The sequence below is a fragment of the Notolepis coatsorum genome (genome assembly GCF_963971535.1).
Source record: "Notolepis coatsorum genome assembly, chromosome: 4".
Taxonomy (NCBI): domain Eukaryota; kingdom Metazoa; phylum Chordata; class Actinopteri; order Aulopiformes; family Paralepididae; genus Notolepis; species Notolepis coatsorum.
The window spans coordinates 8,524,791-8,596,879 of NC_140168.1; the positions used below are offsets into that span (position 1 = coordinate 8,524,791).

General features: G+C 45.3%; 1 protein-coding gene across 1 annotated transcript; it reads left to right on the plus strand.

The window, feature by feature from the left end:
* Positions 1–15,451: 15,451 nt before the first annotated feature.
* cbarpa (CACN subunit beta associated regulatory protein a) lies at positions 15,452–60,263 on the plus strand (the record flags this gene model as incomplete). The annotated part of the gene is made up of 10 exons (XM_084313371.1): positions 15,452–15,499; positions 42,295–42,437; positions 47,787–47,848; positions 48,735–48,912; positions 50,593–50,806; positions 51,881–52,039; positions 53,066–53,276; positions 53,744–53,948; positions 57,986–59,092; positions 59,207–60,263. The coding sequence occupies 10 exons, from the start codon at positions 15,452–15,454 to the stop codon at positions 60,261–60,263; spliced, it is 3,384 nt and encodes a 1,127-aa protein (XP_084169497.1).
* Positions 60,264–72,089: the final 11,826 nt, after the last annotated feature.

A 72,089-nucleotide genomic window follows, 5' to 3' on the forward strand; every position in this document is an offset into this window, starting at 1 on the left:
GCACCACATCAGATTTGGTGGCAGTTCCTGCAAGTTAACCCTTTCACTACCACACTATCAAATGGTTAACCCTTTCACTGCCACATGACAAAGGGTTAACCCTTTCACACTATAGAAGGTTAACCCTTTCACTACCACACTACAGGCAGTTAACCGTCTGTAGTGTGGTAGTGAAAGGTTAACTTTCTGTAGTGTGGTAGTGAAAGGTTAACCTTCTGTAGTGTGTTAGTGAAAGGGTTAACCTTCTGTAGTGTGATAGTGAAAGGGTTAACCTTCTCGCCACCAGAGGCGAGAACATATTAGACCATGTATACTCGCAATTTAAGAATGGGTACAAGTCACAGGCTCTTAGTCCATTCGGTAAGTCCGATCACGCCGCCATATTTCTTTTGCCAAAGTACAAACAAAGTCTCAAGCGAACGCCGGTGGTCTCGCGAGAGGTTAAGCGTTGGGCCGTGACGTCAGAGGAGTCACTCCAAGCTGCACTTGAATGCACAGACTGGAGTGTATTCCGTGATAACACAGCCAATATTAACGAATACACCGAAACGGTGCTTGACTATGTCTGTACTCTGGTAGAAGAAACAATCCCCTCCACCAAAATTAAAATCTACCCAAATCAAAAGCCCTGGGTAGACAAATCCGTCCGTGAGGCTCTGAAAGTGCGCACATCAGCATACAACACCGGGCTGGTGACAGGCAACATGGAAGAACACAAGATGGCAAGATACAACGTCAGGAGAGCAGTAATAGAGGCAAAACGGCGTTACAGGGATAAAGTTGAACTTCAGTTTGAACAGGCTGACTCTAGAGGCATGTGGCAGGGCCTCAGAACAATGACAGATTACAAAGGCACCCCCCTCAAACTGAACAGTGACATCTCCTTAGCAAATGATCTCAATTCCTTCTATGCGAGGTTTGAGGCTGTGAATAACAACACCAGCCTACAAACCACGGCAATGGGGGGGGGGGGGTCTGCTGATGGAGACTCAGTGTTCAGGGTAACAGAGCATGAGGTGAGACGGATCTTTAAAAAAAGTGAATATCAGGAAGGCAGCAGGACCGGACGGCATCCCCGGCCGCGTCCTAAAAGTCTGTGCCGACCAACTGGCCCCGGTATTCACTGACATCTTCAACCTGTCCTTGGAACAGGCTGTCATCCCCACCTGTCTGAAGAAGTCCACCATCATCCCTGTACCCAAAAAATCTACGCCCGCTTGCCTCAACGACTACCGCCCTGTAGCCCTCACCTCCATAGCCATGAAGTGCTTTGAGAAGCTAGTGAAGGGCTACATCTGTTCCTCCCTCCCCATCAACCTGGACCCTCTGCAATTTGCATATCGCCCCAACAGGTCCACGGAGGACGCCATAGCCCATGTGCTGCACACAGCAGCATCACACCTGGACAAGAGGCAGGGGAACTATGTGAGAATGCTGTTCATCGACTACAGCTCAGCATTCAATACCATAGTCCCCTCCAAACTCATAGCCAAGCTCAGGGACCTGGGCTTGAACTATGACCTCTGCCAGTGGGTCTTGGACTTCCTGACGGGCAGACCCCAGGTGGTAAGAGCCGGCAACTGCACCTCCTCATCCATCACGCTCAACATAGGGGCCCCCCAGGGCTGTGTTCTGAGCCCCCTCCTCTACTCCCTGTACACACATGACTGCGTAGCACAGCGGAACAACAACACCATCATCAAATTTGCTGATGACACAGTAGTGGTGGGCCTGATCTCTGCCAACGACGAAAGGGCCTACCTGGAAGAGGTAGAGAACCTGTCACAGTGGTGTCAGGAGAACTGCCTCTCCCTGAACGTCAGCAAAACAAAAGAGATGATTGTGGACTTCAGGAGGTCGGGGGTCAAGGACTACAGCCCCCTCAGCATCGACGGGGCACCGGTTGAGAGAGTGAACAGTTTCAAGTACCTCGGAGCCCACATATCCGAGGACTTGACATGGACCACACACATTGACAGTGTTGTGAAGAAGGCACGACAACGCCTCTACTTCCTCAGGCGCCTGAGGAAGTTCCAAGTCAGTCAGAAGATCCTTAGGAACTTCTACTCATGTACAATAGAAAGCATCCTGACCGGCAACATCACCTCCTGGTTTGGGAATAGCACTGCACAAGACCGTAGCAGACTACAAAGAGTGACACGTTCAGCCGAACGCACAATTGGAGGGGGGCTTCCCACCCTCCAGAACATTTACAACAAGCGGTGCAAGGGGAAGGCTAAGATAATTATTAAGGACTCGAGCCACCCGAACAACTGCCTCTTTGAACTGCTGCGGTCAGGCAAGCGATACCGGAGTCTTAAGGCGAGCACAGAAAGACTCAGAAGAAGCTTCTATCCCCAGGCCATCAGGCTGCTAAACGAACAATAAACACTATGCAACAACCATCAAATGCACACAGCACACACACCCACACGCACACACTCACTCAAACAAACAACACACTGCAGCACCCACTCTCCACACTTTAGATCACACAAACACACTTTACACTTTATATTTATTGATAAAGGATTTGCACTACAACTCGTACACCTACTGTGAATTGTACCTAAATTGCACCTCGTCCCATTTCTGCCTTGCACTATATAGTATTGTATATTAGTACACTGCACAGTATTGTATATTGTATGGTAACTCAGTTACGTCTATTCTGCATCAAACATTGTACATATGTCTAAACTGAACACTGTGACCTCATTTTTTTACTTCTAATTTTACTATGTTATTTTATTTCATACTTATCTTGTCTTGCACAGTCTCTGGAGCGTAACAGTAAGAAGCATTTTGTATAAAAGTATTCTGTACTTCTGTATGACAACTATTAAAGAAACTTGAACTTGAAACTTCTGTAGTGTGGTAGTGAAAGGTTAACGTTCTGTAGTGTGATAGTGAAAGGTTAACCTTCTGTAGTGTGGTAGTGAAAGGTTAACGTTCTGTAGTGTGATAGTGAAAGGTTAACCTTCTGTAGTCAAGTCAAGTCAAGTCAGTTTTATTTATATAGCACATTTCCAGGCAGCGGCAGCTGGCACCAAAGTGCTTCACAAGCAAGTTGATAAAAACAAAATAATGTGATGCAAGGTATAAGATTAAAAACATAGTAAAGCAATGAAAGCAACAAAAACAAAACAATATGGTGCAAGATATAAGATTAAAAACATAATAAAGCAATGAAAGCAATAAAAACTGGTAGGACACAGTAAAACAAAGAGGATAGATAGGTAGTGTGGTAGTGAAAGGTTAACCTTCTGTAGTGTGGTAGTGAAAGGTTAACCTTCTGTAGTGTGGTAGTGAAAGGTTAACCTTCTGTAGTGTGGTAGTGAAAGGGTTATATTTCGTATTTGCATCGCGTCCCGCTCTGAGCCTTACGAGATACTCTGTGATACATATTGTATCTCCCACGAATAAAAAACACATGCACCCCACCTGTATGGGGCCCCGCCCCTAATGGTGGCCACCACCCATATAACCATGACTCTGGTCATGAAACACCCTTCCTCTGTTTTCGTCCCAGCGTATTGGATGCGTGCACTATACGAGTCTAGCGGAATGAAAAGATTTAGGAAGATTAATAATGTTGAGGGTTTACCGGAGAGTTGTTTTTCCCTGGATTCTCCGGAACTTGTTTCGGCGACGCATGAGACCTGTGCTGGTGGTTCCTCGGCTGACGACGACGGACCGAGGGGCAGCGTACAAGGTTTGGCTAACGGGTCGGCTTGTACAAAGGTGAGGTCTGTGTCGGTAGGCGTCAATGTCGGTGTTGGTCGTGCTGTGGAGTATGTTTCGGCACCAGGGCCGGGGCGGCTTGGCGATCGTTCCACTGTAGTGGGCGATGTCTTGGCGATCCTGGAACATGCTGTTGACGCTAATGCTAATGCTGTTGCTAATGCTAATGCTACTACTGCTTTTTCTGCTGACGCTGATGTTGACGCTGGAATGTCTAATAATCCCCGCCGCGGGTTTCCGCTTTTCCCTCCTCTTGCCAGCTTCATTGATGAAGGTCAGTCGGTGGTGGGTGGGGGGGGGTTCGCTGAGCTCTATTTACCTTTTTTGCGGGTGAAGGGGCTGACGACGGGGTGCAGCCCGGGGGTGCCTTGGCTAAGTAGCCAGGTAGCTTCTTGTTTGTGCCCAGGCGGGGATGAACGACGTTCCGCCCGGCCGTTGCTTGATAGCATGTCGGCTCGGAGGGTGGCAGTATGGACGAATGAGTGGTATACTGCTGCAGGATGGCATTTAGCGGCGGCCAGTGTTGTGGCTCAGCTGGCTACTTTCCTATCCAAGATGGCGTCGGGTTGTAGGTCTTTGGGTCCGACCGACACTATGAACGTGATTCATGTTTGTGGTGTTATAGAGATCTTGACTCAGTCGCAAGCTATAACTGCGGGGAGGATTCGGATGCTATCGACCTTGGTTGTTAGGCATCTTTGGTTGGAGCAGTCTCCTCTTGGGGAAGAGGATAGGTTTCTCTCCTCACGACTCCTTTTTCCACAGATAGTCTTTTTGGGCGTTCTGTGGAGGCGCAGGCGGTTTTTGATTTGGGTCCTACACCGCCTCACGCTGTGCAGCCAGGGGTGGGAGCACGATCTCGTCAACGACTGTGGCGAGATCCTCGACAGGCGGCCATGTTTCCCCCGCCAGTGGTGCCCTGGGTGGAGAATCGACAGGGTATCGCGAGGCCGACAGTCTTGGCGGCCAAGGGATCGGCCATTTTGGGTGATTTCGGGGTTGGTAAACCACCCCGTCGTCATTTTGCCGCGAGCAGCCCGCTCCCCGTTCAGTCCGCTTTCTGTTACCCTCAGAAGCGGGGCTCTGAGTGTTTTCCTTTGGCTGCGGGCCGCGAACCTTCTTTGAAGCGTATGCGGCCCCATTCTTCGCTTCTCATGGAGACAGGGGCTGACACCCAGTTGATGGCTGAGCCTGGGTCTGTCCGTGAGAATGTTCCGTCGTCGCGTGGTTCCTACACCGCAGGTTGTGGGTGGGTGGAACCTGGTGTTACAGCTGTCACTAGTTCCAGTGGTCAGCAGGGGGACTCGGTGCCTCTTCTGTTGAATGCTCAGCAGGGGTTACCCCAGCTTCGCCCTCGCCAGGCGGGGTGTCGCGCTGTTGCCTCCCACTCCCGTCAAACCGGCAGTGGTCTGCAAAGGAGAGGCTGGCGTGATTTGGGTGGTAGCAATATCACTGCAGGGCTTCGGCGTGTAGGAGCCCATGGGGTCCTCAGGCCTTGCGTGTCTGGCTGCGGAACGTCTCCTCAGCGTGTGCTAGAGGGGTGTTCAGGGGGTGAGTGTGTGTCCACAAGCTTGATGACCGCTCCTCCCGTATCAAACCGGCCCTTTCTGTCGGGGTCCTCCCTTGGTTGCTTTGCACGACGGGGGGGACCGGGCCAATTATCTGCTGTTCCTTGCGGCCCAGCGTCAGTTGACGGCGGGGGCGCTGTGGGATTATGTTCACATATGGCGACAGGAATGTCGCTTGAATCAGTGGATGAGGAGAACGTTAGAGGAGGGGCTGGTTTTGCAATTTGCGCGGCCCCATCCTCCGTTCTCGGGTTTGGTGCCGACCCTGTTGTCAGGGTCAGACGCAGTGACAGCCCTGGCCGACGAGATTCAATCTCTGTTGGCGAAGCAGGCCGTCGTTGTGGTCCCGAGAGAGGACGCAATGTCAGGCGTCTACTCCCGTTATTTTCTGGTGCCCAAGAAAACTGGGGGGGTCAGACCTATACTGAATCTGTCCGTGTTCAATCGGTTGATTGTAGCGAGACCGTTCAGGATGTTGACCGTCCGACTCCTTCTGCTTGCTGTCAGGAGGGGGGACTGGTTCACCTCCATAGACCTGAAGGATGCGTATTTTCACATACCCATTTACCCTCCTCACAGGAAATTCCTACGGTTCCTTTTTCAGGGCGTAGCGTACGAGTACCACAGAATGCCGTTCGGTTATTCTCTGGCTCCCCGCACATTCACCAAGTGCGTGGCGGCTGCTCTGGGGCCTTTACGTCGTCGGGGGATACGGGTCCTGTTTTATCTCGACGACATTCTGCTTCTCAGCCGTTCGGAGGAGGTTGCCAGGTCTCATACTCGGCTGGTGGTGGAATTCCTCACCAACCTGGGTTTTGCTGTGAATTGGAAGAAGAGTACCCCTCTTCCCAGTCAACAGGTGGAGTACTTGGGCTTGACATTGAGGTCGATGCCCATGCTTGCGACCCTCTCGGAGCAGCGTCGGAGGGTTCTCCGTCACGCGCTCGGGGGTTTCCATCCGGGAGGGACGGTTACGGCGCGGCAGGTGATGCGCCTGCTAGGCCTTATGTCGGCGGCCCACGCGGTGGTTCCTCTTGGCCTCCTTTTTATGAGGCGGATACAGAGGTGGTTTCTCTCTTTGAGAATAGATCCGGTGTGGGGCAAAGGGAGACGGTTGACGGTTCCTTTGTCGATATGGGGGGATCTCGCCCACTGGGGGAGGCTGGGTATCCTCTCCGCGGGGGTCCTCATGGGCAGCAGGGGCTCCCACGTCACGGTTTTCACCGACGCCTCTCTCACAGGTTGGGGAGGGGCGTTTCGGACCCACGCAGTGGGGGGCAGCTGGACGGGTCATGCCGACCCGGCTGTCCTGCATATCAATGTGTTGGAATTGAAGGCGGTTCTCCTGGTCCTCAAACGGCTCGGCCACCTGGTGGTAGGCAGAAACGTTTTGGTCAGGACGGACAATGTGACGGCGGCGGCGTATATCAACAGGCAGGGTGGGACTCGTTCCGCCCGCCTGCTCGGGGTGGCGCGCGAGCTGTTGCTATGGGCATCCCGCAGGCTGCGCAGTCTGCGGGCGCTCCACGTTCCTGGTACGGAGAATGTGGCGGCGGATGTAATGTCTCGGGGCGGTCCTCGTCACGACGAGTGGGAACTCCGCCCCGACATAGTCAGACAGATCTGGGATCGGTTCGGGGTGGCCTCAGTAGATCTGTTTGCGTGCCGACGTTCTCACAAGTGCCCCTTGTGGTTCTCGCTCAGGCGAGCGGATCGTCCCCCCTTGGGGGTGGATGCCTTCTCGACCTTTCCATGGCCGCCCGGGCTTCTGTACGCCTTCCCTCCTGTACAGCTGTTGAGTCAGCTGTTGGAGCGGATACGGAGGGAGTGCAGGACGGTGATCCTGGTCGCGCCGGACCGGGGCACGTCGGTGTGGTTCCCGGTCTTAATCCAGCTTCTGGTCGCTCCTCCTTGGGTCATTCCGTGGTCAGCGACGGCCCTCTCGCAGCACGACGGAGTGATTGTCCAGCCTCCGGTGTTGGGTCAACGCCTGGTGGTGTGGCTGGTGAGAGGGTGAGTCTGGAGAGGATGGATCCCGCGGTGGTTGATACCATCCGGTGTGCGCATGCTCCCTCCACTGTCGCGGTTTACGCGGGCAGGTGGCGTGCGTTCCAAGAATGGTGTAAGGGGGGGGGGCTGGGACCCAGTCTCCTGTCCCCTTGATGCTGTTCTGGGTTATCTCCAGTCTCTTCTTGGTAGGCTGTCGGCTTCGACGGTGAGGGTATATGCGGCAGCTATATCCTCCTGTCATGAGGGTTTTGAGGGGACTGTTTTGTTCAGCCACCCTCTTGTGAAGCGTTTCCTGCTTGGCGCTCGACACGTTAAGCCGGTGCGACGCTCCTTGGCTCCGACTTGGGATCTTCAATTGGTCCTCGGTCGGTTGTCCTTGGCCCCGTTTGAGCCGCTCGAGCAGGCGCCGTTGGGACGGCTGTCTTTCAAGACCGCGTTCCTACTGGCTGTCACTTCCGCTAAACGCGTGGGTGAGCTCTGTGCTCTCTCGGTACGTCCAGAGTGCCTGTCTTTTCGGACCGATTGCGGTGCCACTCTGCGACCTAATCCTGCTTTCGTGCCTAAAAATATCCGGAGTTCCTTCCGCTCCCTGGGTTTATTGTGGTTCAGGCTTTTCGTCCTCCTCCTCACACTAGTGAGTTAGATGCGGGCCTTCACCTGTCATGTCCAGTCCGTGCTTTGGGGATTTACCTCAGCCGTACTCAGGACTTCAGGGTTACCGACCAGCTTTTTGTCTGTTACGGTGGGGCTCGTGCTGGTAAGGCACTGTCGAAGCAGCGCCTGTCCCATTGGTTGTGCGAGGGTATTGCCCTCTGCTACACGTTGGCTGGGCGGGATCCCCCTGGGGGCGTCAGGGCGCACTCCACTCGTGGGGTGGCTGCTTCTGCCGCTCTCCTGGGTGGGGCCTCGGTGGAGGACATCTGTGCTGCGGCTTCATGGTCCTCACCGGGCCCCTTTGTAAGGTTTTACCTCATGGACATGACCGGGGGTTCTGTCTCCCAGGCGGTTCTGGGGTCTGTGGCCTTTCCTGCTTCCCGTTCTTTGGTCGGGTAGCAGGAGTGTGTAGGTTTGGGCCACAGTGTGTTGGGTCACACGTGGTTCCGCCTGTACGGTGTGTTCAAGGGGTTCTAGCTCTCTCTTGTTCGCATTCAGGTGGAGTTGACTGCGCCCCCCCTTCATTAGGAAGGATGGGGTGACAGGGCTCCCCACACCCCTTGATGTGGGCTTACGGGTCCTCAGGGGGTACATCTGTCGGGTCTCGCGCCCGCTCTTCCCCATTATCTCGTAAGGCTCAGAGCGGGACGCGATGCAAATACGAAATATAACGACAGGTTATGTAGATAACCTAGTTATATTAGTATTGGCTGAGCGTCCCGCTCTGCGCGCCCTGAGTTCCCTCTTGAGGGATCTTTTCCTGGGACGGGTTTTTGGCGAGGAAGGGTGTTTCATGACCAGAGTCATGGTTATATGGGTGGTGGCCACCATTAGGGGCGGGGCCCCATACAGGTGGGGTGCATGTGTTTTTTATTCGTGGGAGATACAATATGTATCACAGAGTATCTCGTAAGGCTCAGAGCGGGACGCTCAGCCAATACTAATATAACTAGGTTATCTACATAACCTGTCGTTAAGGTGAAACAAAATGTTTTGTGTAAAGGATATATTGTTTTCAGAAAATGACCATTAAAACTCGTTCACTAGCTTGGTTTACATTACGCAGCTGGTACAAAAATGGGAAAATTGTAGACGCAAAATATGATAATATAAAAAAGTTTCCAATCCTCCAGACTAAACAATTTAGTGTAGTGCCTTTGCTCTAACACACACACACACACACACACACATTCACACACACGCACACACCCGCGCGCACGCACATGCACACGCACACACATGCACACACATGCACACACACACACACGCACACACATGCACGCACGCACATGCACGCAGGCACACACAGGAAATCATTAAACGTGCACAGAACAAGGGTTTTATGCATAAGAATGTGTGTTGGTGTGCATGCTCGTGCACCCATTCCAAGGATTTGTTTTATTGGACAAGGGTGTTCCTTCCACATTTGAATGAAACATCCACAATGTGGATCAGCATTACATGGAGATGTTAGTATGAGATGTTGTTATCTATGAGATGTTAGTATCTATTAGATGTTGGTATCTATTAGATGTTAGTATCTATTAGATGTTGGTATCTATTAGATGTTAGTATCTATTAGATGTTGGTATCTATTAGATGTTAGTATCTATTAGATGTTGGTATCTATGAGATGTTAGTATCTATTAGATGTTGGTATCTATTAGATGTTAGTATCTATTAGATGTTGGTATCTATTAGATGTTGGTATCTATTAGATGTTGGTATCTATGAGATGTTGGTATCTATGAGATGTTAGTATCTATTATATGTTGTTATCTATGAGATGTTGGTATCTATTAGATGTTAGTATCTATTAGATGTTAGTATCTATTAGATGTTAGTATGTTAGTATCTATTAGATGTTAGTATCTATTAGATGTTAGTATCTATTAGATGTTGTTATCTATGAGATGTTGGTATCTATTAGATGTTAGTATCTATTCGATGTTGGTATCTATTAGATGTTAGTATCTATTAGATGTTGGTATCTATTAGATGTTAGTATCTATTAGATGTTGGTATCTATTAGATGTTAGTATCTATTAGATGTTGGTATCTATTAGATGTTGGTATATATTAGATGTTAGTATCTATTAGATGTTAGTATCTATTAGATGTTGGTATCTATTAGATGTTGTAGTATCTATTAGATGTTGGTATCTATTAGATGTTGGTATCTATTAGATGTTGGTATCTATTAGATGTTAGTATCTATTAGATGTTGGTATCTATTAGATGTTAGTATCTATTAGATGTTGGTATCTATTAGATGTTGGTATCTATTAGATGTTGGTATCTATGAGATGTTGGTATCTATTAGATGTTAGTATCTATTAGATGTTGGTATCTATTAGATGTTGGTATCTATTAGATGTTGGTATCTATGACATGTTAGTATCTATTAGATGTTAGTATCTATTAGATGTTGGTATCTATGAGATGTTGGTATCTATTAGATGTTAGTATCTATTAGATGTTGGTATCTATTAGATGTTGGTATCTATTAGATGTTAGTATCTATTAGATGTTGGTATCTATTAGATGTTGGTATCTATTAGATGTTAGTATCTATTAGATGTTGGTATCTATTAGATGTTAGTATCTATTAGATGTTGGTATCTATGAGATGTTAGTATCTATTAGATGTTGGTATCTATTAGATGTTAGTATCTATTAGATGTTGGTATCTATGAGATGTTGGTATCTATGAGATGTTAGTATCTATTATATGTTGTTATCTATGAGATGTTGGTATCTATTAGATGTTAGTATCTATTAGATGTTAGTATGTTAGTATCTATTAGATGTTAGTATCTATTAGATGTTGTTATCTATGAGATGTTGGTATCTATTAGATGTTAGTATCTATTAGATGTTGGTATCTATTAGATGTTAGTATCTATTAGATGTTGGTATCTATTAGATGTTAGTATCTATTAGATGTTAGTATCTATTAGATGTTGGTATCTATTAGATGTTGGTATCTATGACATGTTAGTATCTATTAGATGTTAGTATCTATTAGATGTTGGTATCTATGAGATGTTGGTATCTATTAGATGTTAGTATCTATTAGATGTTGGCATCTATCAGATGTTGGTATCTATTAGATGTTAGTATCTATTAGATGTTGGTATCTATCAGATGTTGGTATCTATTAGATGTTGGTATCTATCAGATGTTGGTATCTATTAGATGTTGGTATCTATTAGATGTTGGTATCTATGAGATGTTAGTATCTATTAGATGTTGGTATCTATGATATGTTGGTATCTATTAGATGTTGGTATCTATGATATGTTGGTATCTATGATATGTTGGTATCTATTAGATGTTGGTATCTATTAGATGTTAGGTTAGGTTTACTTTATTTGTTCAAGGGGGACAGTGTACATTAATAAAACATTTTACAGATGTAAATGCACCCATTGGCAATTTTAGCCAAAAGGCTAATTTCCATTGGCAGTCCCCCTGCCAGAAGGTACAGGCTAAAATCCTGTGTAAAAAAAGGGTTAGCAATAAAAACAGAATAAAATCAAGATAAATAACATTAGAATAAAAACACAACAAAAGCACATAGAAATACGATAGGGATACAGGTCACAATACAGTCATGGACACAAGGACAGAGCACATCATGACATATTAAGAGACCCAGACATAGACAGACGCACCATATCCACACACACACATACACACACAGACACCTCAGTGTTGACAGTGCTGGTTTTCAATGAGCCATTCCCTAACCCTGCACTTGAATGAATGGTATGATGTGGACACTCTAATTGTTTGAGGAATTGAGTTCCATTGGTGGTATGCTCTGTATGAAAAGACGGCCTGGCCAAATACACTTTTTTTGAAAGGTATGTACATACATACATACATGTTGGTATGTATGAGATGTTACATGGAGATGTCTCACACGGCATGGGAATGTGAGGTTCTATTATGAGTACGGTGTGAGAAATGCCATCACAGATAGGCAACAACCCAAGCTGAAAGAACGCACGCTCACACACACGCGCGCGCACACACACACACACACACACACACACACACACACACACACACACACACACACACACACACACACACACACACACACACACACACACACACACACACACACACACACACACACACACACACACACACGGAAAAGCACCTTTCTTCTGATCTCTTTCTTCTGAGATGATGTGGTAGTACTGTACTCTGTGATGAGAGTAGGGCTGACCTCGATTAGTCGACTAATTGATCTAAAGGAGCCGTAGTCGACTGCCAACCTCTTAGCCAAATTTTTTATTAAAAAAAAAAGTTCTTATCATTCTTTCCAAAAGCAAAGAGGCCTAGAAGCGTGGCTAACGCTAATGGCGCGCATACCAGTGAGGCTAACTGCCTAAGAAAACTGGCACAGAGGCACTGAAAGAGGATTTCACACACTAGACATATCAAGATGTACCCATCAGTGGACCAATTGCATGCTTTCGCAGGGGACAAGAAGCCTTCAGTCGACTCCTTCAGACATTAAGCACCCCCCACAGCCCAAATGGAATGACCCCCCCCCCATTTCTTACATTTTTTTTTTATTTTTTTTTATTTTTGCATGCAACTATCGGCAAATTTTGGCCAATCAAAGTCGACTATACAAATCCTTAGTCGGGGACAGGCCTAGAGTACAGTATACAGGGCAGTTTACTGTACAGTAGTACAATACAGTCAGCATGAGAGGTCCCTGTGTTCAGGGTCGACACAAAGACGACATCATAAACTCTGTGTATACAGCTGCTGTCCTTCTCTGTGTTAAGGAGGTTCATTAGGTAAAAGGTCTTAAAACCTCTTAGCAAGCGGGGGCCCACATGTGGGCCCTTTTTAGGACGATTTGCCCACCGGCGACCCCTAGTGGCTCGGGTGTGCATATTTTGTAATACAATATATATATATCGAATTGAAGGCTTATTTGTTGCCTGTTGATAGCGACAAAATCCGTCAAATTCCGTTCAGCAGTTCTCGAGTTACATGCCGGTATTTGAGGCTTGTGCAAAGTACACGGTATTGCGCAAAATACCACTCCAGACTCTTGGGGCTCTAGTTCTGTCAATCATTTGGCGATCTCGAAAATGATTGTGGAGGGTTGTAGCCAATGAGTGTGGCTTTCCAATGATACCCCATGTGGGGATGTGTGAATCTAAAAAAACTAAAAAGAACTAACGAGCGAAAACAGGAAGAGAAAAACAGCAGAATTAATTGAAGTCTATGAGAAAACTGAGTTTTTCTTTTGTACACAGTTTACAAAAATCACTCTAATCACTCATTTCTGAATGGATCTTCATGAAATCTGGACAAGTACTACATAAGGCTTCAGGCTATGGGTCCGTATGGACTGGTAATCCTCCAGACATTCTGGGGAAATACTACCTCTGGACTACTAACTACTACAGGCTGCAATTCGAAACTGGCCACCGTAAATGTCCAAACCCCCCACCCCCTCCTAATAGACAGTCTCCTCCCCACCGTATGTATATATTCTTTCCCCACCGTATGTATATTTCTCTCCCACCCACCCCCTCCTAATGTACAGTCTCCACCCCATCATATGTATATACTCTGTCAGGATCTATGGGTAACAGTACTGTATATTTGCATATCATATATGTCACAAATGTAACAGTACTATATACCTGTACGTCATGTATGTCCCTATGCCATAAATGTCATGATGTCATGTATGTGGTGTATGGCATAAATGTCACTATGAATTGAAAATGGGGGACCCTGATGTAAACAAGACAAATGTCTTTCTCTGGTCTGCATCCCCTTAACAATTGTATGTACTGAGCCGTACTGTATTGTACCCATTCTGCAATCTGTTAAATAAAGTTTTCATTCATTCATTCATTCATTCATTTATTCATTCATTCATTCATTCATTCATTCATTCATTCATTCATTCATTCATTCATTCATTCATTCATTCATTCATTCATTCATTAATTCATTCATTCATTCATTCACAGAAAAACTTGAGTAACAAGTTTATCTACAACTCAAGTTCAGACCTATGTTACTCTATTTCATTAGCACTAAAAGTGAATACTCTTTCTGGAATCAGAAACTTCAGAATGTCATCCTTCAAAAGAGACCAGGCTCATGCATGTGCTATAAGTATAAAGTATGTTGTTTTGGTTTGCCAAAAAAGTATGCAGTCCTCAAAAATGAAAACTAAAAAGGCCACTTTTGGCGGTGCAGGTTAAGCCATGTTTAAGGGTTAACTTGTAACTTGTGCCGGCCGCGTGAATACTTTCCCTAAGCCAGTTGTACTTTTGCGCGATCTGATTGGCCACTGACGTTTCTGGTCATGTGACATGTGCGCCAATCGTGGGACGGCAAGTTCTGCCACCGGTTAAGCTTAGGCACTCTTTCGAAGTTGGTTAAGGTTAGAGTTTGTCTTTAGAGCAGGGCGATAGAACACCAGCCCTGATTCCAAACTCTAACCTTAACCAACTTCGAAAGAGTCGCCTAAGCTTAACCAGTGATAAACTAGGCGTTAGGTAGTTTGCAGGCTGTTAGACCCGGAAATAGGCCGTCCCACGATTGGCGCACATGTCACATGACCAGAAACGTCAGTGGCCAATCAGATCGCGCAAAAGTACAACTGGCTTAGGGAAAGTATTCATGCGTGCCGGCCACCGGTTCTGCCTTCAGGCGCTGCTGTGTCTATCTGAAAGCGTCATTAATTTAAAGGTTTTGCCTAAATGAGTCACCATGCAATAATTAACCCGAGGGGTCTCTCCTTCCATATTGGTTGAACTCTTTGTGCTTAAAAATGAAATTGCTTTTGGAGAATGAAGGTCTGCCTGACTCCCCATCCCTACTCTCTCTCCTCTTCTCTTCTCTCTCCTCTTCTCTTCTCTCTCCTCTTCTCCTCTCCTCTCCTCTCCTCTCCTCTCCTCTTCTCCTCTCCTCTCTTCTCTTCTCCTCTCCTCTCTTCTCTTCTCTTCTCTTCTCTTCTCTTCTCTTCTCTTCTCTTCTCCTTCTCTTCTCTTCTCTTCTCTTCTCTTCTCTTCTCTTCTCTTCTCTTCTCTTCTCTTCTCTATCCTCTTCTCCTCTCTTCTCATCTTCTCATCTTCTCATCTTCTCTCCTTTCCTCTCCTCTCCTCTCCTCTCCTCTCCTCTCCTCTCCTCTCCTCTCCTCTCCTCTCCTCTCCTCTCTTCTCTTCGCCTCTCGTCTCCTCTCTTCTCTTCTCTTCTCCTCTCCTCTCTATCTTCTCCTCTCCTCTCCTCTCTCTCTTCTCCTCTCTTCTCTCCTCTCATCTCCTCTCTTCTCCTCTCCTCTCTCTCTTCTCTTCTCCTCTCCTCTCCTCTCTCTCTTCTCCTCTCTTCTCTCCTCTCATCTCCTCTCTTCTCCTCTCCTCTCTCTCTTCTCCTCTCCTCTCCTCCCTTCTCAAGGTTCTCTCACGCTGTCCTGGACCATGAACAATGACCTGCCCGTTCTGACAAGTCTGACTGAGAACTCTACCGTGAGTACCGCTACTCACTCACTCTCTCTCTCTCTCTCTCTCTCTCTCTCTCTCTCTCTCTCTCTCTCTCTCTCTCTCTCTCTCTCTCTCTCTCTCTCTCTCTCTCTCTCTCTCTCTCTCTCTCTCTCTCTCTCTCGACCCTAAGCACAGGCCAGACACACATGTACATCGGGGATGTTGTGGCTGCATGTCATCTCTTGTTAACGATGACGTTACCTTGCTAACCCTGACCTAACCTATGCTCTGATGATCAACCGCTAGCTGAACCACATTGAACTCACGGACGTGTTCCAGCGTTTCATTTGACCCACCACAGCAGGGCTGGGAATCTTGGCTTTGTCTTCCAGTTAGCCTCTCGCTGGAAGCCCTCTGGGGGCAGAGAAACACCTGACCCAGCAGCAGCAGTGATTAGGGGCCAGTTCAGGCCCTTCAGGCTTCCAGAGCGGGTGGGATGGCAGGGATAATATTGACCTAAAGGCTGGTAAAGTGGTGGCAGTAATATACTATTACAGGGTGATAGATAGTAATATACTACTAGACTAGAGGGTGATAGATAGTAATATATACTACAGGGTTATAGTAATATATACTACAGAGTGATAGTAATATATACTACAGAGTGATAGTAATATATACTACAGAGTGATAGTAATATATACTACAGAGTGATAGTAATATATACTACAGAGTGATAGTAATATATACTACAGAGTGATAGCAATATATACTACAGAGTGATAGTAATATATACTACAGAGTGATAGTAATATATACTGCAGAGTGATAGTAATATATACTACAGAGTGATAGTAATATATACTACAGAGTGATAGTAATATGTACTACAGAGTAATAGTAATATATACTACAGAGTGATGGTAATATATACTACAGAGTGATAGTAATATATACTACAGAGTGATAGTAATATGTACTACAGAGTGATAGTAATATATACTAAACAGAGTGATAGTAATATATATTACAGAGTGATAGTAATATATACTACAGAGTGATGGTAATATATACTACAGAGTGATAGTAATATATACTACAGAGTGATAGTAATATATATTACAGAGTGATAGTAATATATACTACAGAGTGATGGTAATATATACTACAGAGTGATAGTAATATATGCTACAGAGTGATAGTAATATGTACTACAGAGTGATAGTAATATATACTACAGAGTGATAGTAATATATACTACAGAGTGATAGTAATATATATTACAGAGTGATAGTAATATATACTACAGTACAGAGTGATAGTAATATATACTGCAGAGTGATAGTAATATGTACTACAGAGTGATAGTAATATATACTACAGAGTGATAGTAATATATACTACAGAGTGATAGTAATATATACTACAGAGTGATAGTAATATATACTACAGAGTGATAGTAATATGTACTACAGAGTGATAGTAATATGTACTACAGAGTGATAGTAATATATATTACAGAGTGATAGTAATATATACTACAGAGTGATAGTAATATATACTACAGAGTGATAGTAATATATACTACAGAGTGATAGTAATATATATACTACAGAGTGATAGTAATATATACTACAGAGTGATAGTAATATATACTACAGAGTGATAGTAATATATACTGCAGAGTGATAGTAATATGTACTACAGAGTGATAGTAATATATACTACAGAGTGATAGTAATATATACTGCAGAGTGATAGTAATATGTACTACAGAGTGATAGTAATATATACTACAGAGTGATAGTAATATATACTACAGGGTTATAGTAATATATACTACAGAGTGATAGTAATATATACTACAGAGTGATAGTAATATATATTACAGAGTGATAGTAATATATACTACAGAGTGATAGTAATATATACTACAGAGTGATAGTAATATATACTACAGGGTTATAGTAATATATACTACAGAGTGATAGTAATATATACTACAGAGTGATAGTAATATATATTACAGAGTGATAGTAATATGTACTACAGAGTGATAGTAATATATACTGCAGAGTGATAGTAATATATATTACAGAGTGATAGTAATATATATTACAGAGTGATAGTAATATGTACTACAGAGTGATAGTAATATATATTACAGAGTGATAGTAATATATACTACAGAGTGATAGTAATATATACTACAGAGTGATAGTAATATATACTACAGAGTGATAGTAATATATACTACAGAGTGATAGTAATATATACTACAGAGTGATAGTAATATATACTACAGAGTGATAGTAATATATACTACAGAGTGATAGTAATATATACTACAGAGTGATAGTAATATATACTACAGAGTGATAGTAATATATACTACAGAGTGATAGTAATATATACTGCAGAGTGATAGTAATATATACTACAGAGTGATAGTAATATATACTACAGAGTGATAGTAATATATACTGCAGAGTGATAGTAATATATACTACAGAGTGATAGTAATATATACTACAGAGTGATAGTAATATATACTGCAGAGTGATAGTAATATATACTACAGAGTGATAGTAATATGTACTACAGAGTGATAGTAATATATACTACAGCGTGATAGTAATATATACTACAGCGTGATAGTAATATGTACTACAGAGTGATAGTAATATATACTACAGAGTGATAGTAATATATACTACAGAGTGATAGTAATATATACTACAGCGTGATAGTAATATATACTGCAGAGTGATAGTAATATATACTACAGAGTGATAGTAATATATACTACAGAGTGATAGTAATATATACTGCAGAGTGATAGTAATATATACTACAGAGTGATAGTAATATATACTACAGAGTGATAGTAATATGTACTACAGAGTGATAGTAATATATACTACAGAGTGATAGTAATATATACTACAGAGTGATAGTAATATATACTACAGAGTGATAGTAATATATACTACAGAGTGATAGTAATATATATTACAGAGTGATAGTAATATATATTACAGAGTGATAGTAATATATACTACAGAGTGATAGTAATATGAACTACAGGATGGTGGCTGGCTGCTCCAGCTGATTGATGGTGTTGTTTTTACTGTTTGGCTGAGCTTGTAGAAACAGCAGATTTCATTAAGCCACAGATGCTGTGACACCGGGCGCGCGCGCGCGCGCGCGTGTGTGTGTGTGTGTGTGTGTGTGTGTGTGTGTGTGTGTGTGTGTGTGTGTGTGTGTGTGTGTGTGTGTGTGTGTGTGTCTGTGTTTGTGTACCTTCACAGGTACTATGTGCGTACAAAGATGTACATGTCTATTTGTTGTTCTGTGGGTTGTTTCCTAATGAAATACTATCCCTACAAAGCTTTAGCGTAAGACAGTGTCTTAGCAGAGCAGCCCCATCGATACTGAATACATGTGTGTGTGTTAGGTTGCTTATTAGACCACCTGTCTGGCCCGCGGCAGTGGGCTGAATGCAGACCTCTAACAAATGTTTTTTCCCCTTCCAAGTATGGAAGTGAGGTTATAGACACAGGCCCCAGTGTTACAGTGCGTATAGGGAGGTGTAGTGGTTACTTCCTGGTATATAGGGAGGTGTAGTGGTTACTCCCTGGTCTATAGGGAGGTGTAGTGGTTACTTCCTGGTCTATAGGGAGGTGTAGTGGTTACTTCCTGGTCTATAGGGAGGTGTAGTGGTTACTTCCTGGTCTATAGGGAGGTGTAGTGGTTACTTCCTGGTCTATAGGGAGGTGTAGTGGTTACGTCATTGCTGTTTTTCCGGCCGGTCCGCCATCTTGAAAAACGCAATGTATTTCCCCCATTGCCCATTTCTAAATCGTCTCGTTTAAAACAAATAAAGCATGAACATTTGCATGGTGTACCTTTCTGTGCTTATTCATCCACAATCTATATAGCTCAACATGAAAATATTCGCAATTAATCGTAAAAGAAAATCGCACAATAATGTTAGTGATAGAAGAAGGGAACTCATTTTGTGCAAAAATGGAAAGCTTACCAATGTTCATGAGGCAGAATTGTTACAATGGCCGATAATCCATTTCCCCAATGATAAATACCTATACGGGTGGACCTCGCGGGCGGTCCAAAGTGACAAAGCTACTTATACAGTAGAAACCAGAGAGTATTTTTTAACGGTAGCCTATCTGAAGCGAAAAAAGTTAAGTATGGATTTCCGCAGGGAAGCTGCCTTGGACCTCTGTTATTCACCATTTATACAAATGATTTGCCGTTAATTTTAGAGCAAGCGAAGGTGGCTATATATGCGGACGATACAACCCTGTACATGGCGTCCTCCTCTGTGGAAGATCTGGGTGTGGCACTAAATAAAGAGCTACAAAAAGTAGAAGAGTGGATTAGAGCGAATAGAATGGTTTTAAACATAGCAAAAACAAAGTGTATTTTAATGGATTCTCACCATATGCTAATTGCTAATCCAAAATTTTAAATAATGATGGGGGGAACTGAAATTGAACAGGTAGAAGAAGCAAAGCTACTAGGTATAACATTGGACAGTCATCTGAGCCGGTCAACACATATAAATAACATAACAAAAAAGATGGGGAGAGGGCTGGCTTTAATTAGAAGATGTGCAGAATTCCTAACTCCAGAGTCAGTGATCCATGTTATCCAGGCTCTGATCCTTTCACATCTGGATTACTGTCCGGGGATCTGGGGAAGTGCTGGAAGAGAAAAACTAGGAAAACTACAAATGACACAGAACAAAGCAGCGCGCCTTGCTCTGAATTGTAGGAAAAGGTCAAACATAGTAAGTATGCATGAAAAACTGTCATGGTTAATGGTAGAACAAAGACTAAATGTAAATATCATAATGTTTTTTAGAAATATATATAAGAACAAAAAACCTGCTTGTCTATATGATGAGATACAATTCACAATCAACAGACACAGTTACTCCACCAGGCATGTGTCAATGGAAAGATGTACTGTAAGGATGCCAAGAACAAATGCAATGAAAAGGACTGTGATGTATAGAGCCATGACTGCATGGAATTCCTTACCACCTGCACTAACTAGGGTTGAAGACAAACAGACATTTAAAAAACACCTTAAAAATCATATAAGAAAGAGTGGTACTGTCAGTTAAGTAAACATAGTGGGTGATTGAGAAGATGGGTATGTGTGATTGGTGAACTTAGATTTTTAATATATTTGTATGTTGTATTGAGATGTATTGTTGTGCTTTAAGTGAACATATATGCCTTGAAACATGATTGAGTAGATGGGTATGTGTGATTGGTGAACTTAGATATTTTATTATATAATATTTGTATGTGTTATTGAGGTGTATTGTATTGTTTTTGTTGAAGTCAGAGGTTCTATGTAGGATTGTTAGTAACTGTATAACTGCATATATAACTGTTTCCACTAGATGGCGCTCTAGGCAGAGCCACTCAAGAACACCACCAGGTGGCGAGTATAAATAGATATGTCTCCTCCTACTCTACCTCTTTCCCCCCAGCCTCTCAGTGAGAGGAGAACTCTAGAACTGCTGCTCATACCATGTGAATAAATAAACCACGCCAGTTAAAGGCTAAAGATAGAAACCATGCCTCTTGACCACATTATTGTCGCCCTATAGCCGGATTCTGTCAACAGTTTTATTGTATTGTATTAATTGTATTGTATTGATTTTATTGTATTGTATTGATTTGTGTGGACCCCAGTAATAGTAGCCTATGCCTGTGGCAATGGCTAATGGGGATCCGAATAAACTAAACTAAACTAAACTAAACGTCAGACTACACCTCCCTATAGTGTTTGGTTATATTAGGCCTATACAGTAGCTTTAATGCCAAATAATCGCCATGCTCTAAAACGCTGTTCTCAATAGAACGATCACTCCACCACTCCCAGGTTGCAGTCTACTGTAGAATATTTATGTTGTTGCTAGATTGTGTATGTGATTGAAGTTGACAGTGTGACAGAGTTTGATAGATGTCCCGTGTTCTGGAACTCTGGACTAAGCTTTTTTTTTTTTTTACTAACTCATTTGCAGGGGAATACAGTGCTGGCAAACAAGAATCCGTTTTGCTTAGTGTGCGGTTCAGTATTATGTGTCACCTGGGGGGTTGGGGGTTGAACAGATTCTGGCTCATGAGCTTGCAGTCTAGGGTTACTGAGGGGGGCTTTTGTGTGTGTGTGTGTGTGTGTGTGTGTGTGTGTGTGTGTGTGTGTGTGTGTGTGTGTGTGTGTGTGTGTGTGTGTGTGTGTGTGTGTGTGTGTGTGTGTGTGTGTGGATGCCTTATCCACTTCGCCACCATCTTTGTTTTTGTAAATTGGTTAAGAACGCATTTCAATGAGCCGATGAATAGTTTACTTCTGTGTATTTTTTGAAAACGTGAAAAAACGGCGCCGGTGAAACACAATCCGAGTAACGTGATCAGGAGGTTTGGTCGTCTTTCTTGACTATTCCGGTTGTTGAAGTGGAATCTGTTAGGGTGGCGTCTAAATCAAATCAAATCAAATTTATTTGTAAGGCCCGACAACACACGTTAATGTCCCCATGGGCCGTACACGTCTTCTTTAAACAAGTCAAGAAGAAACATAACAATAGGTCAAGAACAGAACAAGAACACCATAAGGTCCAACAAATTTAAAATAAATGCAAATAAATGAAAGAATGCAAGCACTCCCAGACATACCCCACGCGAAGGTAAGGAAAAACTCACTAAAACCTAACAATAGGGAAAAATGCTCCACAGGCAGTGTGGAGGAGAGAAACCTTAGAAGGGCCATTCAAGGGGGGATCTCCCTTCTTAGATGTCGGTGATAGTAGTGTTGCAGACTAACAGTTGGTAAGCATGCACTCAAGTGTGTAGTGAAACACAGATGAGTGCATGCAATAGCAACTGAACATTTTGAAAGATTAAAGATAGAGCTGATAGCAATAGCAACTGAACATTTTGAAAGATTAAAGATAGAGCTGATAGCAAATCTATTTGAGGCACAGGGGCGGCGCAAAGAGGGTCGCGTCCTCCCCGTCTTAATCACGGGACATTCAACACTCCGGTCATAGCTCCAAGACAGCCGGAGACAGGGGGCGGCGCAGAGAGGGTCGCAACCTCCCCGACATCATCGCGGGATGTCCAGCACTCCGGTCACCACTATGAGACCGCCGGAGACAGGGAGACAGGGAGACAGGGAGACAGGAGGGCACGCAGAGAGGGTCGCATCCTCCCGGCCTTCATCGCGGGACGTCCGACACTCCGGTCAGCACTCCAGGACAGCAACTCACAGGGAGACAGGGAGACGGGACAGGCGTTAGACAGCTCGCGTGATTGTAGTGGGCGGACATAGCAATAGATACAAGTGGTAAGCATATATGTGAATAGAGTAGATATATGAAGTAAGCATATTATGTGAATAGAATAGAAGTACTTAACCCAGCAATGAAACCGCGTTGACAGACCAGTTGACAAGACCATGGACAGACAATGGTAAGTAGCTGATCCATGGCCTTGGTGGTGCATGTAGAGCAGTCACTGCAATCTTGGCCAAGACCCCGAGGCATCCATAACCTTAGTCAGCACTAGGAGACAGGCACTCAGAGAGATGGGGGAGGGGGGGGGGGAGGAGTTAGAGAGTTCCCATGTTTGTGGTGCTGCAAAAAAGCAGACATGGGGGAAAATAGACATCCTAACTAAACTAGACAGATTAATCTAAAGGTCAGTCCCCGACCAGGTGAGATCAGGGTAGGTTGAAGGAGAGAGAGAAAAGATGGGTCTTAAGCAAGGATTTAAAAGCTTCGACATAGCAGGCGCCCCTGATGACGGCAGGTAATTTGTTCCACAGGTAGGGAGCGCGGTAGACAAAGGCTCTGTGGCCGGCGGATTTCTTTTTAACCCTAGGAATCGATAGAAGCCCCGCATTTTGTGAGCGCAGAGCACGAGCGGGCGAGTATCGGGAGATGAGATCGGATAGATAGAGCGGTGCAAGCCCATTAAAAATGTTGTAGGTGAGGAGTAGCACTTTAAAGTCAGATCGGGCTTGAATAGGAAGCCAGTGTAGGGCGGACAAAACTGGTGTGATGTGATCAAATTTTCTAGTTCTAGTTAGTATCCGTGCAGCCGCATTTTGCACGAGTTGAAGATTTTTGATGCTTGAATTAGGTAGGCCTGAAAAAAGTGGATTACAGTAGTCCAAACGTGATGAGACAAAAGCATGAATCAGGGTTTCAGCATCAGCCAGAGTTAAAATGGGGCGAATTTTTGCGATATTACAAAGATGGAAGAATGCAATTTTGGTGACATGTGCATTAAATGAGAGGAAGGAATCAAAAATGACTCAGAGGTTTTTTATGGTGGAGCTCTGGGATACATGACAAGTATTAAAGTTGAGGGAGATGTCCTGAAACAGGCCTCTGTGGTTTGGGGGGCCAACAATTAACATCTCAGTTTTATCTGCATTAAGGAGTAGAAAGTTTTGCGACATCCACTTTTTGACGGCAAGCAAGCAGGCCTCAAGGTTTTGTAGTTGGGAGGAATCATTTGGCTTAATAGGTATATATAATTGGGTGTCATCAGCGTAAAAATGAAAGTTTATGCCAAATTTGCGTATGATATTGCCGAGGGGTAGCATGTAAAAATCGAAAATAGCAAAGGGCCCAGGACAGAGCCTTGTGGGACACCACATTGCACTGGGAGGTCTCAGATGTTAAATCATTATAGACCACGCAGTGTGTTCTATCAGTTAAATAGGATTTAAACCAAGCTAGTGCGAGACCCCGAATGCCAACATGATTCTCAAGCCGACCTAGAAGAATCGAGTGATCGATAGTGTCAAAGGCTGCACTGAGATCAAGCAATAAGAGCACAGAAGTGAGTGGAGTGTAAGGCTCTAAAGCCAGATTGAAAAGATTCATTAAGATTATTGTTTGATAAATGGTCAGTAAGTTGCGTTGCGACAATCCGTTCTAACACTTTGGATAGGAACGGAAGATTGGAGATGGGTCTGTAATTTTTCAAGATTAGAGGGTCGAGGTTCGGTTTTTTAAGTAGTGGTTTAATGACGGCTGATTTAAAGGCCAGGGGCACCACGCCAGTAGACAAGGAGGTGATGAAGATATTGAGTAGGGCAGGGCCTAGAGTTGGGAAGAGTTTTTTGATGAGAGTTGCTGGAAGAGGGTCAAACAGACAGGTTGAGGGTTTAGCCGCGCCAACCAATTTAGAGAGGGCACTAAGTGAGACGTTTTCAAGGCAGCATAGCGTATGGCTGGAATCGAAGTCAGGGGGAAGGCCCATCAGAGGTTGGGAGGGACTCTGATTGTTGAGTAAAGCAACAATTTCATCTCTAATGAGGTCAATTTGAACCCAAGAGCAGAACACAAGGTACAGGACAAGGAGGCGGTTTAGGGTGTTTAATAGGTACCAGGCTTGACAAGGTTGAATTACTGAAATGTACAACAAGGGAGTTAGGAAGGTCACTCCATGTGACCCCCAGGCAGTGTGCAGGCTGGAGACGTCCAGGGGTGGGCAGTAGTCCGGGGGTGTGTGATCCTACACACAGAGAGAGAGGGGTTAGAACAAGGCTGCAGGGTCAGGGAACCTGGAAGCACACAGGTTCGAGTCCTAGTACCACGGTAGGTGAAGCAACACTCGGACGGGGAGTGGCAGGGGCGCAGGCCTCATATCCAGGCTCGCTGATGACCTGATGAGTCTCAGGTGTGTAGGACGACCCAGGTAGACAGCGTGGGGATGAAGAGACAGGAAGCTTCCCCTATAAGGGTGTGGAGACCTGCTGCCAGACAGGAGAGAGAGAGAGAGAGAGAGAGAGAGAGAGAGAGAGAGAGAGAGAGAGAGAGAGGCCCTGGCTGTGGTTGTAACAGAATCTAGTCTAGAGCTACGTTTGAACATCGAAGTGAACGACACTCATGCATCCCACATGTCCTTGGACTAATATGGAGGCTAAATAAACAAGGTGAATTACAGTAGGTTAACATCATTTAATATGATGAGTTTGATTTACGTTTGTTAAATACATCAATTATTATCCTTGAGAATACAATAAATGTAAAATGTAATTATTGATCGTTTTTTAATAGCAAAATCGAGGCTCGTCAAAAGACAGAAAAGACGAGCGTTGTTATTATTATTGTCATCTGGAAGGAAGGACCATCGATCGTAAAATTCAAGATGTGCAAATCTGATTTGAGTATTGCTTTTGTGTGCGTTTGAATTTTTGAATGACTTCTCTTTATTTTTTACAGTAATTGTGATGAATGCATTTTTTTGTAATCAGATGACTGTAATCCCATGACGTGTAATCTATTCCTTCAGTCCCAGGGGGGGGGGGGGGGGGGGGGGGGGGGTACTGTACTGACCTTGCTGCTGCTTCTGGCAAGGTCACAGACCGTACCCAGTAGATTCTCATGTTCTAGATCTAGAGGGGGGGGGGGGGGGGTCCCTGTGATCTGGGAATGCTCTGGGAATGCTCAGATCTCGAGATGCTCTGTGTGGTTTTCTTCAAAGTGAAGGCCACTCTCCACGACCCTGCAGTGCTCCCCCTCCCCCCCTCCATCATTTTGATCTCTCTCTATATTTATAAACGTTGCATTTCATCAGTGATTCTACATTATGCTTATTATTAAGAAATATGCTCGATCATTCCCTCCCAGTCTGGACCAGCTTACTGTACGACGTACATCTGAACCGTCATGGGCCCCTCCTTCATACTCCTCTCCCCACCATGTCTCCTCCTCCTCGTCCCTCCTCCCACTTCCATTTTTAGCCTTCCGGAAAAGCCTGACTTCCCCTTTCTTTGAGAGGAGCATGGGAATTTAATTAAGGGTCTCATTGACGTTTCCATTAGCGTCCCCCCAGCCTCACTTAGCCACGACTGGGAGCGTTCATCAGGACAAGCGGAGATTGTCGTATTGTGTGACAGAGAGAGAGAGAGAGAGAGAGAGAGAGAGAGAGAGAGAGAGAGAGAGAGAGAGAGAGAGAGAGAGAACCAGGGGGCTCAGAGCGTCTCTCTCTGTATTAATTCCACTCCTTATTAAATATTACAGTGCTGAGGCGACAGTGTATAATGCCACACAGAGATTTCTCATGGCTCTCTCGGCTTCAAAGAGGAATCAATTATCTTCCCAGCAGCAGGGCTAATGTCTCTCAACGATAAACATGACGTCAGAGATACGTACAGGCGACTTATTGTGGTATTATTTCTATTGAGGCATCCGGTTCTACACAAATGAATCCACTCTTCTCTTCTCACAGTGTCATTATTAGTGTTTCCTATAGCAATGCTTCTTCGCGAAGGACCTAGAGGCAAGGGGCCTCTTAAACTCTTTCACTGCCACACTATACCAAGGGGTTAACCCTTTCACTGCGACAATACAGAAGGTTAACCCTTTCATTGCCACATGACAACGGGTTAACCCTTTCATCACACTACAGACGGTTAACCTTTCACTCTACCACCCTACAGACGGTTAACCTTCTGTAGTGTGATGAAAGGGTGAAACACATGACACATTGAGTGCATTTACACGCACATTCATGTTCAGAATACTAGCCAATTTTAAAGTCATAAATGGGATATGGTGGCCTTTTTTTTTTTTTTTTTTTTTTTTTTTTTTTCATATCCCGATTACCAATATGCCTGTATACTGTACATGAGTAGACAGAATATTGGCAGGATTACCATGGAAACGGAACTCACACAGACCACAAAACCCAACCATGAATGGGTTTAGATGCCTCATCCCAGCTAATATTGTTTTTGTGTTTTCATGTGATGTATTGTATACATTCACTTTTATTTATTTAATAAAAAATAATTATTTAACCTTTATTTACCCAGGGTAGGTTCTCTGAGCACGGATGGTCTTTTTCAGCTACGCCCTGCTTCACATTCACAGTTCCATTCACACCATGGGAGCTGCCCAGTACAACCACAGTCTGACACCGTTGGCCACTGAGCAACTTGATAGGTATATTCAGTTCATTAAAGTCTAATATTTTATATCCAGCTCCTCTCATGAGTGCATAGGTCTCTGGAATGTGGTCAGTAGTGGGTCGAGTGACCACGCCAAGCCCAGAAATACATTGACCTGATGACCTGATGACCTGTGAAGGCCTCGACCACCTCCAGGGCAGTGCTGTGCACGTAGCCTCCATCTCTAGCCTCGAAAAAATGCAAAATATATGCAATATATAATCTAATAATCCAATAATCTAAATCTGATATATAATCAAAGAATGCTAAAATGCTAAATATATGATCTACTTCATCAGATCATATATTTAGCATTTTTTTTTTTTTTTTTATTATATATTAGATTTAGATGATTGGATTATTAGATTATATATTGCATATATTTTGCATTTTAGCATTTAGTTTTTTTAGATTATATATTAGATTCGATTTAGACGATTAGATTATATATTGTAACTATTTATTGTAGGGCAAATATAACTGAGAGGGCATACATGCCCTCATCTCGCACCTTGTTGCTCATAATGCACATGTCCAGAGTTAATTACATTGATTTGTTATATTGTTTACACTGCTTTTTTACTACCTTGCTTGACGCCCCGTCCTGACACTAAAAGCTCTGGGAGAGCTGGCCTGCATGTAGCTATGAGGTCCTCCAGAGGTTCCATCATAAGAGTTGTTGATTAAAAGAACACGCCAACATTTTGGGAAATCAGCTTACCATCTTCTCCAGAGAGAGACACAAGAAGATAAGATACCAGTTTCCTCTCTGTGCGTTCAGTAGAAACCTATCTGGCTGCACGTTAGCCTAGCTTAGCACAATGAATGGAAGCGGACATGGCCGGTTAGCCTAGGCATTGTCCAACTAACACCTCTCCCGAAGGCTAACCGACCATGTCCGCTTCCATTCATTGTGCTAAGCTAGGCTAACGTGCAGCCAGATAGCTTTCTACTGAACGCACACAGAGAGAGGAAACTGGTATCTATCTTCTTGTCTCTCTCTCTGGAGAAGACGGTAAGCTAATTTCCCAAAATATTGGCGTGTTGCTTTAAGTTTCTGATCTTGGTGGGAATTCCATAGTAGTCCATTAGGCTCCACAGTGTGTCGTCTGTGTGTTGATGCACAGGGATGCGTTCCATTCAATAGACTGTTCAATGACGATAGCCTGTGCGTGAGCCATCTATCCTGAATCCTGCTTGCTGGTCCTTTTGTCCGCGGCTTCTTGGAGACGGTTGAGGACGACCCGGTCGACTACTTGACTGGGTACAGACAGTAGGGTGATCCCTCTGTGCTAGTAGTAGTACAGTTCCTTTGGTCACCTTTCTTTGGCAGCTTCACATTGTTTATTGTTTGTTGTTATTTGCACTTACAACCATACATTCTGGAATAAAATAAGTAAAAGAAGAACAGTTCAAATGTGCAGGAATGGTCAAAAAGCCCAAGGGCTTATAAGCGACCCTCCCCTCTTAAACCTACAGTATATATAGAATAACTACACAGAAAATCCCCCCCACAAACATTATGCACAAACACACATGCCCTCTCTCATACACACACAGATACATACAATAATACAGCATTATACAACAATTATATTGTTGGAAAAAAAGACTACTCACAAATACAGAAAAGATCTGTGGTTGTTTTTTAAGCTTGCTCTTAAATGTATTTAAAGGGGAACATGTTTCTGTTAGATTTTGTATATCATTCCACATCACTGCACCTTGATAAACAAATGAGAATTTGGCAACAGATGTGCTTCCATCGAGCTGGGCCTCCTGGGTTGAAAGCAGTTGGCTGTCCTTGTCTGTAATTGGTTTATTCACCGACATCTAAGAAGGGAGATCCCCCCCTTGAACGGCCCTTCTAAGGTTTCTCTCCTCCACATTGCCTGCAGTGCTTTTTTCCTATTGCTAGGTTTTTAGTGAGTTTTTTCCTTGGTGTAACTGAGGGGTACAATTCCCTGACTGTATTGATAAGTATGGTATCATTAAACCACTACCGCTTTATGTACTTTAATTACTGGCCATACAGTACACGATATATGAATATGATGAACACTTCCCACAATGAAATCGGTTCCAGTCAAAGGTATTAATCAAGTATTTAATGGAGCAAAAGGTACATAGGATACTTTACATTATTCTTTGAATGCACTTGTAAGGCAAAGGAGTATGCGTAGGCAAATCAATAACGAATGTCCATTCTCTGGATTACGCAGGAGGTAATTATACAACCTGAATCTTAGGGAATTATATCTATGGTGCACTAGTAATATAGCGGGAGATACTGGAAGGGGTTCCCACTGGTTGTAAGCCAGCAAGGGGGGTAGAAGATCTGTCGGTAGTAGGACGTCTGGTCAACGATGACTAGGGAGACTTCAGGTACAGAAGCCGGTGCAGTAGTCTCTTGATCCACAGACGAATACAGCTTGGTTCTCTTGTAGACTGTAGCTCTACAGTGAAGAAAGCTAGGCGGCCTCAGGCTCTCTGAGCGCCGACTCGACTTGACTCCTCTCGGGGTAAATCCAACACGTGCAGGCGTCGGCGATTATCCGCTCCATAAATCATAGGACCAAAGCAAATATATTCCAGCCGCAAAGGGCTATGCAGTCGTCGGGTAGATTAATCCAGTGTACATGTCCATACGGTTCTCGCCTAGGTCTCCTCGGGTGAAAGCGCCATGCGGTCGGCCCAGCCTGGATAAGAACTCTAGCTAATACGAGAAAGCGTTGGAGATGCTGGTCACTATAGAATTCTAACAGCACGATACACTATACACAAATAGACTATTAAAGACTCAATAGAAATATGTCGCACTCGACGGTATAGCGCCAAACTCTGACAATTCAGTTACTAATTCGCACGCGGTCTCGATGCTCTATTCTGAGGCCAAACAGGCCATACTTCACCGCACGTTGTATCGTGGGTGAGGCTTCACTTAGTGGGTAACATACTAAAAGGACAAAGGGTACGGAGGTAAGGGGCTAAGGGGCTTCTACATTCACCTGCGCCGTATTTATACGCACGGTGAACAAATAGTGCCACTCTCATTTCTGTCGCCGTATCCCTGGGCAAGGCCGGGCAAGTATAGACATGTCGTGTCGGTGACTTTGAACTTGGCTCCGGGGGCCGGTCCCTGGCGCCGGTGGACCACTGTCCAATAGGAGAATGAAATATTATGGGCTGGACTAAAGGGATATTCCGTGTATATGTACAAGGAATATACAAGGGATATCAAACGATATACAAATACTATGCAATATATATCAATAAATAAATATATATATTCGGTTTAATCTGATCCTTCGTAACAGCCGCCCCCTAATTAGTCCCACCTAATTAGCTAAGCAGAGACAGATTAACCGCACTGTCCACTACTCAATGTCTGCTGTGAGGGTCAGTCAGTTCACAAAGTCATGGGGTCATGGTCGTCATCGATGGTATCGGGGAGCCTTGGCAGTTCTATTAGCCTCGCCACGGGTCGGGTGTAGGTCCGCCCTTGGACGAGCACTTCAGCTGCTCGGACCTTTCCGTCGGCACCGGTGATCACTTTGCTTACGCGGCCGGCCGGCCACATAGCTCGGGGTAGTGACTGGTCGATAATCATGACGACTGTTCCTTCTGTCAAATTGTCTCTCTCTTTTACCCATTTCTGGCGGGTCTGTAGAGACGGTAGGTAGTGGAGTAGGAAGCTGTTCCAAAACTTGTCAGCCAATACTTGACTGTACCTCCACATTCTTCGGCCGTTCGCTTCTTCAGGCCTGTACATTGTCTGGGGTAGCGCGGGGTCCAGCCGCCCCATCAAGAGTGTGTTGGGGGTGACTGGGTCGACATCTGCTACATCACTTGAGACGTAACCGAGGGGCTTTGAGTTCAATACTCCCTCGATCTCCGTGAGGACTGTCATTAGGACTTCTTCCGCCACGGTCTGGGCCCCAAGCACGGCGTACAGGGCTGTCTTTATTGAACGTACTTCTCGTTCCCAAGTTCCACCGAAGTGAGGTGCGTTCGGGGGATTAAACTGGAAGTCAATCTGGGATGGAGCGAGGTGGGTCTTAAGTTCTGGGCCCATAGCTTGGAAGCTCTCTCTCAGCTCTCTTTCTCCGCCTTTGAAGTTTGTCCCGTGATCAGACAACAATATAGACGGTTTGCCTTTCCGCGATGTGAATCTTCGGAAGGCCATAAGGAATGAGTCTGTGCTCATGGTTGGAAGGAGTTCTATATGTATCGCTCGGGTGGTCATGCATTTGAATACAATACCCCACCGCTTCTCGGTTCCTCTTCCTTTCTTTATATACAGCGGGCCGAAACAGTCCATACCGGTGGAGTGAAAAGGCTTGTCGCCGAGTCGGAGGCGACAGGGAGGTAGGTCAGCCATCCGGGGTATACTGGGCTGCGCTCGCCACTTACGACAGTCTAGACAGGTTCGCTGGAAGCGCCGCACTGCTTCTCTCCCTTGCAGTATCCAATAACGACGTCTGATCTCCGCGAAGACTCTCTCTGCCCCTGCGTGGTGCACATCCTCGTCGTATTTCTTTATGATCAGCTCTGTGACCTTGTGTCGGCTGTTCAAGACTATCGGGTACTTGACGTCATCCGGTAAGTCTGGGGCTCTCCGCAGACGACCACCCACTCTGATGAGACTATGGGCGTCGCTCTCGGGTGCTAGGTGGAGCAGTCTGCTGTCTGATGGGACGGGCTTTGCTCCCTGTAGACAGTCTAGCTCATCGGGGAACGAGTCTCTCTGGGCTCGTTGTAGTAGAAGAAGTTCTGCTTCTTCGTAGTCAGCTGCTGAAATGTCAGTAGTGGGCTGAACCTCTGGGTGGTGCCACAGAAATGTCTTTAGCTGCGCACTCTCTAGGGTGAGGCAATCGTCTATGTCGGGGTCTGTGGAGACGAGTGTGTTCAATCCACAGAACACAGATTTCTTGTTTTCGGCCTCCTCTTTACTCGCCTCCCGTGGGGTGGGTGTAGGCCACTCTTCTTCCGGGAGCTTGAGAAACTCTGGTCCGTCACTGTATGGGTTGTGACGGGTGAGGTCATCCAGGGACATTCCCCGGGTGATGACGTCAGCTGGGTTGTGTTTTGTGTCCACATACCTCCAGCTTGCTACTTCTGTTAACTCTTGAATCTCTGTGACTCTGACCCCCACGAAGACCTTGTATCTGCACGAATCAGACCGGATCCATGTGAGTACTGTCGTGGAGTCTGACCACAAGATTGTTCTTTGCACCGGAATGGTGAGTTCACGTTGGATTAACGTGGCGAGGTGCGCTCCTGCTAGGGCTGCGCAGAGCTCTAGACGCGGGATAGATTGTTGCTTTCGTGGTGCTATTCTTGAACGAGCCAGGATGAAAGCAGTATGTATTTCTCCTCCCTCCTCTCGGGCACGCAAGTAGGCCACCGAGCCGTAGGCTACTTCGGAGGCGTCGCTGAAGACGTGCAGGTCCATCTGGCACGTCTCCGGCCTCACTGTGGGTGGGAAGTAGCTGCAGTGTATGTTAACACCTGGGAGTGAGCTGAGTTCCGTCTCCCACTCTCTCCATGTGGATGCAAGGTGTTCGGGTATGGGGTCGTCCCAGCCCTGGTCCTTGTCCCATAACGCTCTTACAATCATCTTTGCCCTGGTGGTGTAAGGTAGAATACATCCCAACGGGTCATATTGTCTGGCGAGTGTTCTGTATACACTCCGTCTGGTGGTCGGTAGTGCAGTCGACCTTCCCTGCTCCTTGGTCAGGGGTGTGTGTTTATAATGGAGCGAGTCTGTTTTGAAGCGCCAGACTAGTCCTAATGTCATTTCTTGGGCTTCTCCTGGGATGGTCGCCATCCAGGTCTCGCTGCTTGCTGCCTTGTCCTCTGGGGAGAGGCTGCGCAATACTTGCGGGTCGCTGCTGGCCCACTGCCTGAGATCAAAGCCGCCTTTGATCAGGGAGGCGCGGAGCTTGAGTAGAAGGGCCTCGGCTTCTTCTGGCGTCGAGACGCTTTGCAGACAGTTGTCCACGTAGAAACTATTTTCTACACTTTTCCGGACCTCTTCATCAGCTGCTGGGTCCTCTGCGACGTGTTTTTGCAGTGCAAACGTAGCACAGCATGGGCTGCATGTGGTTCCGAAAGGGAGGACTTCCCATTGATAGATGGCTGGTTGCTCATCCCCGATCCTCTCTCTCCATAGGAACCGCAGCAGGGGCTTGTCCTCCTCCACTAGTCTCACCTGCAGGAACATCCCTTTGATGTCGCCGCTGATGGCCACCTTGTCCTGGCGGAAACGTAGTAACACGCCTAGTAGGGAGGGGCCGAGTGTTGGGCCGGGCAAGAGCTCTTTATTCAGATTTTGTGATCCGATCTGGTAGCTGCAGTTGAACACAATACGATCCTTGCCGTTGTGGTGGACTTTGTGGGGCGGCACGTACCATGATTCGGTCGTCTGATCGGCCTCTTTAATGTCAATTTTCTTTATGTGTCCCGCTGTGATTAGCTTGTTAATCTCAGCGCGGTACACAGTCTCTTGAGCGGGGTCTCTGGCTAGGCGCCGCTCTGTGTTCAATAGATACCGCTCCGTCGCTTCTTTTGGGGCGTGGAAGGTGGGCATACCCTCTCGCCTCAAGAGTGGAGTTGCATATCTCATCACTCCGTTGACTTTGACTCTCTTTGTCCCTTGCTCGAGGAGTGCTATGGCGTAAATGTCTTCCTTGGAACGAATGTCTTTCTTTTCGTTCTTAAAGGGCATTGTCTCTAGTGTCCATAGCCTCTCGACATGCTGTAGGAGGGTGGTGTCTTCTTCTGTCACTCTGGAGTGGAGGCAGCTAGTGGCTGCTGTTCGGTTAAGAGACTTAGCGAGGGGGCCTTGTAATGTCCATCCTAGGCGGGTCTCGACTGCTGCAGGACAGCCTCTGGGCCCTGTGTGGACCCGGTCTATCGGGACTATGAGGTCTGCATGGTCGGAGCCTATCAGCAGGGTCGGGGTGGCACCGTCTATGAGCGGGATAGGTAGTTGACGCAGGTGCACATATTTATCCATCAGCTTGGCGATGGGGTAGGTGTACTGCGACAGGCCTATTTCTTGGCTGGTGAAAGCATTAGTAATCCTATACCGTCTCTCTGGCTGCCCGCTTGCTGCGATAGTGAAGGAGACATTCTCGCCCTTTATCGTCTTTAGATCTCTTCTTATTATCCGAATCGTCATCTGGTTTTCGCTCCCCCGCAGCCCCAGCTGGGCCGCAGCGGATGCGAGGAGAAGGGTCTTCTCTGACCCGTCGTCAAGGACGGCGTAAGTGTCCAAGACATGCCTTGTCTTGGTAACTCAGTGTTACGCGGACCACCTTTAAGAGCACTCGGGCGCCCCCGCTGCTGGCGGGGTCAATGTACATAACACTTGCCTTTGTGCTGCTTGAGGGTGCAGGCTTTCTTCTGTTACTGTCGTGTAGGACATCTAGGTGGGCTCCGTCACACCGACTACACCTCTTCTTTAAGTGGCAGCGTCGGTTGGACTTTATCCATTGACCCACTTCGTCGGCGGTCATCTTCTTGAATGTGTCACATTGTGACAACCAGTGTTCTTTCTCGCAGTACGGGCACACCATCTTCCACTTCTCTTTCATCGAGGGGGTACTGTGGTTCTTGCTGCTCGGTACTGGTTCTGATTGGTGCATGACAGTCACCAATCTTCGGCCATCGTTTGCTCTCCTAGGTCCCTCTCTGGAGCTTGGTGTGCTCCGCACGAACGTATCCAATCGCAGGCTGCTGACTTCTCTTGCCAGGAAGTCGGCTAGGTCTAGGAGGGATGGCTCGGGACCGTTAGGATCACGGTGGTCTCTTTGCCGCCTGAAGCGCTCTTGTCGGGCGGGCGGAAGCTTCTCTAAAATCCTCTCGACATTAGAGTTTGCGTATAGTTCGTGCATACCCTTTTCTCGTTGCGCCCCCAGCATCCCTACCAGGGATTGTACCTTGATAGACAGGTCGTCTAGTGAGCGATTGTCTGTTGCTGGGGGTAGGCGGTCAATATGCCTTATCTCTTGTATTACGTAGTCCCATATGCGTCCATATCTTTGGTCGAGTGCTGCTAGAGCCGCTGTGTATGGGGTAGTACAGGTGGCATAGGCCAGCGCTATATTGTGCGCTCGGGGCACCTTGAGGTGCTTCAATAGGATAGCATACTTGTGGCGTTCATCAGCTACATCAGCCATCATTGTCTCTAAGCACATCCGTAGCTCCGTGTACTGTGCTCTGTTCTCATGGGTGAAGTCTGGAAACGTCGGTGTGCCAATGTATGATGCCGTAGATGGCTGGCACATCGGTGAGCGTTGGAAGAGAGGCCTCCTAGGCGAGTCTCCTCTTACGCCTCTCGGTGGGCTGGTACCGGCAGGGTACCATGGCCCGCGTATCCAGGTGCTATTTCTCGGGACTGGTCGTGCGTCAATCTCACCCGTGAATTGAGTCGGGGGTCTGTAGCGCAGAGCCGCGGGGGTAGAGCCTGGGCTGTACTGGACCTCCTGGTCCTGTGGAGTACTGTGCTGCTGTCGGGCTTGACTCTCCTCCTCTCCCTCTTCTTCTTCCTCTGTCAGGTCCTCTAGATCCTGTAGTCGTCTATTTAGCCTCTCCGCGGTGTATACCGTTCCTTCCTTGTAGCTGGGTCTCACTGGGACCGGTCGGGGAAGGAGTTCGGAGGGGGGTATAGGCTCTCTCTGGTGGTCGGGCTCAGGGTCGCTTGATCGGTTAGGGGAGGGTGCCCTTGACCCGTGTCTTGACGAGGCCCTGGAACCCCGTGCGGAGGGAGGGGGTGTTGCCCTGGCGATCAGCTGCTCCATTAGCTGCGCTTGTAATCGGTCGCGCTCGGCTTCGCGCTTGGTGAGAGCGATGTCGCGCTCTGCTTCTCTTTGGGCACCGGCAGCGGCGCGCTGGGCTTCGGCGGCGGCGCGCTGGGCTTCGGCGTGGTCTCTTACCATATTCTCTTCCGTCTGAAGGCGTCTAATCTCTAGACGTATACGATCTTCGTCGCTCCGTTGCTGCGCTTGGAGGCGTTCTCTTTCCATGGAAGAATGTTCGCGCTCACTAAGCGTCTGTGCTTGGAGTCGATCGCGCTCTGTTGAGGCTGCTAGGCTGGCGAGGAACGCCTGTGCCAGCATCTTGTCCGCCTCGCTGGGGGAAGACGCTGGTTGAGGTGATCCGCTCCTGGCAGTACTCGTTGGAGATGCGTTCTCCTGCGGGGAGTCCTGGAGCTCTATCTCCTGGGCGCTCTCCTCTTCTTGTACCGGGCAGAGTTCCATCTCTGGAGGGTTGTCTTTCTCCTGGAGCTCTCCGGGGACTACTTCTTCGGTCTTGGCGGGGGGTAAAGTCGTGTCAGTTCCCTCCTGGTCCCTACCGTGAGATTGGTCAGTTACATTAGAACCCACTAGGGCCTCTGTTGGCGGGGTAGCCTGGTTGATAGGGTCGGACATAATTTTACTTTCTACTTTTTCCGCGTTTACCGTCTGTAGAAGGCTAGGTAGTATACTGGCAACGTAATCCTCTAAGTACTGAGGTGTCTGCCGTCTACGCTGCGGGCGATCTACTTTAGGAGAACCGTTTTGTGGAGTGTTCATCATAGGCCATGTCAATATTAATACCACTATATTAATATTACACTAGTTACCCTCCGGCTCGAAGGACCAATTGTAACTGAGGGGTACAATTCCCTGACTGTATTGATAAGTATGGTATCATTAAACCACTACCGCTTTATCTACTTTAATTACTGGCCATACAGTACACGATATATGAATATGATGAACACTTCCCACAATGAAATCGGTTCCAGTCAAAGGTATTAATCAAGTATTTAATGGAGCAAAAGGTACATAGGATACTTTACATTATTCTTTGAATGCACTTGTAAGGCAAAGGAGTATGCGTAGGCAAATCAATAACGAATGTCCATTCTCTGGTTACGCAGGAGGTAATTATACAACCTGAATCTTAGGGAATTATATCTATGGTGCACTAGTAATATAGCGGGAGATACTGGAAGGGGTTCCCACTGGTTGTAAGCCAGCAAGGGGGGTAGAAGATCTGTCGGTAGTAGGACGTCTGGTCAACGATGACTAGGGAGACTTCAGGTACAGAAGCCGGTGCAGTAGTCTCTTGATCCACAGACGAATACAGCTTGGTTCTCTTGTAGACTGTAGCTCTACAGTGAAGAAAGCTAGGCGGCCTCAGGCTCTCTGAGCGCCGACTCGACTTGACTCCTCTCGGGGTAAATCCAACACGTGCAGGCGTCGGCGATTATCCGCTCCATAAATCATAGGACCAAAGCAAATATATTCCAGCCGCAAAGGGCTATGCAGTCGTCGGGTAGATTAATCCAGTGTACATGTCCATACGGTTCTCGCCTAGGTCTCCTCGGGTGAAAGCGCCATGCGGTCGGCCCAGCCTGGATAAGAACTCTAGCTAATACGAGAAAGCGTTGGAGATGCTGGTCACTATAGAATTCTAACCGCACGATACACTATACACAAATAGACTATTAAAGACTCAATAGAAATATGTCGCACTCGACGGTATAGCGCCAAACTCTGACAATTCAGTTACTAATTCGCACACGGTCTCGATGCTCTATTCTGAGGCCAAACAGGCCATACTTCACCGCACGTTGTATCGTGGGTGAGGCTTCACTTAGTGGGTAACATACTAAAAGGACGAAGGGTACGGAGGTAAGGGGCTAAGGGGCTTCTACATTCACCTGCGCCGTATTTATACGCACGGTGAACAAATAGTGCCACTCTCATTTCTGTCGCCGTATCCCTGGGCAAGGCCGGGCAAGTACAGACATGTCGTGTCGGTGACTTTGAACTTGGCTCCGGGGGCCGGTCCCTGGCGCCGGTGGACCACTGTCCAATAGGAGAATGAAATATTATGGGCTGGACTAAAGGGATATTCCGTGTATATGTACAAGGAATATACAAGGGATATCAAACGATATACAAATACTATGCAATATATATCAATAAATAAATATATATATTCGGTTTAATCTGATCCTTCGTAACACTTGGGGTATGTCTGGGAGTGTGGCATTTATTTATTTTACATTTTATTTTGGATTTCATGGTGTTTCTTTTGTTTTGTTCTTGATTTCTTGTGATGTTTCTTCTTGACTTGTTTAAAAAGAAGACGTGTCTGGCCCCATGGGGACATTAACGTGTGTGGGCTTCCCAATCTCCAAGACATTTACAACAAGCGTTGCAGGGGTAAGGCTAAGAGAATAATCAAAGACTCTAGTCACCCAAACAACTGCCTCTTTGAACTGCTGCGGTCAGGCAAGCGATACCGGAGTCTCATGGCAAGCACAGAGAGACTCAGGCGGCGGTTACACCTTTCGTTTCATTTTCGTTTCATTGTCATATGCGTTTCGCCACGACGTGGCAGCCTCGAGTCACACTTTCGTTTTTGTCACCTGAGCACACTGATGTAGTACACTGCCAAAGCAGTAGGTGGCAGTAGGTGGCAAACATGAAGGCAATTTCAACCAATCAGAACTTGAATGTGCCAATACACTTCCTGGAAGCTCCAGCAAAGAAAATGTCAACAAGGCAGGCGCCTATGCCGCGCCACCATCTTGCCTATTTACTCAATGCAGCAATTCTTTTTCAGCAAAGCCTAATAAAAGTGCAATAAACAAAACGGATACATTCACTGTGTGTTCTGCCTGTCATTTGTTGATGAAACAAAACTAACATCAACACAAGTGACCACCAAGAGCGGATAGTTTAGTCTAAAAAAAGATCGGTAGCATTGTTAGCTGCATGCTAACGTCAATGGAGTATGCCATTATAACAGTATAGCATTGTGGCTAGAAGCTAACGTTAGCTCACGCTAGTTAGCCAGCACCAAACTGATGATATCGGGAGCTATCAGTAGTTAGATAACATTAGAGACAACGCTGTGTGTATTAAACAAAGGTGAATAGATGACTGGGCCATTTTGTTTAATGCTTGTTAAGTTGAAAGAGGAGCTCTGAGCTAACAGGGTCTGAATCCTGATAGCTAATGTTAGCCAGCTGCTCATGCAATCGGTAATGCTAGCAGAATGAATGGATGTAAACTTTATTTAACATATTGCATATGGGTACAATACAATACGGCTCAATACAAACAATTGTTAAGGAAATGCAGACTGTTGTAGCTTGGACTGGGGTCCTTATAACAATAACTTGACAACACATGGTAGCTGCAGCTATTTGGGACATAGCTCCGTGTCCCAAACACACACACACCCACACACACACACTGTTGTCACCGGAAGGGCACGCAGATGGTATCTACTGCGCATGGGCGTTTTCGCAACAACGGCTCCGTGCAGACTACACGGCTGTTGTCGGCGCGTTTTTTAGGGGTTCTCCAAAACGCAAACACAATTTAGCGTTTCAGCCGTATCCGCCAAAAAACGCAAAAAAAAACGCATTTCTGTGTAATAAGGACATCAAACGTATTCAAAAACGTATAAAAACGAGCACAAAAACACTGTGTCTAACCCCTGCCTCAGAAGGAGCTTCTATCCCCAGGCCATCAGGATGCTCAACGACAATAACACTATGTAACAAACCATCAAATACACTCACAGCACACACATCCACACGTACACACTCACTTTAAACAAACAACTCACTGTAGCACCCACTTTATATTTATTGGTAAAGTGATTTGCACTACAAGTCATACCTCATTGCACCTTACCCTAAGTTGTACCTCATCCCATTTCTGCATTGTACTGTATATTGTATTGTAACTCAGTTACTTTTTTTCTACTCTGCATTGTATATTGTATATATGTACATTGAACACTTTTGTTTACGTACTTTTGACTTTCTATTTTATACTTATCTATTTTTATCTAGCACACTCTCAGGAGCAAAACAGAAAAAAGCATTTCATATAAAAGTATTCTGTATTTTTGTATGACAACTAATAAAGAAACTTGATTTGATTCAATTTGATTTTATTACTATTGTGTGGATATGACCCAGACACTTTTCCTAGTGATGGTACTCAACCGGTCGGTGTAGGACCAGGATTCTGACCCAGTCTCCACTGTAGGACCAGGATTCTGACCCAGTCTCCACAGTGTAGGACCAGGATTCTGACCCAGTCTCCAGTGTAGGACCAGGATTCTGACCCAGTCTCCAGTGTAGGACCAGGATTCTGACCCAGTCTCCACTGTAGGACCAGGATTCTGACCCAGTCTCCACTGTAGGACCAGGATTCTGACCCAGTCCCCAGTGTAGGACCAGGATTCTGACCCAGTCCCCAGTGTAGGACCAGGATTCTGACCCAGCCCCCCAGTGTAGGACCAGGATTCTGACCCAGTCCCCAGTGTAGGACCAGGATTCTGACCCTGTCCCCAGTGTAGGACCAGGATTCTGACCCAGTCCCTCATTGTAGGACCAGGATTCTGACCCAGTCGTCCAGTGTATGACCAGTGACCAGCCAGTGGAGGACCAGATTCTTGACCCAGTCCCCTCCAGTGTAGACCAGATTCTGACCCAGTCTCCCAGTGTAGGACCAGGATTCTGAGCCCAGTCCCCAGTGTAGGACCAGGATTCTGACCCAGCCTCCAGTGGGGATTCTTCAGACTCCGGGGACGACAGAGCCCAGTGGGCTAGACAGAACGGAAAACCCGAGGGAAGGAAGGAAATATTAAAAAAAAAAAAATCTGTGGACCAGACATTCAGAGAAGATGGGAATGAAAGAGTTTTTGTCTGACCTTCCCTTTTTCCTTTCCTTTCCTTTCCTCCTCTCCTCCTCCTCTCCTCTCCCTCTCTCTCTCCTCTCCTCTCCTCTCCTCTCTCTCACTCTCCTCCCCTCTCCTCTCCTCTCTCTCCTCTCCTTTCTTTTTCTCCCCCTCTTCTCTCTCCCTCCCTCCCTCCTTTTCTCTCCTCTCTTCTCACTCTCTCCCTCCTCTCCTCTTTTCTTCTCCTCTCCTCTCCTCTCTCTCCCTCCCATCTCTTCCTCTCCTCTTCTCCTCTCTTCTCCTCTCTTTTTTCTCTCCTCTCTCTCTTCTCTCTCTCTCTCTCTCTCTCCCCTCTTCTCCTCTTTTTTCTTTCCTCTCCCTCTCTCCCCTCCCTCTCTCTCTCTCTCCTCTTCTCTTCTCTCCTCTCTTCTCCTCTTCTTTTTTCTTCTCCTCTCTTCTCTTCTCTCTCTCCTCTCTTCTCTCCCCTCTTCTCCTCTTCTTTTTTCTTCCCCTCTCCTCTCCTCTCTCTCCCCTCTCCTCTCTCTCTCCTCTCTTCTCTCTCCCCTCCTCTCTCTCCCCTCTCCTCTCTCTCTCCTCTCTTCTCTCTCCCCTCTCCTCTCTCTCTCCTCTCTCCCCTCTCCTCTCCTCTCTCTCCCCTCTCCTCTCTCTCTCCTCTCTTCTCTCTCCTCTCCTCTCTCTCTCCTCTCTTCTCTTTCCCCTCTCCTCTCCTCTCTCTCTCCTCTCTTCTCTTTCCCCTCTCCTCTCCTCTCTCTCTTCTCTCCTCTCCTCTCTCTCCTCTCTTCTCTCTCCCCTCTCCTCTCTCTCTCCTCTCTTCTCTCTCTCTCTCTCTCCCCTCCTCTCCTCTCCTCTCTCTCTCCTCCTCTCCTCTCTTCTCTCTCCCCTCCCCTCTCCTCTCCTCTCCTCTCTCTCTCCTCTCCTCTCTTCTCTCCTCTCTCTCCCCTCCCCTCCCCTCTCCTCTCTCTCTCTCTCCTCTCCTCTCTCTCTCCTCTCTTCTCTCTCCTCCTCTCTCTCCTCTCCTCTCTCTCTCCTCTCCTCTCTCTCCCCTCCCCTCCCCTCTCCTCTCCTCTCCTCTCCTCTCTTCTCTCTCCTCTCTCTCTCCTCTCTCCCAGCAGGAGGTGCCGGCGGGCGGCCGGGTGGAGAACTATGTGCTGCTGCTGGTGCTGCTGTGTGTGTTCGCCGCCGGGACGCTGCTGCTGCTCTCCCTGCTGCTGCTCTTCTGCCACCGCTGCTGCCTGGGCGGGCGGCGCTACTCCAGGTGATGACAATAATAATAATAATAATAATAATAATAATCTTTATTATTTATATAGCACCTGTCATACATTGGAATGCAGCTCAAAGTGCTTCACTCAATCAGCGCCAGAGGGATATGTGTGATGTGTGGTTAAGCGTTCTAAAGTATATAGGAATACGTGGCGGTGTTTGCAGGGCTATATAACTATTTAAATATTATAGCTATGGATACAATACTATGGCCCATTTGACATCGAGTATCTATCGTTCAATATGTGAAAAAAGAAAAAATAAATTTCATCCATACATTCCCGTTTTATACCGTGGTGAATATAAGGGCCCTTTCTCACTCACTCTATTCGTTTCTATTTCGTTCCGTTCCGCCCGTGCCGAGATCTGATCCGAACCCCCCCCCCCCCCCCTCTCCCCCCTCTAGTTTGTGTACACACTTCATTCTGGGTGCGCTCTGGGTTTTGTTTACGGTTTGCGTTTTGAGCTTGTAAGCTTGCCGTAGTCGATGAGCAAAAGCACGGATGGGAGGGAGGGAGGGATATCGGTAGCTTGGATAAGTAGCCTAGCAAGCCAGCTAATAACACAGCAGCCTACTGCCAAACAGATCCCTCTCGCACTCGCTCATTGCTGTTGCACTAGAGGAGCGCTGCTGCTGCTGCTACAAATCACGACACCCCCCCGGCTATTGTCGATGATGTCACGCTCGAAATGTAAACACAGGAAGTGTTCACACGGAGACTGGAGAATGGATGTTGATATAAAGATACAAATAACTAATAAATATGAAGCTATATTTGAACCTCTTGTCAATCCTTGTCAATATAACCCACCCCCCTTTTCTCACGAATGGAACTCTGTTGTAGAGCCCGCTTTTGATCGTTTTGCAGGGTTAACAATATCGCTAAGCTAACGGCTAACGCTAACGTTACTACACATGCAACATACGCATCGATTATATTGAATGTCATTGATCTACTGGTCGACCGAAAATGTAAACGGGAATGTCTTAACACGACTGCGGACTCTGGATGTTGATATAAAATGAACAAATTGCCAATAAATATGAAGTTATATTTTATCACGAATGGAAGGGGGAGTCCGCTTTTGAGCGTTTTGAGCGATCTACTGGTCGACCACGGCCGACTTGTTGGGCACCACTGGTCTAATAGAAATAAATGCATTCGAACAAATGTATAGACATAGCAATGGCAAACAACATTTATGACGTTATGTCAGCACCAGGCGCCATGCCCGTGAAAAGGTACAAGCTCGCAAAGCCACACCCCCCGTTCTCCCGGGACCGACCCCGAGACCACCTCTGCCAGCTGGTCCCGTTCAGCGGGGGGTGAAACGATTCAGCGCCGTTTCGCACCCCAAAAGTGGTGAGTGAGAACACTGCCCCCCGTGCTCCGGGACGGTGATTCGATACAAAAGGCTGAGTGTGAAAGCCCCGTAAGTAATAGCCCCCAACGTGTATTATACTTAATCCATTGGCGTTCTGTCCCTACACCCGCTACAATAAAAAAATCTAATGCATATGATAGGTATTATGCTCCATCATGAATGCATGAAAGGGTGGGGGGGGGGGGGGGGGGGGGGGGGGGTCGTTTTTTGATGCTTTGAACGTCACCAACGGAATACGTTATGGACTAACGTTACACACGTACGCTCGATCGCAATGAAGACATTCTTGGATCAACGCAAGATTGATATCACATAGCCCTTACCTTGACTAGGATGTACTCCAAAAAGAATATTCCAATGATCTGATCGCCATTCCAAGTATTGATGTCCATCGTGTCGCCAACATAATCCACCGCAAAACACGGATCGGGAGTACTTGATTCTTCTCAATCCGAGCGTTATAACCGCTCGGCCTGCCCGGAGGAAAACAGCCGACCCGGACCCGTATAATCGACGCACAGCCCAAGACACAAGGTTTCAAAGGGTGCTCAATACCGCCGCCTGGTAGGATGCGGCCGGTATTGCACTTTTGCGATCTCAGACTCATTCCCTATGATAACACCAGGCTCCCTGGATGGATAATGAATGGAAATATCGACTAAAAGAAATAACGATGAAAACCCGACTTTTCTCGGGTTTGGCGCTCAAGCGTCGGCGAGTTAACTCGACTTTATGGCGTCCATAGCACACACAAAAAAAACACAACATTTGACAATAAAGCAAAAAAAAGTTAAGAAAAGAAAAGCAGGAGTTTAAAACCACAAAAGAAATAGCAAAACATGATTAAGAAAATAGCTAAAAAGCATAAATGACAACAGTGATTTTTAAATCAGCCTTAGGCGGACGGTGCTACTCCAGGTAGGTGGAGCCCAGGCCGTGTTGTAGTCAAGTCGCTACGTCTCCATGTCCGAGTCGAGTCGCTACGTCTCCATGTCCGAGTCGAGTCTCGAGTCACCAGTGTTCCAGTCCGAGTCTCGAGTCACCAAAGAAAAGCCAGAGTAGAGTGCCCATTTTTTTATTTCTTTATTTCGCACCATTTCAGCAAAACAGTAAAAAAAATACTTAAACATTGACCATGACAGAAAGTGTATATAAAGGTGCTGAGTAGAGGCAAGAGACCCAGATGGGCGGGGCCTCAACTCATTAAATCATCGAATAAAGAAAAAACACAAAAACAAAAGTAAAGGGAAATAAGTTCATAAAACAATTTTCATAATATTAAGATAATAATATGATAATAATAATAATAATAATAATAATAATAATAATAATAATAATAATAATAATAATAATAATAATAATAATAATAATAATAATAATAATAATAATAATAATAATAATAATAATAATAATAATAATAATAATAATAATAATAATAATAATCAAAGTAATAATAATAATAATAACAAAAACAACAACATTAATAATTAGTCTAAACAAATTAACATGAAACTGTGAAACAAAGTGACATTAATGGTTTTACGAGATTGAAGCTATTCATTTAACAATGTATATTAAAGCTTGGATTTGAGTGATGAGCAATTTTTTATTACGGAGGGTTTTGAATTCCAAATTGTAGGACCTCTAAATCTTATACATACAAATCGAGTGCCCATTACCCTAGTCCGAGTCCAAGTCATCAAGGTTGAGTCCATTCTGGCAGTCAATGAGCTGACATACAAATAAAAGGTCTACATTAACACATTGGATGCCAGAGGGCGCTATGGGCATTGGGCCGTTGTGTGCCAGCGCTTTGTTCAATGAGGAGAATGCCGTGTTTGCAGTGCTGAAAACTATATTAAATATTATAGCTATGGATCTAATAACGTTGTCGATTGTCAGTGAGTTTCTTCCAGTCAACATGCAAAAAACAGATAATTTTTTCATCCGTACATTTCCGTTTTATACCGTGGTGAATATGAGTATAGTTTGGGTGATTCCGAGTAATCCCAGGAAAAGATGCGAAAACAGCCCTTTAGTGAAATCCACTTATCAAGTTGTAATTTTTCGCCTGATTATCGAATCATCCTGAAATCAACACTAGATTATCGGTACTATTATCCTTCCTCATGCAAGCATGAAATGTGGTTTAGAGCGGGGCGCCCATCTGTGCTGTGATGATGACCAACGGGACACAGCACACACACATTCCACACAGACAGGCTAGGTTGATATAGGATCAACGCAAGATTGGATATATAGTGTCCTTACCTTGTCTCTGATGTAATGCAAAAAAAATAATCCAATTATCTGATCGCCATTCCAAGTACTGGTAGTCCGTCCCACGTTATCCGGCATTGCATATGAACGAGGGGGGGGGGGGCTAGTTGATGCATCGTTGTAAGCGCTTGTCTTGCCGGAGTATTTAAACCCCACCCGCACGGCTCAGCTCGGCCCAGAAAACATAATACATAATTTCAAATGGAGTGCAATAGCGGCCGCAAGGCGTTAGGCGGCGGTATTGACCGCCTGCGATCTCAGACACACTCAGAACAGCATGCACAGGCTGCCCCGATGAATTATGAATGGCAATAGCGAATAAAGGAAATAACGATCATAACAACGAGTTAACTCGTTGTTGGCGCTCAACGTTTGGTGGGCTAACACGAGTTAACGCGTTGTTGGCGCAGAAAGGGTTAACCCGTTCACTACCAAAATGGTTAACCCTTTCACTGCGACAATACAGAAGGTTAACCCTTTCACTGCCACACGACAAAGGGTTAACCCTTTTCACAACCACACTACAGTAGGTTAACCCTTTCACTATACCACACTACAGACCGTTAAACCGTCTGTAGTGTGGTGGTGAAAAGGTTAACCTTCTGTATCATTCCAGTGTACAGTACATACAACTACTGTACGGAACTGGCAGAGCCGTCTGAAGACTTCAGACTCCCGGGGACGACAGAGCCCAGTCGCGCGCACACACACGTGGTTATTATGACAGAACTGGAATAAACCCCTGAGTGTAATGAATGATAATATATAAAAAAAAAAAAGAAAAAAAAGATCTGATGTGACCAGACATTTCAGAGACGATTGAAATGAAAATAGTTTTTTGTCTGACCTTCCCTTTTTTCCTTTCCTCTCCTCTCTTTTCTTCTCCTCTCTTCTCTCTCCCCTCCTCTCCTCTCTTTTCTTCTCCTCTCTTCTCACTCTCTCCCCTCCTCTCTTCTCTTTTCTTCTCCTCTCCTCTCTCTCCCCTCCCCTCTTCTCTCTCCTCTTCTCTCCTCTCTTCTCCTCTTATTTTTTCTTCTCCTCTCTTCTCTTCTCTCTCTCCTCTCTCCTCTCCCCTCTTCTCTCTCCTCTTCTCTCCTCTCTTCTCCTCTTATTTTTTCTTCTCCCCTCTCCTCTCCTCTCTTTTCTTCTCCTCTCTTCTCTCTCCCCTCCTCTCCTCTCTTTTCTTCTCCTCTCTTCTCACTCTCTCCCCTCCTCTCTTCTCTTTTCTTCTCATCTCCTCTCCTCTCTCTCCCCTCCCCTCTTCTCTCTCTTCTTCTCTCCTCTCTTCTCCTCTTATTTTTTCTTCTCCTCTCTTCTCTTCTCTCTCTCCTCTCTTCTCTCCCCTCTTCTCCTCTTATTTTTTCTTCTCCTCTCTTCTCTCTCTCCTTTCCTCTCTTCTCTATCCTCTCTTCTCTCTTCTCTTCTTTTCTTCTCCTCTCCTCTCTCTCCTCTCCTCTCTTCTCTCTCCTTTCTTCTCTCCTTTTCTTCTCCTCTCCTCTCTTCTCTCTCCCCTCTCCTCCTCTCTCTCCTCTCCTCTCTCCTCTCCTCTCTTCTCTCTCCCCTCTCCTCCTCTCTCTCCTCTCCTCTTCTCTCCTCTCCTCTTCTCTCTCCTCTTCTTTTCTTCTCCTCTCCTCACTTCCCCCCCCCCTCCCCCTGTACACTCCTCTTCTTTCAGAGCGAGTGATGACCCTGAGAAGACGAACACCACCTACCTGGAGGACTCTCAGCCCGCTCAAGGTCAGCCGCTAGCCCGCCGCTTTTAGATCCATTCACGTATTTATTTCTCTCCCGGCTCAGTGCGCGCCGTCGTCACAAACATAGATATATATTTATATAACTAGATGGTGCGAGGCGGAGTCTCCAGCGTAGTTCACCGGCGGCCATCTTGTCACAGGCAGCACGCCCACTCATAACATGAATATCTATGGTGCATGTACTATTGACATTTTTGATTTTTGATTTTTGATTTGATATCTTTATTTCGAACATGTAAATAAATACAAACAATATAAAATCAAAACAAATCATTGATTTCAAGAAATTAGACGAAAAAAATATATATAAACAAAAGCAAAACATAACTCAATTTACATGTTCGAAAAGGAGTAGGAAGAAGTATACACTTATTGAATCCTACCCCTTTTCCACTACTCAAATGAGTGTACTAATTTAAAACCTTACAAAACAAATATATATATATATATATGCAAAACAAAAAACAAAAATTATATATGTAAAACATGAAATAACCATAGCTTGCAAAAAATGTCAACCGATTTACAAACGGTTTGGTTTATTACAAACGTTATTAACGTGGCTATGATTCAGGACGCTTGGACATGTTGAAATTATTTTCACGTGAAAGTCCATTACAAGTATGCAGTATGATGACTACATCTCTGACGTTTTATAACAAACTAAACCGTTTGAAAATCGGTTGAAAATTGAGCACGCTGTGGTTATTCCAATAGTACAGGCACCATAGACATTCATGTTATGAGTGGGCGTGCTGCCTGTGGCAAGATGGCCGCCGCGTGGCGAGTCATCTAGCCTTTATATATCTATATATATATATGGTCTATGGTCACAACCAACCCCGCTCTGCCTCCTCTCCCGCCCCCAGAGGTCACGCTCCGCCTGGACGAGTCGGACGGCCTCTCGGCCTCCAGCTGCGGCGGCGGCGGCGTCGGGGAGACCGAGCGCTTCCTCTCCGCGACCACGTTCTCCGCCGGCCGCCGCGTCTCCTTCAACGAGTCGGCGCTCTGCGAGCGGGAGAGGAGGAGCCAGGAGAAAGGCCGCAGGTGAGAGAACCGCGACGCTAGCCGCCTCACACCGCGCGCCATCTGGGCGTAACCACTCTGTGCCCGCCTACGACTATGACCAGACTGTTGATTTTAAAATTTAAATTATTATTTTTTTTAATCCATCCTCCTTTAATCCATTTCTCCTTTTTTCAATTTTTTTCTCCCATCCCAATTCCACTGTGCCAATTCTTTCCTCCACTGTCTTGAACGTTGTTCGCATATGCCCCCCCACTGGCCGGTTGTAGGGAGGATAGAAGCCTTGCATCACGTGTCCCCTCCGCTACACGAGGAGGCAGCCTGTCACATCTTTTCACCTGCCAGCGTGAGGACTCTCATTGGCGAGGTGTAACGTGTGGGAGGCTCACACTACTACCCGCGCCATTTCCTGTCTCTGCTGTGCAGGCGCCCCGACCGACCTGTAGGAGTCGCTGTCCACAACGTCCAGATTACCACCCATCGACTTCCACCCGCCGACTCTGCCAATTGAGTTAGTATGACGGCCGGCCCAAGCCGAACCCGGTGTCTCTTGCATTGGTGACGAGCGCAATGTCCGCTGCGCCACCCTGCTGCCCTGTGTTTAAATTTTTTTATTATTATTTTAACACTTTCACTGCCACACTACCAAAGGGTTAACCCTTTCACTGCGGCAATACAGAAGGTTAACCCTTTCACTACTACACGACAACAGGTTAACCCTTTCACGGCGACAACAGCAAAGTCAAGCATGCTCTGGAACGCCTTACCCTTCAAGTTCAAGTTCTTTAATAGTTGTCATACAGAAGTACAGAATACTTTCATACAAAATGCTTCTTACTGTTACGCTCCCTTGGATCTTAGGCTAGCAGAGTCAGTGTCCTCTTTTAAGTCACTTTTAAAAACACATCTGTTTTTTTACATGTTTTTCCTACGGTTATGGGTTTAGGTCAGCTCTGATTGCATAAACTGTTTTATCAATCTGCCTACAAATCCTGTTTGAAAGTTTTTTTTGTCTCTTTTTATCTTGTTTTATTTTCTATACAAAAAATTTCGCCTTTAAAGGGGCGGCCGAGTAGCGCAGCGGACTAAGCGTCTGTGTCTACCACCGCAGAGACAGTGGGATCGAATCCGGCTGTCAGCGGTGCCTCCGGCTTGGGCCGGTCGTCATACTGGCTCAATTGGCAGAGTCAACGGGTGGAAAGCCAGTGGGGTGGGTCCTGGTCGCTGTAAACAGCGACTCCTACAGGTCGGTCAGGGCTCTTGCACAGCGAGGAGGGAGGGAACTGGGGAAGGTAGTGTGACCTCCCACGCGTTACACTTCCCCAGTGAGAGTCCTCGCTGCCAGGTGAAAAGAGGCGGCTGGCTGTCTCCTATGTATCGGAGGAAGCATCTGATAGACTTCAGGGCTCCCTAGACCGACCAGTGGGGGGCAAATGCGCGCAACGACCAGGACGGGGAGGGGGGAATTGGCATAATGACTAAATTGGGACGGGGAGAAAAATACAGAAAAATAGGAGGAGAAAAAGTAAACAAAAAAAAACAAAAAATGTCGCCTTTGCTGATGTTTGCCGTTTGCTGTTTTTAACATCGTCTGTAAAGCACTTTGTAACTTTGTTTGGAAAAAAGCGCTATAGAAATAAAACTCATTCCTTCACTGCAGGTGCACGTTGTTGTTTGATTTGATTGGTGCACGTTGTGCAGGTACACGCTGACTGAAGGGGACTTCCACCACCTGAAGAAGGCCCGTCTGACCAACCTCCACCTGGCCCCGCCCCTCCACCTGGCCCCGCCCCCCTCCGCCCTGAAGATCCTCACCATCATGGAGTGTGAGTCGACGGAGGGCAGCAGCGCCAACGTCAACGAGACGCCGGCGGCAGCAGCAGCACCCACCACGCCGCCCCTCGCCATCTACCAGGTATCTCTACACTCGGCGGGTGTATTGCTGTGGAACCCAGGGGGAGTGTTCAGTGTCGAATCTGGTGCCATTTGGCCAGATGGTGGCGCTGTAATTAATAATTATTAGTGCTGTCAGGCGATAAAAAAAAAGAATCTAATTAATTACAGGATTTGTAATTAATTAATCTAATTAATCGTATTTTAATCGCATAACCATTTTAGGCCTGATATTTTATATTCTATAATCATATTTCAAATTGCATGTGTCCGGATGGCAGAATTCAGTACTGTATCTACAAAAACGTCTGTTTAATCATCTTCCCTTTATTCATTTGCTTAGATTTTTCATGTCTGGTCAATTTGAGCATAGTGTTATTCACAGTCGAAGATAAACAAAACAGAATTGAATTGATATTCTCATTTGGTTCATTACAATTTACTCAAGCCTAGTAACAGACACAGTATTTCTGACACTGGGAATACATTCCCTGAGATCCATAGATGTCCCTAGAATCAGATACCAAGAACATGCAAATGCAAAAGAAATTATTAAAATTGTATTTTTTTTTAATGGATTTTTAGTTAATTTTCATAGCGTGATAATTTGCTGTGTAATTAATTAATCTAATTAACGCGATAAACTGACAGCCCTAATAATTATAATAATAATAATAATAATAATTGCATTTTATATAGCGCTTTTCTAGACACTCAAATCGCTTTACAATGTAGGGTGGAAATTGCCTCCTTCACCACCACTGGTAGCACCCAACCTTGGGCTACGCAGGCTCAATGGCTGCCATTACACTGGCACCAGGCACACATCACACTACACAATGGCTGCCATTACACTGGCACCAGGCACACATCACACTACACAATGGCTGCCATTACACTGGCACCAGGCACACATCACACTACACAATGGCTGAACGGCTCAGGAGACAGGGATTGATATCAGCCAATTAAGGGGAAGGGATGATTAGGTGGCCTTGATGTCAGAGACCTGATTATAACAACAAACTTTGTGTTTTGGCCTGTAACTTTTAAACTGCAAGTCCCCCCCCCCCCCCACCTCGTGTCCCCTCCGCAGCCCCCTGAGAGAGGAGCGTCCGCCGGTGCCCCCCTGGTCTGGATGAGCCAGAGCCCGAGCGGAGGCCTGCCGGGAGATCCACACCACTCAGTCATCCTTGACCACGCCCCCGGCCACGCCCCCTTAACCATGAAGCTCCGCCCCGTGCGCTCCCACACAGTGAGTTTCACTCAGCAAGTACAGAAGGACATGGAGGCATACAGACAAAATGATACTGTATACCGTCAATCTCTACTAGGGCTGCACGATTAATCGGGAAAAAAATCGTGATCTCGATTCATAGACCTATGCGATCTCATTTCTAAATTATTATGGCGATTTGTCTTACAATAATATATATATATTTTTTTACTTTTTACTTAACCTTTTAAAATGATGACGATTCTGACTTGAGTTATTTTGTATGATACAAGAGACGTTTAAGTTTAAGTCAAGCAATTTCATATATGTTATGTTTAAGTTTAAGGCAAGCACTTTGATATATGTTATGTTGTCCGTTTAAGAAAGAGTGCCATAAATGATTTGATTGAAAACAAGAATCGTGTGAGAGAATCGTGATCTCAATTCTTAGAGAGAAAAATCGTGATTCACATTTGAGCAAGAATCGTGCAGCAGCCCTAATCTCTTCTACTGTGATGCTACGGTTGTCGTACTACATACTTGTACCACCACAGGATTACTATGGTGCACAAAAGAAATCCGACAGAAATCCTCTTTTAAAGATTAGACATTATTATAGACTACTGTACTATAAAAGAAAACACTACACAAATCCTATAGAATACTCTAAAGAGTGAGTCCTATGCTGCAGGACACACATTTACACGTGTTTATTAACCCTTTCACTGCCGCACTACCAAGCGGTTAACCCTTTCACTGCGACGATACAGAAGGTTAACCCTTTCACTACCACACTACAGAAGGTTAACCCTTTACTATCACACTACAGACGGTCACATCTGTGCCACACTGCCACAGACCTGTCGATGCTCTCTTGACTCCAGCCGTCGCTCCCGCTGAGTGACAACCTTATGACCGACCTCCGTCCCCAGAGGGCTTAGCTTCTGCCCGTCATGACTCCTCTGCTCCCTCCCTTCCTCCTCCTCCTCCTCCTCCCCTAATACCTCACGCCCTCCTCCCTCTCTCCGTCCTCTGTCTCCGTCTCCCCGTTATCCGTTCTGACAGACGGAAGCCATCGGGGACGGGGGAGAGGAAGCGAGGGAAAGGGTGATGAGAGGGGAGAGAGACGACGCGTCTCCTGCCCGCGGCGGTCAGACCTCCGTTTTGCAGTTCCTCTCTAAACTGCGGCGCCACGCTAGTCTGGAGGGGGCGGGACCTTACTTCAGGAGGTGGAAATTTGACAGCAGCCAGCGAGCCGCCAGTCTCGACGCCAAAGGTTAGGGACGTTTTTGTCCTTTTTCTGATGAGTCATACTTTTTTTTAAAAACCATTAATGTCACTTTGTTTTACAGTTTCATGTTAATTTGTTTAGACTAATGATTAATGTTGTTGTTTTTGTTATTATTATTATTATTACTTTGATTATTATTGTTATTATCTTATTATTATCTTAATATTATGAGAAAAAAAAATATGAACTTATTTCACTTTACTTTTGTTTTTGTGTTTTTTTTCTTTATCCAATGATTTAATGAGTTGAGGCCCCGCCCATCTGGGTCTCTTGCCTCGATTTCTTTTTTACTGTTTTGCTGAAATGGTGCGAAATAAAGAAATAAAAATAAATAATACTTTTTTGGGAGATGTTAATGACATTTTAATAATAATTAAAAAAGAAAACATAAAACTGAAGTAAATCGCAAACAACTGTATGTCTGTGTCTGTCGGGTCATCTCTCCCGACCAGGATCACCTAAGAGACGGCCATTCCAGAGGCAGAGAGCAGCCAGCGAGACGACGGACCACGCGGAGAATGACTCCTCCCTCAGAGATGACGTCACGACGCCCCTCCCACACACTCCCAGTGAGACCAGCGACCTCCAGTCCCTCTCCGCGAAGTCTCTCTCTCAACCCGTCACACCCACCTCGCCCCCCTCGGCCTCGCTCAGCGGGTACGCCTCGTGCCTGTTTCCGCTGTTCAGCTTGAATGCACCGTGACGTTGCCAGCAATTGGGTTGTTAACCCTTTCACTGCCACACGACAAAGGGTTAACCCTTTCACTACCACACTACAGAAGGTTAACCCTTTACTATCACACTACAGACGGTTAACCTTCTGTAGTGTGGTTGTGAAAGGGTTAACCCTTTTGTCGTGTGGCAGTGAAAGGATTAAGTCTGACGCCATGCGTGACGTATATATTCACAGGGTTCGCACAAGGTCCTTGAAGTGCTTAAAGTGCTTGATTTTATTATAAAAAAGTCAAGGCCTGGAATTCCTTGAAAACAGCCAATTTTTTAACAAGGTGCTTCCTGTTAAGCCGTAAGGTCCCCCAATTGGGGGACCCTGCTTTTCTTTATCATAATTCGATCATTAGAGACCGTATTAGATCCCCAATTATCCTATCATGGGGTATCATTGGAAAGCCACACTCATTTGCTACAACCCTGTGCAAAGATTTTCGAGATCGCCAAATGATTAACGGAGCTAGAGCCCGGTCGGGGGTGGTAATGTGTACTTTGGCGCACGCCTCACATATTGGCATGTAACTCAAGAACCGCTGAGCGAATCTTGTCACCTTAAAGGGCAATTGACAGGCAACAAATAGGGCTTTAATTCGATCTATATATTGTATTAAAAGAAATGCACACCCGAGCCGCTAGAATCGTCCTCATGAGGGCCCACATGTGGGCCCTTGGATGTTAAGAGGTTCTGTTTTTAAAATAACAAATGTTTAGCCAAGAGAAAAGACCATAACCCTATCAAAACAGCAGTCAAAGTGTATATTTTCATTTTTACCGATGTTTTGTAAGATTTACCGAAAATAAGAATTTATCGAAGAAATGCTAATTATCTTTTATCGTAAAACTGTGAGGAAATGACTAAATCCAGATTTAACCCTGCCATTGGAAAGAGGAGCATTTTCCCTATCCATAGATGTATGATTTGGCCATAATAAGGTCAAGGTCAAGGTCAAATATGAATTTATAATTAAAATCGATTATCATTTATTACTGTATCTACAAATCCTTCTATTTAATCATCTTCCCTTTATTCATTTGCTTAGATTTTTTGTACACTTGATCTCAATAAGGTGGTGAATGAGCTCATCATATTCACCGGCACAGATGCAAAAAAACATCATCATTTATATTCTCCTTTTTTTCATTACAATTTACTCAAGCCTAGTAACAGACACAATATTTCTGATACTGGGAATACATACCCCCAGGTCCCTAGATGTTCATAGATACCAAGAACATGCAAATTGACCCTGTAGAAGTGGAGCAATCTTCCATTTACTTAGGCATGTACCTTTAGGCGAAATCTCTGAAAATAGGGCTACAGCTTAACAGGTTAAAAAGTCCTTGAAATTCAAATCAACCCTTCGCATTGAACGTTTTGTTCATCCATGATCAAATTGCTCAGAATCAAGAAATAATTTTTTTTTAATCTAAAGTGTAATTAATTGTTGGAAATTGGTTTTAAAGCCATACATATCAGATCAGATTCTTTTTTCAATAAAAAACAGCATTTAAAAGTGAATTGTATCCCTTTAAATGCCATTTAAAAAAAATGAAAAATAGTGCTTGGAAAAGTACTTGAAAGTCCGTGAATTTCATTTTGCAATGTCTGTGGGAACCCTGGCCCAAACGCTCTGCTTCAGATACTAGGAGCACATGCCTTCAAACTGTTCCTTTATGACTCAGATCTGTTAAAACAACGAGGACGGGGTGCTCCAGTAGCACACCATGTACCGCGCTGCGTCGCGGAATACCGCGCTGCGTCACGGACCTGGTTGACTCCGAGTTCGATTCCCGGACTCGCCGTCATTTGCCGAATGTCTTCCCCTGCTCTCTCTCCCGTTTCACCCTACATCTGTCGGTCATGCTTGACCAGAAAAGCGATAAACACTAAAAAATGAAGTTAAAAAAAACAAAACAACGAGGACGAGAGCCTCTGCCAACGCAGGAAGCTTGGCCCCCGGAAACTGTTTACTGGAAGGTCGATACGTCACGACTTAACAACAACCCAATACGATTTGTTACTTGGAGGAATGACAAAAGCCTTGGGGCGCTGCCTGTGTAAGAGGAAAAGAAGGAAAATAGTAGGGCTCATTGGTCACTGGACTTAAAATCTATTTGAGAGAAAAGGTACTTGAGTCAAAAGGCATTTATTGGAGTGGTATTTAATAACATTTGGCGTTTCAACTACTGATGAATTCAGATGAACTGAAATGCATAAAGGTGCCTACGTTTTCATAATGTCCTGGTTGGAACGGTCACCCGATAATTTTTGACAATGAATAGGGAGGTGTAGTCTGACGTCACTTTAGTTTCCCGCGCGGTCCACCCGTATAGGGATTCATCATTGGGAAAATGTATTATCGGCTATTGTAATAATTCTGCCTCATGAACATTGGCAAGCTTTCCATTTTTGCACAAAATTAGTTCCCTTCTATCACTAACATTATTGTTTAAGTGTATTTGGTTGAAATAAAGTTAGTTATAAGGTTTTTTATTTGTCATTAAAAAAGAACTACACTTACCAGTAGAACGCTTGTCGTTCAGTGCTGTCGCCTAATACACGTCACGGCCATTGTGTAGTTCCTCAGTGAACGAAAACATAAGGGTTGTTATTTTGCTACCTTTACGATTAATTGCGAATTTTTTCATATTGAGCTATAGATTGTGGATTAATAATACACACGGAAAGGTACACCATGCCAATGTTCATGCTTTATTTGTTTTAAACGAGACGATTTAGAAACGGGTCCATTGGAAATACATTGCGATTTCAAGGAAGGGTGGACCGCACGGGAAACGGCAATGACGTAACCACTACACCTCCCTATAGACCAGGAAGTAACCACTACACCTCCCTATAGACCAGGAAGTAACCACTACACCTCCTTATAGACCAGGAAGTAACCACTACACCCCCCTATAGACCAGGAAGTAACCACTACACCCCCTATAGACCAGGAAGTAACCACTACACCTCCCTATAGACCAGGAAGTAACCACTACACCTCCCTATAGACCAGGAAGTAACCAGTACACCTCCCTATAGACCAGGAAGTAACCACTACACCTCCCTATAGACCAGGAAGTAACCAGTACACCTCCCTATAGACCAGGAAGTAACCACTACACCTCCCTATAGACCAGGAAGTAACCACTACACCTCCCGCGTCTATACTTTCCGTAGCCGCATTTCTGCAGGACGCTCTCTGATTGGCCACGGACTGACGCTCTCTGATTGGCCACTGACATGTTTGCCCAATCGCGTGACGAGCTGTGTCTTTGCCCATTTCCGCGTCGAACAGCCTGCAAACTACCTGGCGTTCTATCGCCATGCTCTAAGACAAACTCTAACCTTAACCAACTTCGAAAGAGTGCCTAAGCTTAACCGTCGAAAGAACTTGCCGTCACGCTCTAAGACAAACTCTAACCTTAACCTACTTCGAAAGAGTGCCTAAGCCTAACCAGTGTAGAAACTGGCGTCGGCCAATCAGAGAGCGTCCTGCAGAAATGCGGCTACGGAAAGTATAGACGCACACCTCCCTATAGACCAGGAAGTAACCACTACACCTCCCTATAGACCAGGAAGTAACCACTACACCTCCATATAGACCAGGGAGTAACCACTACACCTCGCTATAGACCAGGAAGTAACCACTACACCTCCCTATAGACCAGGAAGTAACCACTACACCTCCCTATAGACCAGGAAGTAACCACTACACCTCCCTATAGACCCGGAAGTAACTACTACACCTCCCTATAGACCAGGAAGTAACCACTACACCTCCCTATAGACCAGGAAGTAACCACTACACCTCCCTATAGACCAGTAAGTAACCACTACACCTCCCTATAGACCAGGAAGTAACCACTACACCCCCCTATAGTGCCTTGATTTATTTTTCGATGTGATTTGGATGTTAATTTGTTCCGCCCCCCCCCCCCCCCCCTCTTCATCTGTGTAGGCTAGAGGTGGAGGCCGTGGCGGAGTTAGGTGGCAGCAGTGGCAGCAGTGGCAGCATAACAAGAGAGGCCGCTCGCTCTGCAACGCACCATCCCTCTGGCCGGTGGCAAGACGAGGGCAAAGCGGACGGGACGGGACCTGGGACAGGAACAGAAGCAGCAGGAGCGTGGCCGGCACCAGGAGATGTGGACCACGACGAAGACGACGACGACGACGACGACGACGACTTGTTTGAGGTACAGGACAAAGCTGGCGTCGGGGAAAAGACCGAGGGTATCGTATCGAGGGAAGAAGATGACGTTACTGAGACAAAGAAGAAGAAGAAGCCAGACCCCGTGGCGTCGGACGCGACGAAGGAGGACGAGAGGGGAACGGCGGAAGATGAGCGGGCCGACGACGACGTGGGGGGGGCCGAGGCCGGGCCGAGGGCCGACTCGGGGGGGTCGCCTCTGTCCTTCGTCGGACGCCAGGAGAGCTCCGAGGCCTCTCACTCCCTGTACCGAGACATCTGGAGCCTGCGGGCGTCTCTGGAGCAGTACGCCTCGTCCGACCAGAGCAGCACGGACCGCGAGTCCATCCGCAGCGACGACCCCGACAGCCTCTCCTCCCTCGGGGGCGGCGGCGGCGGAGGCGGGGCCAGATCCGGCCTGGACAGCTGCCTCTCCCAAGACCTGGACGACCTGGACGGCGAGGGAGACGGGGAAGGAGGAGGAGGAGGAAGAGGGGCTTCGGGCGACGTGGGAAACGGGGCGGCGGCGGCGGCGGGAGAGGGCGAGTCGGGCGGCCGCAAGCTCCTCCAGATGGACAGCGGCTACACCTCCATCGAGGCTCCGTCCAGAGGAGCCGAGGACCTGCGGCTGTTCGGGGCCCCCGGAGGAGGAGGAGGAGGAGGAGGAGGCCCTCGGGGGGGGAAGACGGCGTCCGAGAGGAGGCTGTTCTTCACCAGCTCCGGGCGGAAAGGGTCCGTGTGCGAGAGCTTCGAGGCCAAAGTGTTCCAGGAGGAGGAGGACGAGACGGCGGACGGCGGCGCGGGGACGGAGCGGAAAAGAACCGGGACGGGGGTCTACGTCGGCCGCCGCCACCACCAGTCCCTCGTCCTCCGCGAACCGTCTCTGAAACCGCTGCGCCCTCAGAAACCACAAGAACCGACACAGACGACCTCGCCGCCGACGCCGAAACCACCGCAGCCCCTCCTCCCCCCCCCCCAGCCCTCTCCTCCTCCTCCTCCTCCTCCTCCTCCTCACCGCCCGCTGCGTCTCCGTCGCCGCGACTACAGCATCGACGAGAAGACGGACGCTCTGTTCAACGAGTTCCTCCGCCACGACCCGCGGTTCGACCAGCAGGACGCTCCTCCCCCTCCGCCGCCGCTGCGCTCCAGACACCGGGTGGGCTCCAGGGTGCACCTGCGCAAGCAGTGGCAGAGGCACAAACAGTACAGCGACCCCGGGTCGGGCGGCGGCGGCCGCTACTCGCCCTCCTCCCTGGAGAGGCAGAGGTTCACGCCGCTGCGGAGAGGGGACAGCGCGGGCTACCCTCTGGACACCAGGTACCACAGCACGCTCTCCCGCATAGCCAGCGCCGCCGACGAAGAAGCCGCCAACGAGGTGGGGGGCTCGGTCTACGATGACGGCGACGACGACGAGGGAACGACCGCCGGGAATAAAGGCGCCACCGAGCGGAGAGTTGCCGGCGTGATCAGGGAAAGTGTGGCGGCGGCGGGCGAGGACGAGGACGCGTCGAACGACGGTTCTGGCGTTAAGGAGTCGACCGACGACGGGGACAGAGAAAGTGCCGTCTCGGGCGATAAGGACACGGCGACGATGTGTGAACCCCCCGTGACCGGTGAAAGCGCGTCCAGCCGGATATCTGGCACTTTGAGTCCACGGGCCACTTCCACGGACCCGAGGGTGGACAATAGAAACAACAACAGCAGTCGAGCTGCCGCTGTTCTTTCGGAGTTCGTCGGTGAGATCACCACCTCCTCCTCGACCGCACGGAGCCGCCGCCCCGTGACTCCCCCTCCCCCCCCCGGGGGAGAAAACACAGACCCTCTCGGCCTCCTCCTCCTCCCTCTGGACGCCGTCGTCATCGTCCCCCCCGGCGGCTCCGTCCTCCTGCGGTCCGGGAGAAGCAGCCTGACGGAGAAGCTGGCCGCCGTGTCCCTGGAGGAGAGGCTCTACACGGGGCTGAGGAGAGCGGGACAACAGGCCCAGCGGGGCCCAGAGCGCGTGGTGGTCACCGTCTCCCACACCGCCTCGCCCGGCCACAGTCCTGTATAGGCAGCCCCTCTCTCTCTCTCTCTCTCTCTCTCTCCCTCTCTCTCCTTTAGTTCAACCTTCGATAGCACTTTAAAAGTACATTGTGTTTCCTACCAAGCGAAGCCCTTTGCCATTCCTTCACCGTTTGAAAAATGTCCCAGACTAGTTCAAAATGACCCAGTTAATGCACTATTGTATAATAATACATTCTGTAGGACGGATACCTTTTAATGCCATTGTGAAGCCATGTGTGGAGATGTGACCCCCCCCCCCCCCCCCCCCCCATATCACCCTATTTGTCTTTTTCTTAGAAGCTTCCAGCTGACATCATTATTATGAGCTCTCAATTTAAAAAACCTTCTTAGGCTTATATTATATTTTGGTTTCACCATTGGAACGAGTGAGGAGATATTAGGCCTGTTGTCCCCGACTAAGGATTTGTATAGTCGACTTTGATTGGCCAAAATTTGCCGATAGTCGACTACCCCCCTGAATGCAAAAAAATATATATAATTATTATAATTATCCCCCCCCCCCCCCCCCCCCCCGGATCATTCCATTTGGGCTGTGGGGGGTGCTTAATGTCTGAAGGAGTCGACTGAAGGCTTCTTGTCCTCTGCGAAAGCATGCAATTGGTCAACTGATGGATACACCTTGATATAGTATTTGTCTCCAGTGTGTTCATTAGACGGGTGAAATCCTCTTTCAGTGCCTCTGTGGCCCGTTTTCGTAGGCAGTTAGCCTCGCTGGTATGCGCGCCATTAGCGTTAGCCACGCTAACTAGGCCTTTTTGCTTTTGGAAAGAATGATATATATAAAAAAATAAATATTAAAAGAAATGGATTTAAATTTTTTTTTTGCATTCGACTAAGACGTTGGCAGTCGACTACGGCTCCTTTCGATCGATTAGTTGACTATTCGACCAGTCGAGGTCAGCCCCTATAGGAGATATACAGCGGTCGGGGTCGGAGATTTCTCCTCACCTATAAGTCAGTCAGTTTTATTCCTCCTATATAGTCTATTTTTAGACATAAATGTGCAGAGTTTTCAGCATGCTATGTGTAAACAATGTGAACGTGAATATTGTACAGTTTTAACTTTAAAAAAAACAAAACAAACAAAAGCACTTTGATGGAAAAGGAAGATAATAATGGCATGTTTGTCCATTTCCCTCCATTCCAAACCATATCCTCCTCAAGTGTCCTTGTCTATCATCACAAGTTACTTTCTACTCCATGGGTATAATGGGACTGTAGCCAGGGGGCTGTGTTCATATTCAGCAATCATAACAGATATCAAATTTCTCTGTCGTCTTATTATTATTGCCCCGTCCATTTAGGAGGTGATAGAGATATATCTGTAGCCTATGAAAAAAAATATGTGAAGTTCACACTCATGGCAAAAACAGAAACGGTTGCACCTTGCTCACCACCGGTCGAGACTGGATGAAAAGATGTGAATAGAAAAAGAGTTTTCTTTCCTATACCATGAGTCGTATCTATTTTTATAGGATGTTATTGCTCATTCGTGATGGTACCCCGCCAGTGACATCCTCCTTGTGTCGTATTATGTTCACGCATCTCAATCAAGGAAGTCCTTTCCGGAAGCTTCCATTGGCTCCGTCTCTCTCTCTCTCTCTCTCTCCCCCCCCCCCTGGGGGCCCCGATGACAGGCCGTCTGAGTGAAAGGACACTCTCTCCACAAGCAGCCGTCTGACAGATGATACTTTAAGTGACTGGGTGAGAGAGGAAACGCTTCAGGTCGAAAGCTTCAGACAGACGGTCCGAGTGAAAATGACTCGGTCCTAATTCCCAGCGGAACGAGACAATTGATCCACCTGCCATATTAGCGGTTCACTAGCAGCCGACGGCAATCGAGCAATATACTGTAGATATCATTATGTCCACGCTACCAGAGTCCGACGTTGCCAAGACTGAAATGGTCCCAAGATTCAGATTTCAGAGTTTATTAACGTCCCTCCAAATTATGCTGAATAGATCTTATGTATAGTATTCTATGTGCTACAGATCAATAAATGTTAAAAAGGAAACGTTTTTGGAATTCACTCCTTTGTTTCCACAAGCTCTTTTCTGGCCTGTAAATCCTTGAAAGATGGACGCGCAGTGTATCCATTGATCATCTCATTTAGACATCTCTGTGATACCCGTACAATGACCTTGCTTCAACATACTGCTGATGCACTATGGCGCATTCCTGCATGTGGTCATTTGTGAAAAGGAATGCTAAGGATAAGAGAACCATGGTGTGTTAACAGTGGGCAGGCCTTCTTTACCGCCCCCGTTCTCTTACAAACCTGGGGTTTGAGCTACAGACAGTATGCGACTATGCGTATTATATCCTATGGAAATAACGTCCACATAATATGGTGAACCATCTGCTTTATAGTAAAACGAGTAGTGCAAGAAATCCAATGTTTTGTAAAGCCTTGTTGTGGGACCAACTGATGTACATATTCATTTTGAACATTCTTTTTTTTCAAATAAAAAAAAAAGGGAAAAGTGATGCTCTACTTTATGATTATATATTATGCTCTACTTTATTATTATATACACGATGCTGTAGCGTGGTGTCAAGTAAATTGGCCCTCTTTTCTTGATCCTCCCAATCGAGGGAAGCAACGATCAAGAAAAGATGGCGGGGTTTGTTTGAGACGAGTCAATTACTGTATCAAAGTCACTACGGCAGTATTATTACCATTACCACCACCCCTCAATTCCTAGTCAAACCACGGAAATATTCCTGATCAAAATGCCAAACGCCTCCCTAGTCCTCCTCACGACGGCATCATCATCCGTCTTGTTGAATGGAGATTCTCTTCTTTGGCCTTGCTGCTGACGTGGGCAGTGCTCCCCCTCCCCCTCAGAGCAGTGATGACTCACCTGCTTGCGCAAGGGATGACGGTAGGGGAGGGGGGATGACGGTAGGGGAGGGGGGGGGGCGGAGCTCACGGGAATGTGATCAGCACAAGAACAGACATCGCTGGTGAAACCGGTCTTATTTGCCATGCCCTGGGTGAGAGTTGAACACCGGTCTCCCGTGCCGCGGGCGAAATCGCAGACCACTATACCAAGAGGTGAATTCACTTCTTGGTAATGTGTCTGGATGCCTTTTAACACTTTGGTTGCCAGCAGGGGGTGCGCTATTTATCGCTTGAGTGCCAGCGCTTTAGTCAATGAGAGGACAGGGATATTTGCGAACGCATAAACTATATCTTAAATTATGGCTATGTGTCTAATACGCCCGTCGCTTATCAATGACTTGCTTGCATTCAACATGTACGAAACGGATTGTTTTTTCATCAGTACATTTCCGTTTTATACCGTTTTGAATAAGAGTATAGTTTTGAAGATGTCTAGTGATTCCAGAAAAATCCGCGATAATAGCTCTTTAGTGGAATACACAAAACACGTTGTCATTTTTCGGCCTATTCATGAATCGTTTTCAAATAAACGCTAGATTATCGATAGTATATGTGTACTTATGCACGCTAGAGAAGCGGGCTGAAAAATCGATTATCCATGACCTGATCAGCGCTAACGTCATACACACACATAGGGCTGGGCAATAAAACGATAACGATAACTATCGCGATAAATTATTTCCTCGAAATAAACATGAAACGTGGTCGCAAAGTTTCGATATATCGATTTTCCAAGCACGCACGCACTAACAACCAATCAGTGAAGGAGATGGCCGAGAGCAAAGGAGACCCGGAAGGAGACCCAGAGGTAGGATTCACTAAACAACAAGGCTTGCTAGGCTAATTAGCTTGCACTGCGATGTTTTATATATTTACGTGCAGAGTATGTGTGTGGCGTGAATTCTGAGGCCACGTTTATAGTAGTGTGGGGTATACAGTGGACGTCGTTTCAATATATTGTGGCGGAAGAGAGTATTTTAGTGTCATATTTAGCACATTGTCATGGAATACACCGCTTAGAAGCAACAGGCTGGCTAGGATAACTAGCTTGCAGTGATGTTTTATATATTTACGTGCCGAGTATGTGTGTGGCGTGAATTCTGAGGCCACGTTTATAGTAGTGTGGGGTATACAGTGGACGTCGTTTCAATATATTGTGACGGAAGAGAGTATTTTAGTGTCATATTTATTACATTGTCATGAGATATTCCGCTTGTCGGCTAACTGCTAACGTGCGCGGACTGATGACGACATCAACTCGACTCGAGGCATTCGCAGCAGCATAAGAAGTTAATTAAACTTGACAGACATTATATCGACGATAATTATCGATATCGAATTATATGAAAATTATTTTATAATTTTATCACGATGTTTTTGGTCATATCGCCCAGCCCTACACACACACATACACACATAGGGGACATGTTGTGAACGCTGTGAAAAAAAACTCTGATTAACCCAATACTGGTAAAATAGATTCCTTACCTCAGATCAGATGTTCTGCAAAAAGATTATTCCAATTCCCGATCGCCATTCCAAATATCGATAGCGTTTATTGATCCAACGTTAGACCTCGAAACAGATAATTATGACGCACCAAAGGGTTATGACGCTGCTTTCGGTTGCCTCAATGAATGCAATGGTCTCAGGTTACATGGCTCAGAAGTAAAATGTGGAATCCGGAGTTTTTCTTTCCCATGCATTTCCATTGACTCCAATCCAATGGGTGCAATACCATCCGGGAAAAGATAGGGGGCGGTATTTGCCCTTTTCAAGGTCAGAGCCAGTCCCAATGATAACGTGAGGCTGGATGGATTAAAAATGAATGGATATCGCTAATAAAAGAAATAACGATTAAATAACAAGATTTCTCATCATTGGCACTCAACGCATGGCACCCAATGTGTTAAGGGGGAGTGAGTTTACTTGCAGTACCGCTACGTGCCACAGTCACTTCACAACACTTGAAGTCCTTCGTGACTGTGGATATACTCGCGGTACCTCCGTTACACCAGTTTAAAAAAAATAAAATAAACAGGAAAGGCGACTGGGCACTTTGACTAATTAATTACAGAATTGAGGAGAGGCCTTGACTAATTAATTACAGAATTGAGGAGTTGCCTCGACAATCAGACTCCACTCTACTCACAGAAATCGGTTGATGATCGTACCTTAGGCTACGTTCACACTGCAGGTGACCCAAATTAATTAATTTTGCTCATATGAGACTCAAGATCCGATTCTTTCATGACAGTGTGAACAGCACAAATCACATGGGTGGAATCTGATCTTTTCAATTGTGATTTGGGCCACTTTCATAATATGTGGTCCTAAATCAGATACAGGTCTGATTTGTTTTAATTAGCTGGCCTCCACACTGCATTAAAAGTATTAATTAAACCATAAACTCTGTGACTTCAGTGTCCTCCATGTTTACATCCCATCATCGTTATTGTTCATTTCCGTGTGCAGGGTCAGTTCAGGAACAGTGACCAGTTCACACTGGAACATGATATTGGCCACAAAAAAATAAGAAAAATAAAATGTGAACCAAAAGAAATCGGATCCAAGCAATAACTCAGAATTGAGCGCTAAAGCTTGCAGTGTGAACGTAGCCTTAACCCTCTCACTACCAAATGGTTAACCCATTCACTGCGACAATATAGAATGTTAACCCTTTCACTACCACACTACAGAAGGTTAACGTCTGTAGTGTGGTAGTGAAAGGGTTAAAGACCCAGGACAAAAGGATCCCATATGTTCACTAAACAAGGGATGTAACCACATGTTCACTAAAGGGATGTAACCACATGTTCACTAAAGGGATGTAACCACATGTTCACTAAAGGGATGTAACCATATGTTCACTAAAGGGATGTAACCACATGTTCACTAAAGGGATGTAACCATATGTTCACTAAACAAGGGATGTAACCATATGTTCACTAAAGGGATGTAACCACATGTTCACTAAAGGGATGTAACCATATGTTCACTAAACAAGGGATGTAACCATATGTTCACTAAAGGGATGTAACCATATGTTCACTAAAGGGATGTAACCACATGTTCACTAAAGGGATGTAACCATATGTTCACTAAACAAGGGATGTAACCATATGTTCACTAAAGGGATGTAACCACATGTTCACTAAAGGGATGTAACCACATGTTCACTAAAGGGATGTAACCATATGTTCACTAAACAAGGGATGTAACCATATGTTCACTAAAGGGATGTAACCATATGTTCACTAAACAAGGGATGTAACCATATGTTCACTAAACAAGGGATGTAACCACATGTTCACTAAAGGGATGTAACCATATGTTCACTAAACAAGGGATGTAACCACATGTTCACTAAACAAGGGATGTAACCATATGTTCACTAAAGGGATGTAACCATATGTTCACTAAAGGGATGTAACCATATGTTCACTAAAGGGATGTAACCATATGTTCACTAAACAAGGGATGTAACCACATGTTCACTAAAGGGATGTAACCATATGTTCACTAAAGGGATGTAACCATATGTTCACTAAAGGGATGTAACCACATGTTCACTAAAGGGATGTAACCACATGTTCACTAAAGGGATGTAACCATATGTTCACTAAACAAGGGATGTAACCATATGTTCACTAAAGGAATGTAACCATATGTTCACTAAACAAGGGATGTAACCATATGTTCACTAAAGGGATGTAACCATATGTTCACTAAACAAGGGATGTAACCATATGTTCACTAAAGGGATGTAACCATATGTTCACTAAAGGGATGTAACCATATGTTCACTAAAGGGATGTAACCATATGTTCACTAAAGGGATGTAACCACATGTTCACTAAAGGGATGTAACCATATGTTCACTAAACAAGGGATGTAACCACATGTTCACTAAAGGGATGTAACCACATGTTCACTAAAGGGATGTAACCATATGTTCACTAAAGGGATGTAACCATATGTTCACTAAAGGGATGTAACCATATGTTCACTAAACAAGGGATGTAACCATATGTTCACTAAAGGGATGTAACCATATGTTCACTAAAGGGATGTAACCATATGTTCACTAAAGGGATGTAACCATATGTTCACTAAACAAGGGATGTAACCACATGTTCACTAAAGGGATGTAACCACATGTTCACTAAAGGGATGTAACCATATGTTCACTAAAGGGATGTAACCATATGTTCACTAAACAAGGGATGTAACCACATGTTCACTAAAGGGATGTAACCACATGTTCACTAAACAAGGGATGTAACCATATGTTCACTAAAGGGATGTAACCATATGTTCACTAAAGGGATGTAACCATATGTTCACTAAAGGGATGTAACCATATGTTCACTAAAGGGATGTAACCATATGTTCACTAAAGGGATGTAACCATATGTTCACTAAAGGGATGTAACCATATGTTCACTAAACAAGGGATGTAACCATATGTTCACTAAAGGGATGTAACCATATGTTCACTAAAGGGATGTAACCATATGTTCACTAAAGGGATGTAACCATATGTTCACTAAACAAGGGATGTAACCATATGTTCACTAAACAAGGGATGTAACCATATGTTCACTAAACAAGGGATGTAACCATATGTTCACTAAACAAGGGATGTAACCACATGTTCACTAAAGGGATGTAACCACATGTTCACTAAACAAGGGATGTAACCATATGTTCACTAAAGGGATGTAACCATATGTTCACTAAAGGGATGTAACCATATGTTCACTAAACAAGGGATGTAACCATATGTTCACTAAAGGGATGTAACCATATGTTCACTAAACAAGGGATGTAACCATATGTTCACTAAAGGGATGTAACCATATGTTCACTAAACAAGGGATGTAACCACATGTTCACTAAAGGGATGTAACCACATGTTCACTAAAGGGATGTAACCATATGTTCACTAAACAAGGGATGTAACCATATGTTCACTAAACAAGGGATGTAACCATATGTTCACTAAAGGGATGTAACCATATGTTCACTAAAGGGATGTAACCATATGTTCACTAAACAAGGGATGTAACCATATGTTCACTAAAGGGATGTAACCATATGTTCACTAAACAAGGGATGTAACCACATGTTCACTAAAGGGATGTAACCATATGTTCACTAAAGGGATGTAACCATATGTTCACTAAACAAGGGATGTAACCATATGTTCACTAAAGGGATGTAACCATATGTTCACTAAACAAGGGATGTAACCATATGTTCACTAAACAAGGGATGTAACCATATGTTCACTAAACAAGGGATGTAACCATATGTTCACTAAACAAGGGATGTAACCATATGTTCACTAAACAAGGGATGTAACCATATGTTCACTAAACAAGGGATGTAACCATATGTTCACTAAACAAGGGATGTAACCATATGTTCACTAAACAAGGGATGTAACCATATGTTCACTAAACAAGGGATGTAACCATATGTTCACTAAACAAGGGATGTAACCATATGTTCACTAAACAAGGGATGTAACCACATGTTCACTAAAGGGATGTAACCATATGTTCACTAAACAAGGGATGTAACCATATGTTCACTAAAGGGATGTAACCATATGTTCACTAAACAAGGGATGTAACCATATGTTCACTAAACAAGGGATGTAACCATATGTTCACTAAAGGGATGTAACCATATGTTCACTAAACAAGGGATGTAACCATATGTTCACTAAACAAGGGATGTAACCATATGTTCACTAAACAAGGGATGTAACCATATGTTCACTAAAGGGATGTAACCATATGTTCACTAAACAAGGGATGTAACCATATGTTCACTAAAGGGATGTAACCACATGTTCACTAAAGGGATGTAACCATATGTTCACTAAAGGGATGTAACCATATGTTCACTAAAGGGATGTAACCATATGTTCACTAAACAAGGGATGTAACCATATGTTCACTAAAGGGATGTAACCATATGTTCACTAAACAAGGGATGTAACCATATGTTCACTAAACAAGGGATGTAACCACATGTTCACTAAACAAGGGATGTAACCATATGTTCACTAAAGGGATGTAACCATATGTTCACTAAACAAGGGATGTAACCACATGTTCACTAAACAAGGGATGTAACCATATGTTCACTAAACAAGGGATGTAACCATATGTTCACTAAAGGGATGTAACCATATGTTCACTAAACAAGGGATGTAACCATATGTTCACTAAACAAGGGATGTAACCATATGTTCACTAAAGGGATGTAACCATATGTTCACTAAACAAGGGATGTAACCATATGTTCACTAAACAAGGGATGTAACCATATGTTCACTAAACAAGGGATGTAACCATATGTTCACTAAACAAGGGATGTAACCATATGTTCACTAAAGGGATGTAACCATATGTTCACTAAAGGGATGTAACCATATGTTCACTAAACAAGGGATGTAACCACATGTTCACTAAACAAGGGATGTAACCATATGTTCACTAAAGGGATGTAACCATATGTTCACTAAACAAGGGATGTAACCACATGTTCACTAAAGGGATGTAACCACATGTTCACTAAAGGGATGTAACCATATGTTCACTAAACAAGGGATGTAACCACATGTTCACTAAACAAGGGATGTAACCACATGTTCACTAAAGGGATGTAACCACATGTTCACTAAAGGGATGTAACCATATGTTCACTAAACAAGGGATGTAACCACATGTTCACTAAACAAGGGATGTAACCATATGTTCACTAAAGGGATGTAACCATATGTTCACTAAAGGGATGTAACCATATGTTCACTAAACAAGGGATGTAACCACATGTTCACTAAACAAGGGATGTAACCATATGTTCACTAAAGGGATGTAACCATATGTTCACTAAAGGGATGTAACCATATGTTCACTAAACAAGGGATGTAACCATATGTTCACTAAACAAGGGATGTAACCATATGTTCACTAAAGGGATGTAACCATATGTTCACTAAAGGGATGTAACCATATGTTCACTAAACAAGGGATGTAACCACATGTTCACTAAAGGGATGTAACCATATGTTCACTAAAGGGATGTAACCATATGTTCACTAAAGGGATGTAACCATATGTTCACTAAACAAGGGATGTAACCACATGTTCACTAAAGGGATGTAACCATATGTTCACTAAACAAGGGATGTAACCATATGTTCACTAAAGGGATGTAACCATATGTTCACTAAACAAGGGATGTAACCATATGTTCACTAAAGGGATGTAACCATATGTTCACTAAACAAGGGATGTAACCATATGTTCACTAAACAAGGGATGTAACCATATGTTCACTAAACAAGGGATGTAACCATATGTTCACTAAAGGGATGTAACCACATGTTCACTAAAGGGATGTAACCATATGTTCACTAAACAAGGGATGTAACCATATGTTCACTAAACAAGGGATGTAACCATATGTTCACTAAACAAGGGATGTAACCATATGTTCACTAAACAAGGGATGTAACCATATGTTCACTAAACAAGGGATGTAACCATATGTTCACTAAACAAGGGATGTAACCACATGTTCACTAAAGGGATGTAACCATATGTTCACTAAACAAGGGATGTAACCACATGTTCACTAAAGGGATGTAACCACATGTTCACTAAAGGGATGTAACCACATGTTCACTAAAGGGATGTAACCATATGTTCACTAAAGGGATGTAACCATATGTTCACTAAAGGGATGTAACCATATGTTCACTAAACAAGGGATGTAACCATATGTTCACTAAACAAGGGATGTAACCACATGTTCACTAAAGGGATGTAACCATATGTTCACTAAACAAGGGATGTAACCACATGTTCACTAAAGGGATGTAACCATATGTTCACTAAACAAGGGATGTAACCATATGTTCACTAAAGGGATGTAACCATATGTTCACTAAAGGGATGTAACCATATGTTCACTAAAGGGATGTAACCACATGTTCACTAAAGGGATGTAACCACATGTTCACTAAACAAGGGATGTAACCACATGTTCACTAAAGGGATGTAACCACATGTTCACTAAAGGGATGTAACCATATGTTCACTAAAGGGATGTAACCACATGTTCACTAAACAAGGGATGTAACCACATGTTCACTAAACAAGGGATGTAACCATATGTTCACTAAACAAGGGATGTAACCACATGTTCACTAAAGGGATGTAACCATATGTTCACTAAACAAGGGATGTAACCACATGTTCACTAAAGGGATGTAACCATATGTTCACTAAACAAGGGATGTAACCACATGTTCACTAAACAAGGGATGTAACCATATGTTCACTAAACAAGGGATGTAACCACATGTTCACTAAACAAGGGATGTAACCATATGTTCACTAAACAAGGGATGTAACCATATGTTCACTAAAGGGATGTAACCACATGTTCACTAAAGGGATGTAACCACATGTTCACTAAACAAGGGATGTAACCACATGTTCACTAAACAAGGGATGTAACCATATGTTCACTAAACAAGGGATGTAACCACATGTTCACTAAACAAGGGATGTAACCATATGTTCACTAAACAAGGGATGTAACCACATGTTCACTAAAGGGATGTAACCATATGTTCACTAAACAAGGGATGTAACCATATGTTCACTAAAGGGATGTAACCATATGTTCACTAAAGGGATGTAACCACATGTTCACTAAAGGGATGTAACCATATGTTCACTAAACAAGGGATGTAACCATATGTTCACTAAACAAGGGATGTAACCACATGTTCACTAAACAAGGGATGTAACCACATGTTCACTAAACAAGGGATGTAACCATATGTTCACTAAAGGGATGTAACCATATGTTCACTA